The sequence below is a fragment of the Oncorhynchus tshawytscha genome, linkage group LG15 (genome assembly GCF_018296145.1).
Source record: "Oncorhynchus tshawytscha isolate Ot180627B linkage group LG15, Otsh_v2.0, whole genome shotgun sequence".
Lineage (NCBI taxonomy): Eukaryota > Metazoa > Chordata > Actinopteri > Salmoniformes > Salmonidae > Oncorhynchus > Oncorhynchus tshawytscha.
In genome coordinates this window covers 19798544-19869812 of record NC_056443.1, presented here as the reverse complement: position 1 = coordinate 19869812, position 71269 = coordinate 19798544, and the positions used below count along the sequence as shown (strand labels likewise).

The 71269-nt window shown below is 43.0% G+C and overlaps 4 protein-coding genes and 1 long non-coding RNA gene across 7 annotated transcripts in view; 1 reads left to right on the top strand and 4 right to left on the bottom strand.

The window, feature by feature from the left end:
- The window catches only part of ltb4r (leukotriene B4 receptor), a 22615-nt gene extending 11381 nt beyond the window's left edge, over positions 1 to 11234 (bottom strand). Inside the window, exons 1-2 of the mRNA XM_024426318.2 lie at positions 11012 to 11234; positions 6426 to 6992 (exon numbers count right to left, since the gene is read on the bottom strand). Of these exons, the coding sequence (XP_024282086.1) occupies positions 6426 to 6931 (506 nt within the window). The 5' untranslated portion in view covers positions 6932 to 6992; positions 11012 to 11234. The remainder of the gene's footprint in view (positions 1 to 6425; positions 6993 to 11011) is intronic.
- Positions 11235 to 20327: 9093 nt separating this feature from the next.
- Positions 20328 to 24650, top strand: LOC112254081 (leukotriene B4 receptor 1). Its single transcript, XM_024426314.2, has 4 exons — positions 20328 to 20707; positions 21647 to 22190; positions 22522 to 22731; positions 23986 to 24650. Exons 1-4 carry the CDS (start codon positions 20511 to 20513, stop codon positions 24403 to 24405), a joined length of 1371 nt encoding a protein of 456 aa, XP_024282082.1. The 5' UTR covers positions 20328 to 20510; the 3' UTR covers positions 24406 to 24650.
- Positions 21647 to 24157, bottom strand: LOC121839393. The gene is made up of 3 exons (XR_006078931.1): positions 24070 to 24157; positions 21998 to 22725; positions 21647 to 21916 (listed from the first exon to the last, which is right to left on the bottom strand). It is a non-coding gene; the product is annotated as an uncharacterized LOC121839393 (long non-coding RNA).
- LOC112254085 (leukotriene B4 receptor 1) lies at positions 24560 to 44460 on the bottom strand. Of its 2 annotated transcripts, none has more exons than XM_024426316.2 (7): positions 44192 to 44437; positions 36365 to 36811; positions 35713 to 35982; positions 34601 to 34704; positions 34307 to 34403; positions 34126 to 34169; positions 24560 to 26810 (listed from the first exon to the last, which is right to left on the bottom strand). In XM_024426316.2, the coding sequence occupies exons 2-7, from the start codon at positions 36800 to 36802 to the stop codon at positions 26474 to 26476; spliced, it is 1290 nt and encodes a 429-aa protein (XP_024282084.1). In that variant the 5' UTR covers positions 36803 to 36811; positions 44192 to 44437; the 3' UTR covers positions 24560 to 26473. The 2 variants fall into 2 exon arrangements, with proteins under 2 accessions (XP_024282084.1, XP_042154200.1); XM_042298266.1 differs by lacking the exon at positions 24560 to 26810 and adding an exon at positions 33358 to 33702 and having other exon boundaries at positions 44192 to 44460.
- A 14833-nt stretch (positions 44461 to 59293) lies between these two features.
- The window catches only part of LOC112254075 (serine/threonine-protein kinase D3), a 13313-nt gene continuing 1337 nt past the window's right edge, over positions 59294 to 71269 (bottom strand). The window contains exons 3-19 of one of the 2 annotated variants that reach the window (XM_024426308.2): positions 70422 to 70560; positions 69598 to 69729; positions 69249 to 69406; positions 68201 to 68405; positions 67853 to 67942; positions 67257 to 67410; positions 66918 to 67041; positions 66754 to 66831; positions 66312 to 66525; positions 65943 to 65971; positions 65718 to 65790; positions 65471 to 65577; positions 65187 to 65348; positions 64911 to 65009; positions 64517 to 64784; positions 62939 to 63024; positions 59294 to 60058 (exon numbers count right to left, since the gene is read on the bottom strand). In XM_024426308.2, the coding sequence (XP_024282076.1) occupies positions 59894 to 60058; positions 62939 to 63024; positions 64517 to 64784; positions 64911 to 65009; positions 65187 to 65348; positions 65471 to 65577; positions 65718 to 65790; positions 65943 to 65971; positions 66312 to 66525; positions 66754 to 66831; positions 66918 to 67041; positions 67257 to 67410; positions 67853 to 67942; positions 68201 to 68405; positions 69249 to 69406; positions 69598 to 69729; positions 70422 to 70560 (2283 nt within the window). In that variant the 3' untranslated portion in view covers positions 59294 to 59893. The remainder of the gene's footprint in view (positions 60059 to 62938; positions 63025 to 64516; positions 64785 to 64910; positions 65010 to 65186; positions 65349 to 65470; positions 65578 to 65717; positions 65791 to 65942; positions 65972 to 66311; positions 66526 to 66753; positions 66832 to 66917; positions 67042 to 67256; positions 67411 to 67852; positions 67943 to 68200; positions 68406 to 69248; positions 69407 to 69597; positions 69730 to 70421; positions 70561 to 71269) is intronic. The other variant, XM_042298261.1, reaches the window with a different exon arrangement.

Below are 71269 nucleotides of genomic sequence, written 5' to 3'. Positions count from 1 at the left end.
GGAGGAGTTGCAGTCTACTGCAGAGATAGCCTGCAAAGTAATGTCATACTTTCCAGGTCCGTACCCAAACAGTTCGAACTGCTAATTTGGAAATAAGAAATAAGTCTCTCACTGTTGCCGCCTGCTACCGACCCCCCTCAGCTCCCAGCTGTGCCCTGGACACCATTTGTGAATGGATCGCCCCCCATCTAGCTTCAGAGTAGGTGACCTAAACTGGGATATGCTTAACACCCCGGCAGTCCTACAATCTAAGCTAGATGCCCTCAATCTCACACAAATCATCAAGGAACCCACCAGGTACAACCCTAAATCTGTAAACAAGGGCACCCTCATAGACGTCATCCTGACCAACTGGCCCTCCAAATACACCTCCGCTGTCTTCAACCAGGATCTCAGCGATCACTGCCTCATTGCCTGTATCCGCTACGGAGCCGCAGTCAAACGACCACCCCTCATCACTGTCAAACGCTCCCTAAAACACTTCTGTGAGCAGGCCTTTCTAATCGACCTGGCCCGGGTATCCTGGAAGGACATTGACCTCATCCCATCAGTTGAGGATGCCTGGTCATTCTTTAAAAGTAATTTCCGCACCATTTTAGATAAGCATGCTCCGTTCAAAAAATGCAGAACTAAGAACAGATATAGCCCTTGGATCACTCCAGACCTGACTGCCCTCGACCAGCACAAAAACATCCTGTTGCGGACTGCAATAGCATTGAATAGTCCCCGCGATATGCAACTGTTCAGGGAAGTCAGGAACCAATACACGCAGTCAGTCAGGAAAGCTAAGGCCAGCTTCTTCAGGCAGAAATTTGCATCCTGTAGCTCCAACTCCAAAAGGTTCTGGGACACTGTAAAGTCCATGGAGAACAAGAGCACCTCCTCCCAGCTGCCCACTGCACTGAGGCTAGGTAACACGGTCACCACCGATAAATCCATGATTATCGAAAACTTCAACAAGCATTTCTCAACGGCTGGCCATGCCTTCCGCCTGGCTACTCCAACCTCGGCCAACAGCTCCGCCCCCCCCGCAGCTACTCGCCCAAGCCTCTCCATGTTCTCCTTTACCCAAATCCAGATAGCAGATGTTCTGAAAGAGCTGCAAAACCTGGACCCGTACAAATCAGCTGGGCTTGACAATCTGGACCCTCTATTTCTGAAACTATCCGCCGCCATTGTCGCAACCCCTATTACCAGCCTGTTCAACCTCTCTTTCATATCGTCTGAGATCCCCAAGGATCGGAAAGCTGCCGCAGTCATCCCCCTCTTCAAAGGGGGAGACACCCTGGACCCAAACTGTTACAGACCTATATCCATCCTGCCCTGCCTATCTAAGGTCTTCGAAAGCCAAGTCAACAAACAGGTCACTGAACATCTCGAATCCCACCGTACCTTCTCCGCTGTGCAATCTGGTTTCCGAGCCGGTCACGGGTGCACCTCAGCCACGCTCAAGGTACTAAATGATATCATAACCGAATCATAATCATCATCGATAAAAGACAGTACTGTGCAGCCGTCTTCATCGACCTTGCCAAGGCTTTCGACTCTGTCAATCACCATATTCTTATCGGCAGACTCAGTAGCCTCGGTTTTTCGGATGACTGCCTTGCCTGGTTCACCAATCACTTTGCAGACAGAGTTCAGTGTGTCAAATCGGAGGGCATGCTGTCCGGTCCTCTGGCAGTCTCTATGGGGCTGCCACAGGTTTCAATCCTCGGGCGACTCTTTTCTCTGTATATATCAATGATGTTGCTCTTGCTGCGGGCGATTCCCTGATCCACCTCTACGCAGACGACACCATTCTATATACTTCCGGCCCGTCCTTGGACACTGTGCTATCTAACCTCCAAACGAGCTTCAATGCCATACAACACTCCTTCCGTGGCCTCCAACTGCTCTTAAACGCCCAGTAAAACCAAATGCATGCTTTTCAACCGTTCGCTGCCTGCACCCGCACGCACGCCTGACCAGCATCACCACCCTGGATGGTTCCGACCTTGAATATGTGGACATCTATAAGTACCTAGGTGTCTGGCTAGACTGTAAACTCTCCTTCCAGACTCATATCAAACATCTCCAATCAAAAATCAAGTCAAGAGTCGGCTTTCTATTCCGCAATAAAGCCTCCTTCACTCACGCCGCCAAACTTACCCTAGTAAAACTGACTATCCTACTGATCCTCGACTTCGGCGATGTCATCCACAAAATTGCTTCCAACACTCTACTCAGCAAACTGGATGCAGTTTATCACAGTGCCATCCGTTTTGTCACTAAAGCACCTTATACCACCCACCACTGCGACTTGTATGCTCTAGTCGGCTGGCCCTCGCTACATATTCGTCGCCAGACCCACTGGCTCCAGGTCATCTACAAGTCCATGCTAGGTAAAGCTCCGCCTTATCTCAGTTCACTGGTCACGATGGCAACACCCATCCGTAGCACGCGCTCCAGCAGGTGTATCTCACTGATCACCCCTAAAGCCAACACCTCATTTGGCCGCCTTTCGTTCCAGTACTCTGCTGCCTGTGACTGGAACGAATTGCAAAAATCGCTGAAGTTGGAGACTTATCTCCCTCACCAACTTCAAACATCTGCTATCTGAGCAGCTAACCGATCGCTGCAGCTGTACATAGTCTATCGGTAAATAGCCCACCCATTTTTACCTACCTCATCCCCATATTGTTTTTATTTATTTACTTTTCTGCTCTTTTGCACACCAATATCTCTACCTGTACATGACCATCTGATCATTTATCACTCCAGTGTTAATCTGCAAAATTGTAATTATTTGCCTACCTCCTCATGCCTTTTGCACACAATGTATATAGACTCACCCTTTTTTTTCTACTGTGTTATTGACTTGTTAATTGTTTACTCCATGTGTAACTCTGTGTTGTCTGTTCACACTGCTATGCTTTATCTTGGCCAGGTCGCAGTTGCAAATGAGAACTTGTTCTCAACTAGCCTACCTGGTTAAATAAAGGTGAAATAAAAAAAAATGTTTTTAAATAGTTAGGCATTTTGTGTTTTTCTGGGAGAATCTGAGTTTTATTGTCTCTCTTTTAGATATTTCCTGGGACTATAATATTGGGGAGAGTGGGTGAGATTGAGGCCTTAAACGACCAAATTGAAAAAGGCCTTGAAGTTTTGTTTATTCATTAAGGTTTGCAAATATTTACACATAAAACATTTGTTAGGACTATTTGTTTTAGTGCAAAGGTATTTTAAAGAGGCACGCTCACATATGGAACTTTATGAGTTTATATTTTATGAGTTTTAATTACACAAGTGAAGTTTTTGATTTTAAGGATAAAGGGTTCTTTAATATGTCTAATGTGGTATGGAACATGACTATAAAAGGGTGGTATGACCTTATCATGGCTATCTCTTGGGGTCTGATCAGCCTCAGGGGAGAGCCATTTGTATAATGAATTTGTGGTCATTTGGGTTACTAGTTTTAAGGTAAATTAATTATAATGTAGTTTTAGTTTGGGGTTAGAATTATTGTTTGAATCGCAAATGAGAAAGTGGTTCAGGATTCTGTTTTACAACATTAGCTGTGAAGTTTTTGAATTGGCTATTATTGATTTGGTATTACAACAGAAAATAATCCTATTTATCATTGAGAATAAATAGCGGAAGATAAAATACATTGAGGTTTGGATAGGAGATATATTAAGCCAAATTACATAGAAAAATACGTTTTAGTTCTTAGGGGTGATAAATTACTGTAGATAAGGTATTCCACACTACGCAACATATATTAAATTATTGAGGAAACTGATTTTAAGTTTAATTCATGTTATTGTCAGATAGAATACTGAGGATCCCTGAAGGAAAGAGTTTGTAAGTGTAGGAAGGATTTTGATATGGTTAGCATTTGTTTTGGCTTTGTTTGACTATTAGGAGGTTTTTTAAATAGTTTTAAATTTAACAGGAATATAGGACATCTGTGATTTAGGATTATTGTTAGGATCAAGATAGATTGATAAAGGAAATGTAAGGACTTTAGAGATTGCCACTCATAGATACGTTTTTTCAAAAATCAATGATTTTAGTTAAAGTCAAACAGTGAGACGCTTAGTGGTATTTGAGAGATAGGACGGAAAAGGGTTACTGTTTAAATCGCTACCCGCTACCCGGATTCATATCACACTGCGGGAGGGTAAGACACTTTGACACTGTCGAACAATAACAGTGTTCGAGAGGAGAACTGGAATTAACAGAATTCTGGGGGCCATCTCTCGAATGAAGATTACCTTACCTGTCATTCCATCACCGTTTTTGTTCATAGAAGTGAAAGTGTGTCTGGCTCTTGCTAATGATTTGTTATCTGGAAGAGGGTGGGGCTTTATGGGTCACTGGTCTATCCTTTGCTGTCTGGTTGTGAGACCTTATTCCTGATACACCATGAACCCCCTGAGAAGGCCAGAGGGTAATATTGACATAGTTAAACAAGGAGGAATTAGTATTAACCAAGCATAAGAGATCACTTGATCTGGATAAACAGGAACTGAGAGTAGGATAGGGAAGGATGTCTCAGTGGAGTTCTATGTAGACCAAATGGGGCCTCTGACTTCTTGGCAGTGCAGGATTAATAGCAGCTATTATGGAAGACATCTATGCAAGTCTCTGTGTAGTTCATGGAAACAAGTTATAGCTCACATCATGTGAGAGGCTACATAAATCTACATACCTAGCATGGAAGGAGATGGAGTGTAGTGAAAGTAAGGGTTTCAGTTGATAACCTAGTGCATTCCAGGTAGAAAAAGTTAGACAGCTAATTGCTCTATAGTCAGCCGAATACAAGCAGAGTCCCTCTGACAAAGCAGATACTGACTGTGGAGTTGTCCAGAGCCAAGAGCCGGTGTGGATAGTTCAGATGAAAGATCTTAAGGAAAGGGAAACTGGTTATGAGGATTCTAACCTCTGGTTAGAGTGGATTCAATATATGACCAGATCAATAACCTCAGTTGACAACCATCCCTTTTCCATTGAATGGAATTATTCACCTCAGGGAACGGCCTGTATGGTAAAGCTATTCATGGAAGCAGGAAAGCCAGATAAGTTGTATGGATTTGCACTATTTATATCCACATGTTCCTCTGAAATCTAAGCTTCCTCCTTTCACAGAGGCAAGGGGAGACTGTTTACTGTTTGATTCAGTATAGTACTTCTGGGAAATATGTGGGGGAAATCAGTACCTGCGATAGGACAGATAATGTTACTTCTGATGCGACCAATGAGTGATTTGACAGGCTGGTTGAGATCTGGGGATTTCAGTAAGATAAGGAGGCCCAGGGCTCACATCTGGTGGTTGTGTGGGGGAATGACGTGATGGCCGAGTATTACCGGCTAATTAATTTGGAACCGATGACACGGCTTCGGATGGGTCAGTGACCAAGGCCTTGTCTGGTTTACACACCCTAGTTCACGAGTTGGCAGTAAACTCAGGGGTGGATACTTCTCTGACTAATTGGGTTGACAGTGTGTTTGGAAGATGGAAAAATGTTATGATTACTGTGTTATGGGCTACCTTCACCTGTGTGACTGTGTTAGGTTTGTTCGGATGTGTTTGATTGCACAGTCACAAAATATATGATAGAACAGTCATTGAAGTTGATTGTGTACATACATGTATTGGGATGTCTTCTTCTAGTATATCATTGATATTTCCATGTAGTGTTTAATGATGGTATGAATTGTTTAGTCATTTTTAGGGTGGATTGTTAGAATTATTATGAGTAAATGAATAAACAATATCCCCATTTCAAATAGAATTGTAACTAAGTAAACTTATACTCTGTTTTATTATATCTGATTGACAATATGAGTCCATAAGATGGGATTGTGTGACACAGACAAGGAGTAATTAAAGTTAATGAACACCATTCCAACTAGGAAGAAAGAAGTGGACTGTGTAAACAGATAAGGTCGTTAACCTATGGTTGAACCGACGAAACTGAGCTCTGGGGTTGTTAGATAAGACAGTGAGTGCATTCCTAGGTTTTCTGTTATTTAGAACTGTCAGCTAAGTGGTGATCGATAATGTTGAGGGGTCAAAAGTTACCTGGGAGTGTGTTAGTAAGTTAGAATGAATTTTTCACCTCACTTTGTCCCTGTCGAGAGGAGGGGTTTCTGTTAAGCAATGAAATGACGTCATGTTTTGTATATAAACTGTTGCTCGTGGTGAAGTGGCAGTGCGCTCCGAGAATAAATTCTGTTACCTATTATTGAAAAGACTGGTCTCCGTCTATTTTATGCAAACAAGAATCTTACAAATTCTCATGAAATAGATTAAGGGTTTTCAATAAATGAAAACACATTGGCATAATTAAATTACAGTAACATTAGTGTGTGTATTTTTATATTTCCTCTCTCTCATGCCTCTCTCACACACACACAATCCATACAAACAGCCTTACCTGCGATAGAAGGCCATGGGCAGTGCCAAGACGAAAGCCAGCACCCAGATCCCCAGTAGAACAGCCCTCAGGGTTTTCTTGGTCCTCATCCTCTGGGCCAGGAATGGCCTTGCGACGGCCAGCCAGCGATCCAAGCTCATCAGGCTGATCAGGTAGATGGACACGTTCATGTTGACACAGCACAGGTAGTGTACCATTTTACAGGCCACCGCCCCGAACTCCCAGCCTCGCCCGCCTGCCAGAAAGCGCAGGAAAAGCGGGGAGCTTAGCAACACCAACGCGTCGGCCACAGCGAGGTTTAAGACGAGTAGGCAAGTAACTGACCGATGCCTCACACGGCACAGCACCGACCACACAACAAAGAGGTTACCGGGGAAACCGAAGACGAATGCTAGGACCAGGATGGAGATGCCGATCTGGTTTGACTGGTGAGAAAGGAGAGGAGGCGAGAGGAGAGGTGGAGGGGAGCTGGGGGGGGCAGCGGAGATGGAGAGGTCTGACGCCATTTAGGGGGGGGAATTGAAGAATCTTTGGTTTGTAGAACTTTGGGATTCGCAGTCCTCACTACTGTTGAATAGAATGACCAGAGAAATAAGAATTAGAACACACGGTATAAAATATAGCTCTATGAATGGAAGAGACACACAGAATGAGAGGACAACAATGGATATTACACAATTCCTGAAGAGGGAATCGAATCAAATATATCCATAAAGCACTTTTTCATCAACATAGTTGTCACAAAGTGCTTTTTGGTTACCCAGCCTAGACCACAAAGAGCAAACTGAAGCTCTGCTTTTGCGTACTGGCATAGTTCAGTAGAGGCGCTTGCAGAAGTTGTACACATGGGGAAAACATTTTGTAGCCTAGGGTTTGTGGAAAAGGTGGCCTTTATAAACGCAATTCTACATAATTGTAAATCAAAATGTCAGGCTATTTTGACACTAACAAAGTAAGAATCTTTTAATTTAACCTTTATTTATTTAATCTGAGATCAATTAAAAACTACCTGGTCTTCAACACATCAATAGCCTAGATCTAGGTGTGTGGAGACACATATTGTACAATACCAGGAGGAAATTATCGTCCTAAAAAGCTTTCCAGTTTCACTCACTGGCGTTGTGCTCGTGGTAAAACGTCTCTCTCTTGTTTTACTTGGTAAACAATGCTGTTTGCTCAATAGGCCTATTTGGAAGTTGAAAACTTGGTAGCCAACAGACAGAATAGTCTTCTCTTTTCAACAGAATCCATTTGCTTTCCAACCTGTATTTTTGACGCGATTGTATCTGAAATATCGGTAAAGGCCTGCATGACTGACAGATTTTCCGTGCGTTCCCGACTGTAAACTGTTTTGGCTGCATGACTGACAGATTTGCTGCAGGTTCCCGACTGTAGGCATGCCTGGTGATTGCCCAGCTAGCAATGAGGAATTGGCCCAGAAGCAGCCGGCACGAGTCTCGACCCAGCATCTGTAATGCTTATCAATTGCCCTGCACAAAGTATCAAACTACTACACAGGACTTTTAAAGAATTTTATTTAAATGTTAATTGTATTTTTTTATCACAGAAACAAGGACAAAAAATATGGAAAAATAAATAATTAAATGTTAGTTATATAAAGCAGCCCGTGTAATCATCTGCCAGGGAGTAGCCCCAATCGGCCCGAACCCCAAGTAATACATTTGGGCCAGAAAACTACTGTATCACCGGAATCGGCCTGATCCCCAAGTAATACATTTGGGCCAGATAACTCACACCGGAATCGGCCCGAGCTCAATCCCCACATCCTAGGCATAAGTAATACTGCCGAAGACGGCCCAGACTCGGGCCACATGACATAGGCCGAGTCTGACTCTCAGCGGAGTGCCCCTGCTCCCAGCCGGAATCGGCCCAGATAAACTGTGCTAGCTGGGTGGGCTACACACAAGCCACAGCCAGGCAATTTTGTTAAATAAACCATTAATCATCTGTGGCCAATTTATAGGCCTACTCCTGGTGTAGTTTTCAAAATTATTTCAATTCTTTCTGAACTGATAGCAGTAATTCTTTAATTTTGACAAATGTATTTCAATTTATCAGGGGAGCAGTGGCACCTCCAGAAGCCTTCGCGTGTACCCTGAATCCTAAAACAAATCTAGTGATACTGTACATAACTTGACATTTGTTCCATACATTGTGGAAGGATAACCAACCTTCCAATTAATGGCAACGCATGTATTAGCCAGTATAAATGGTAGGTTGCACAGTTTTGTCTGACAAGTCTCCAGTATCAACATTACCAAGCAAACAAAAACAGGGAGAAGGACAAATCTGTAGACTTGCTGAGATAAAAGAACATACTCTTTGCCAGAATTCAGTCAGCCTTCACAAGACCATAACATATGCAAATATGTCTCCTTTTGTGTTTTACACCTCCAGCAGAATAATACAATTTCTGAGTGCATGATATTCAGTTTCACTGGCATATAGCACGTTCTATGGGTGGTCTTAAACTGCAGTCATTTATCAGTGAGATTATATGAACATGACTGGGCATTCTAACAGATCTGTATTCTCTCATCATTACCAGTAGCGTCTCGCAGATCTTCCTCAAATTTTCGTTTTGTGTCATCGGGAAAAGCCTCAATCATCCCTTGATATAGTTTGGAAATCAACTTTGGAAGTTTGTCAGACTGCCTTAAAATAGAATCTGGCTTGTCCAGTGTTTACTGGACAGAGAGAAGAAAGTGTTGTATCTCCTCACCTCTGTCACAGACTGGTCTTCCCTAGCTGCCTGGCTGCTGAGACTCCTATCACCATCTGATCCTCCTCAAATGAGGCATGACAAAGAATTACCTTGGTGTACATTTATACATTATATTACCCAAGAATAGAAACAATGGTTCAATAATTGAAATTACCATTATTCTCAGATGCCAGACTGTAGCTTTAAACTTAATCTGCTGTCCTGTAGCTAGGTCTACCCATCAATTTAAAATGTAACTTTGTATCATTCACTGAATATACTGCAAAATTCACCTGTGCTCCGTAGACTGGTCTTCCCTGGCTGTCTGACACTACTGGGACCCCTGTCACCATATGATCCTTTTAAGACATGATGAGCATAGTGTTGTGTACTGACTGCACTAGAGGCCTGTATTTCCGTGGCATGCCCACAGGTCCCGATTTGTCATGCTGCAGGCGGGAGCGGGCGTGTCAGACAAAATATTTTTCTTGTCCCACAGATTCTTTTTGAAACGGTCTTCTTTCTGCTTTGTATGCGTCTGTATGCTACTGTATGTGTTAGCCTAAAAAACATTTTCTTTTGCATTATTCATACATTCAGAATCCGGTGCTTCACCTTCGGTAGCCTACCTCTCCTAGTTGGGCGTGAGAGTTCAAGTGCGCCTAGTATGTGTAGTCTCGTTGAAAAAGTAGGCTCCCTGAGAATCACGTGTCATGAGAATCACATGTCAGTTAACTTGAATATGAAATGAACTTAAATATGATTAGACTGTAGTTTACTACAATGTCTGCAAATAAATATTGATAATGAAAAGAAGTGGAGGGCACTCAACCAACATGAGTAGAAGAGCAATCAACAAATTTAATCATGATTGAAAAGGAACAGACACAACACACACACAGGTTAGTCTACTATGGTGATCGAGCGTTGTGCCTTTTCATTTTCAATAAGTATGGATTACCCATTTATTAGTCTCTGCCTGCAAATCGTACTCCTAAAAAGGTAGGCATTAACCTATAGTACTATGCAAAACGTAGGAAGTGGAGCTTATTCATTCACCTCAGTCGAGAGGGGATGAAACATTAACTAATGTTACATGTCAGTTACAATACTAGCTCAGCACTGCGAATAAACACTAGTTTAGTTTTTTTCTTTTAAGTTAATGAGCAGTTACCTTTCCAGGAAAAGGCACATCAGTCAACTAAAGAGTAGCCAGTTTCTGTTCCTTTTACAACTCGGTGAAAGAGCGCAACGCGCACACTGAACTATACCTAACTCCCCTGTGCTGGTCCAGCCAACCTTCTAGAAGCTTTGCCTTCACACAGCCTGGCAGCCCACTCTGTGGTGTCCACGTGGTTTTAAATCCAGCCGGATAAACACTCCAAACAGCCTAAAGCACACAGTTGCCTTCTTTTATATCACATTCCAATGATAAAACTGTCACTTGTCTACCGTGAAAGTTGCAACCCTGGTGGAAATGATTTTTCATGCCATGAGAGTTACCGGATCCTGGCAAATGGGTTCCGGAATGAAACAGTCCCAAATTGAGAGGTTCCGGATCCTGTTCCGGCAAGATCTGGCTCCAAATAAGCACTGGACAAAGGCCAGAGGGACTTGTTTACACCTAGGTCCCTGTGGCTGTATTTCCAATAAGCACTGATAAGTTCAGGATCTTTGCATGCCTATCTTCAACACATCATCCCATACAGTCATATACGCACATGGACATCACATTGTCACAAAAAAGGGACAATAAAACACACCTCCCCTTCAAAAACATTTCATTCTGGACACTATACACAATGTTTGTATCAACAAATATAAAACATGTATATTGGCTTTACACTAACACAACGCTGACCTTTATGAGCTGGTTCACTTGTGGAGTTATCTTCTCAGAGCAAATCCACAGGAAGTGCTTTTGTTGGCTATTTTGTAAATGTTTGATCTTTCCGCCGATCTGACTGCCCGTCCGTCCACTTGCCTCCACGTCTCAGTCTTCCTTCTCTCCTCTCTTTACTCACTCTTGTACTCCTTCTGCCATTATTGCGTCATGTTCTTGAACGCAAGCGAGGGGAAGCACTGGGGATATGATATCACAACAAATAAGGAAGGAAGTCTGTGCTCATCCCATTTGACCATGTTCAAATGCGATGAAAGCCTTCTGTTCCAACCTGGTCATTTATGTTGACCAATCCTATTGCATTAAGCATATGCAATAACGTAACGTGTCATATACACGTCATACTGTCAAATATCCATCAGTCTTTGTAGTCTGTTGTCTTTCTTACTCACCTGCTTGCTCTCTTCATTTCCCTGGCACCATCCCACCGGGCACACAATGGGTGAATCAACATTTGTTCCCATGTCTTGTGTTCCCATTTGTTCCCATGTCTTCAATTCAATTACATTGAAACAACATGAAATAGACGTTGAACTGATGTCTGTGCACAGTGGGATATTTCAAGTTGGTGGGAATTTAGAAGAATGTGGGGTTCCCTGTGTGGTGGGAGAGAGGGGGACCTGCTTTGATACTGCTATGCAATGAGGTGTTTTACTTTGTTGGCATTTGGAATTTTGCTACAGTTGAAGTCGGATGTTTACGTACACTTAGGTTAGAGTCATTAAAACTCGTTTTTCAACCACTCAACAAATTTCTTGTTAGTTTTGGCAAGTCAGTTAGGACATCTACTTTGTGCATGACAAGTAATTTTTCCAACAATTGTTTACAGATTATTTCACTGTATCACAATTCCAGTCGGCCAGAGGTTAACATACACTAAGTTGACTGTGCCTTTAAACAGCTTTGAAAATTCCAGAAAATGATGTCATGGCTTTAGAAGCTTCTGATAGGCTAATTGACATATTTTGAGTCAATTGGAGGTGTACCTGTGGATGTATTTCAAGGCCTACCTTCAATCTCAGTGCCTCTTTGCTTGACATCATGGGAAAATCAGAAGAAATCACACAAGACCTCTTAAAAAAATTGTAGACCTCCACAAGTCTGGTTCATCCTTGGGAGCAATTCCCAAACGCCTGAATGTACCACGTTCATCTGTACAAACAATAGTACCAAGTATAAACACCATGGGACCACGCAGCCTTCATACCACTCAGGAAGGAGACGCGTTCTGTCTCCTAGAGATGAACATACCTTTGTGCGAAAAGTGCAAATCAATCCCAGAACAACAGCAAAGGACCTTGTGAAGATGCTGGAGGAAACAGGTACAAAAGTATCTATATCCACAGTAAAACAAGTCTTATATCGACATAAGCTGAAAGGCCGCTCAGCAAGGGAGAAGCCACTGCTCCAAAACCGCCATAAAAAAAGCCAGACTACGGTTTGCAACTGCACATGGTGACAATGATGGTACTTTTTGGAGAAATGTCCTCTGGTCTGATGAAACAAAAATAGAACTGTTTGGCCATAATGGCCATCATTATGTTAGGAGGAAAAAAGGGGGAGCTTGCTAGCCAAAGAACAGCATCCCAACCGTGAAGCACGGGGGTGGCAGCATCATGTTGTGGGGGTGCTTTGCTACAGGAGGGATTAGTGCACTTCACAAACTAGATGGCCTCATGAGGAAGGAAAATGACGTGGATATATTGAAGCAACATCTCAAGACATCAGTCAGGAAGTTGAAGCTTGGTCGCAAATGGGTCTTCCAAATGGACAATGACCCCAAGCACACTTCCAAAGTTTTGGCAAAACGGCTTAAGGACAACAAAGTCAAGGTATTGGAGTGGCCATCACAAAGCCCTGACCTCAAATCTATAGAAAATTTGTGGGCAGAACTGAAAAAGTGTATGCGATCAAGGAGGCCTACAAACCTGACTCAGTTACACCTGCTCTGTCAGGAGGAATGGGCCAAAATTCACCCAACTTATTGTGGGAAGTTTGTGGAAGGCTACCCTAAACGTTTGACCCAAGTTACACAATTTAAAGGCAATGCTACCAAATACTGATTGAGTGTATGTAAACTTCTGACCCACTGGGAATGTGATGAAAGAAATAAAAGCTGAAATAAATCATTCTCTCTACTATTAGTCTGACATTTCACATTCCTAAAATAAAGTGGTGATCCTAACTGACCTAAGACGGGGAATTTTTACTAGGATTAAACGTCAGGAATTGGGATAAACTGAGTTTAAATGTATTTGGCTAAGGTGTATGTACATTTCCGACTTCAACTATATGTATGACAAATAGCTAAATGGTGCCAAAAAAGGTTTTTAAAAATCATCTCTCTCTATCATCATGTATTATTTCTGACATTCCTCTCCTTTTTCCCTATGAGCTGATTCATGATGCATCACACACACATTCAAGTTTTAGGGAGGAAATAGCATGTTGGGTTGTGATCCAGCAACAGATTATATACAAACAGTTGATGATTGAAGTCTATGTGCTGTCTATTTGGTTGAACTACAACTGAAGCAGAGTTAAATATTTACAGGATGTTGAAGCTGTGTGAATTTGTTAAATGTAGCCCATATATGAGAACTCTATTTCTCAAAATGACGCCATGTCCTCCATAGCACACCACTTTTGAGGCAGCTGATCATTTAAGGTCAAGACACTGTTTTTCCCAACATCTTCCCCTTTTTCTCTGACCACCATGTATCTGTGACAGCACGCGAGAGAGAGAGAGAGAGAGAGAGAGAGAGAGAGAGAGAGAGCAAGAGAGAGAGCAAAGAGAGGCACAAGAGAAAGTCAGAGCGAGAAGGAGAGAGAGAGACTGCAAGACAGAGTATTGTGTATATTGATGTTGTGTATGTATATATATATATATTATCTGGTTGCTGTTTGACTCATCAGATACTTCCATGCATGCAGTGGCCTGTTAGCTGTTAGTGTGTGATACTGTGGAACTGTGAGAACAGGTTTCAATATGAGGCCAAATGTGACCAATAAATATTACACACGAATAAGACGCTGTAGAGATAAGAGGCATTTCATTATTTGCAGCATTTTTATGAATTTTATGTAGTATTTTTAGAATCCTTAAAATTGACTTAAGTTTTAAGGTATTGAACAGCATGGATTGTGTTTCTTTATGCATGTTGAGTCATTTTGATGTTATTTTGCATAAAGTGTATGCAAACACACTATCACAGCTTATTCTGAATTAGACACAAATTACTTATTCGAAATTCATGACAGGTACATGAAAAAGTGCTAGGGGTTAAGGTTAGGGTTAGGGGGTTAAAGTTAGTGTTAGTGTGCTGCCATCCTGTTAGAAGGTAACAGATTATTTTATTACAATGGTTAAAATGTATTTTCATTGTGTTCCATGGTGTTATTCGCCCCCTAGTGGAGCTTTCTGGTACTTAGAAAGACTACGCAAACAGGAAGTAGAGAATTTGTTCTGCACGCATAGAAGCAGCTAAAAACAACGCTGCGGTGCCGGTCTTTCGGTGTAGTTATTTCTTGTCACGCTTCAGCCTTGGAAAATATTTGTTTGTAAGTTCGATTCAAGCATTTAGCTAATGATGATAATCTTGTTATTGATAGAGTTGCTTACATATCAATGTTAGTTGAATTTACTCACACAAATTGCAATGCCTTTCATGTATGTCGTTAGCTGTATTACTTTGCTTGTGCGTCATGCAAACGAATTGTAAAATATACAATACTGTAGTTTTGTTACTGTTTGTAGTGTAATATGCTTTGTTATTCTACATAGATGGTTGTACATTATTAGAGTAATGAAAGGAGTTAGCCAATTACCATATGAGGAACTATTAGCTATATGGTGCTTTGTATTTATGCAACTTCAAATGTATAATGTACAGCTACAGTATGTCGGTGTGAATTGAATACTAAAGTATATTCTTTTCTGTGTTTTGCAGTTTCACAACAAACGTTTTCAATATATTCATTCAAGAAAAGTCACACCTTGGGAGTTTTATTGAAGACTTAGTTGTTAGCTATCTGTCTAGTTTTGCATGAGAACGCAACTCAAGGGCAGAATAGTGAAAAAACATCACAGCGGGCTCAAAGCTCAAGAATAACCACACATGGTGGTTTTGTTTCTACGTTCATCAGCCAACAAAGCCTCTGTTCCTAGGGAAGACCAGCAGTCTACTGTACAACAAGAAGAGCCAAGAGTCCGACAGCGAGAGATGGAGGAGCCTCTTCAGCACATTGGGAAGAAATGAACAGCAGCATGGTGGAAATGGAAAACAAGCCCACTTCTAGTCATACACACAAAGCTTCCCTGAGTCACAAGTGTCACCAGACCTCATCAAGTACCTCCTACACCCGTGAGATGGTGAGTTCAGGACTCCTGAAGTTTGATGATCGCCCTGAAAATTATTGGGCATGGAAAGCATCCTTTCTCAATGCGACCAGAGACTTGAATTTATCTGCCAGGGAAGAGTTAGATCTAATTACCAAGTGGCTAGGGGGGCAGCGTCGTCTGAGATCTGTCCATATTTTCAACGCATCAGCAGGGCTTAACATGGTCTGGCAATGACTAGAAGAGTGCTATGGTACACCCGATGTGATCGAGAATCCACTGTTGAAGAAAATGGATGATTTTCCAAAACTGGCTAACGAAGACAATCACAAACTAAGAGAACTAGGTGACATTCTTCTCGAACTGGAGTGTGCTAAAGTAGAAGGGTACCTTCCAGGCCTCGCTTATCTGGACACATCTCGGGGGGTAAACCCTATTGTAGAGAAACTTCCATTCAGTTTACAAGAAAAATGGATTGCACAGGGATCCAAATACAAGGAGGACTATCGGGTAGCATTCCTACCATTCTCGTTCTTCTCGAGATTCATCAGGAACCAGGTTGAAAACTAGAAATGACCCCAGTTTCACCCTCTACACCTCAACTAACCAGGTGTCTATGAAAAGTGAGAAACCTGCCAGGTACAGCAGCAAGACACCTGTGACTGTATACAAAACAGATGCGTCATCTGAGGCCTCAGACCACCAAACCAAACCCAGTAAGACAAAGGTTGAAAACCCTGACCGTCACTGCCCAATACATAACAAGCCTCATCCTCTTAAAAAGTGTCGTGGGTTTAGATACAAAACTCTAGATGAGCGCAAATCATATCTCAAAAGACAATGGCATTTGTTTCCGATGTTGTGGGTCAACTCAGCACAGAGCTAAAGACTAAGGTGTCAAGGTGTGTGATATGATGCCAGACGATAGGATGGAGATTCCCTCCCCCGACATTGTGTATCATCCCCATCTGCAACCAGTTATGGACAAAATTCCAGCTGCGGACCCAGACGCTCCCATCCTCCTGCTCTTAGGACGAGACATCTTAAGGGTACACAAGGTACGAGGGCAAATCAATGAGCCCCACGACACTCCTTATGCACAGCGACTCGACCTCGGGTGAGTCATCGTGGGTGAGGTCTGTCTGGGAACGGCTCACTGACCAGCCAATGTTAATGTCTTCAGGACAAACATACTTCAAAATGGTTGCACATCCTATCTGAGCCCTTTCCCTGACATCATCCAGGTAAAAGAGAACGACAACAGCGTAGCTCAGAAACACATCTCTCCCTCTACATTGCACTCGACAGATCCAAGCACAACTGTGAACACAGACAGCCTGGGATGTTCAGTGTTCGACAAAACACAAGACGATGATAAACCAGCACCATCAGTGGAGGACAAAACCTTCTTGGACATTATGGACAAACATATTTTCCAGGATGATGGCTCCACTACCCTTTCGCCCCACTAGACGTCGCCTTCCCAATAACAGGGAGCAGTCCATGAACCATCTCACATCACTTCGCAGGACTTTAGACAAAAAGCCTGACATGAAGCGTCATTTTATTGACTTCGTGCAAAAGATGCCGGATAACGACCAAGCTGAACCTTCACCGCCACTAGAGGGAGACAAAGAACGTTGATATCTGCCCATATTTGGTGTTTAGCATCCACAAAAGCCTGAACAAATAAGAGTAGTATTTGACTCCAGTGCTAAGTGTCAAGGCGTGTCACTTAATGATGTTCTGCTCAGTAGTCCAGACTTAAACAACACACTCTTGGGTGTCCTAATGCGTTTCCGCAAGGATTGCATTGCACTAACGGCAGATGTGCAACAATTGTTTTACTGTTTTTGAAGACAACAACCCAGATAGAAACATAATTGAGTACAGGATGAAAGTCCATGTATTTGGGAACAGCCCTTCACCAGCCATAGCCATCCAGTGCATGAGACTAGCAGCGCTACAGGGTGAGAAGGAACATGGGTCAGAACCCAAGCAATATGTAGTGAGGAACTCTACGTCGACGATAGGCTGACATCAGTAGCTACTACAGAAGAAGCTATCAACATTCTAAGAAAAACACAAGCAATGTTGGCGGAGTCCAACATGAAACTACACAAGATTGCATCCAATAGCAAAACAGTTATGGAAGCCTTCCCTATGGAGGATCGTGCAAAAGATTTTAAAGATCTGGATCTAGGAGTGGATCCTCTCCCCTTTCAACAGAGTCTGGGACTTTCCTGGAAACAGACAGCTTCTCATTCCAGGTGTCCCTGGAAAAGAAAGCCCTGTAAATGAAGCCTTTTATGTGGAGAGGCATCCTGTCCACAGTGAATAGTCTTTATGACCCCCTTGGGTTCGTGGCTCCAATAACAATGCAAGGTAAAGCCTTAATCAGAGAATACTCTTCTTTTTTAATAATTTTACCCCTTTTTCTCCCCAATTTCGTGGTATCCAATTGTTTTTAGTAGCTACTATCTTGTCTCATCTACAACTCCCGTACGGGCTCGGGAGAGACGAAGGTTGAAAGTCACGCGTGTTCCGATACACAACCCAACCAAGCCGCACTGCTTCTTAACACAGCGCGAACCCAACCCGGAAGCCAGCCGCACCAATGTGTCGGAGGAAACACTGTGCGCCTGGCAACCTTGGTTAGCGTGCACTGCGCCCGGCCCACCACAGGAATCGCTGGTGCGCGATGAGACAAGGATATCCCTACCGGGCAAGCCCTCCCTAACCCGGACGACGCTAGGCCAATTGTGCGTCACCCCACGGACCACCCGGTCACGGCCGGTTACGACAGAGACTGGGCGCGAACCCAGGGTCTCTGGTAGTACAGCGCCCTTAACCACTGCGTCACCCGGGAGGCCCAGAGAACTCTCTTCTGATCAGAGTGAGTGGGATGCCCCTCTTCCCACAGAAAAAGAAGAGAAATGGAAAATGTGGAAGGAATCTTTGATGGAGTTGGAACATATTTATATTCAGCGGACCTACATCCCAGTCTCCTTGTCTACCACTCAAAGAGAGCTACACATCTTCTCGGATGCCTCTACAGTAGCCATAGGAGCGGTAGCCTACCTGAGAGTTATTGACTCGGAAGGTCAATGCCATGTTGGATCTGTCATGGGGAAATCAAAATTGGCCCCTCGTCCGGCCCACACTATCCCACGCCTAGAACTGTGTGCGGCTTTGCTAGCTGTTGAGATGTATGAACTGATCAAAGACTAAATTGACATTGATGTAAATGCGGCCAAGTGCTACACAGACAGTAAGATAGTTCTCGGTTACATCCACAATGTCACCAAAAGATTCTGTGTATGTTGCCAATAGGGTAACTCGCATCAGAAAGTCTACCCATCCAGACCAGTGGTGTTATGTAAACACTCAATGCAATTCAGCAGAACATTCAACCAGGCCTATACTTACTGCGCTCTTGAAGTACACCAGTTGGTTCTCAGGTCCACCTTTCCGGACCCAAACAAATTCAAGTGAACCAGAGAACATACATTTTGACATTATGGAGCCTCACGCAGACGCAGAGATTCAAACAGACGTCACTGTCTTCGCCTCTAAGGTTTCTGGAGTTCAACTCAGCTCTCATCGCTTTGAGAGGTTCTCAAGCTGGAAAGCTCTCAATCGAGCCACAGCACGACTCATTCATGTTCCCAGATCCTTCCATGAAGGTGCGGACAACACCAGCTGCAGAGGCTGGCATGACTGTAATAAACCATGCGGTACAAGTGATTTGTCACAAGCCAAAACAGCAATCATTCACTGTGTACAACATGAAGCCTTCAGAGAGGAATTCAAATGCCTTGAAAAAGGAAAAGTTCCCAAAACAAAGTACACTCAAAAAGCTGAACCCAGTGATTGATGAGGATGGGTTGCGGAGTGTGGGAGGCTGCTTATCCTCCGCCGACATGTCACAAGACGACAAACATCCTCATCATCATCATCCCACGGACACATCATGTCACCACTCTGCTGGTAAGACATTATCACGAGCAAGTGGCTCACCAGGGCCGTCGTTTTTCAAACAGACTCACATCTGAAACACCATTCACCAGCGTTGGACTTGATGTGTTCGGACCATAGAATGTCATAACTTGTCGCACTAGAGGTGGTAGCGCAGACTCCAAGCGATGGGCGGTGCTCTTTACATGTATGTCTAGTAGAGCAGTCCATATCGAGCTCATCGAATCCATGTCCACATCCAGCTTCATCAACGCGCTGAGGCGTTTTTTTCTCTATCCGTGGTCCAGCAAAAGTGCTACGGTCTGATCGAGGTACAAACTTTATAGGTGCCTGCAGGAAACTGGGTATCGACACAAATGACTCAGAGAACTGACTAAATACTTCTCAGATAAGGGATGTACTTGGATATTTAATCCTCCACACTCATCTCATATGGGTGGTTCTTGGGAGAGACTCATTGGGGTTGCCAGACGTATCCTTGATGCTTATGCTGTTTCAGACTGGCTCCACTCGTCTCACACATGAGGTCTTGAGCACTCTTATGTCTGAAGTTATGGCAATAATCAATGCGAGACCCCTAGTGTCGGTGTCAACCGACCCGGACATGCCTGCCATTCTCACACCCTCAATGTTACTGACACAAAAGACCAGCACTTCCTCAGCCCTTTCTGGATACTTCAGCATGAACGACCTTCATGGAAAACAGTGGAAGCAAGTCCAGTGTCTCGCTGACACCTTTTGGAAAAGGTGGAGACAGGAGTACCTGACAATGCTGCAGAGATGCAGAAAATGGACAGCAGAAAAGCCAAATGTAATAGTGGGAGATGTTGTCTTATTGAAAGACAGTCAGGCACACAGAAATGACTGGACAGTCAGGCTTGTGGTCAAAACCTTTCCCAGTACTGACAAAAGGTTAGGAAAGTAGAACTAAAAATTGTCAAGCAAGGAGCTGCTAAGGTGTTTCTGAGACCAATCTCAGAGATTGTTGTTGTTCTTTCTGAAGCATCCTAGAGACAAAAGATAACACAAAGGACATTATTTGTTTCTTGATATGTTTTATTTCATAATGGCACAATTTCATTATACCAGGCGGGGAGTGTGCTGCCATCCTGTTAGAATGTAACAGATTATTTTATTACAATGGTTAAAATGTATTTTCATTGTGTTCCATGGTGTTATTCACCCCCTAGTGGAGCTTTCTGGTACTTAGAAAGACTACGCAAACAGGAAGTAGAGAATTTGTTCTGCACACAGAAGCAACTAAGAACAACACTACGGTGCCGGTCTTTCGGTGTAGTTATTTCTTGTCACGCTTCAGCCTTGGAAAATATTTGTTTGTAAGTTCGATTCAAGCATTTAGCTAATGATGATAATCTTGTTATTGATAGAGTTGCTTACATATCAATGTTAGTTGGTTGAATTTACTCACACAAACTGCAATGCCTTTCATGTATGTCATTAGCTGTATTACTTTGCTCGTGGGTCATGCAAACGAATTGTAAAATATACTTAACTGTTTGTAGTGTAATATGCTTTGTTATTCTACATAGATGGTTGTACATTATTAGAGTAATGAAAGGAGTTAGCCAATTACCATATGAGTAACAATTATCTATATGGTGCTTTGTATTTATGCAACTTCAAATGTATAATGTACAGCTACAGTATGTCGGTGTGAATTGAATACTAAAGTATATTCTTTTCTGTATTTTGCAGTTTCACAACAAACGTTTTTAAGATATTCATTCAAGAAAAGTCACGTCTTGGGAGTTTTATTGAAGACTTAGTTGTTAGCTATCTGTCTAGTTTTGCATGAGAACGCAACTCAAGGGCAGAATAGTTAGGTTTGTGGGTTAAGGTTAGCGCCAGGTAACATGATAGCTAAGTAGTTAAATGGTTAGGTTAAAGGGTTAGGGTTAGGGGAAGGGTTTGCAAATTAGTTGCTAATTAGCTCAAATGTAATAGTTGTCTATGTTGAGATTCAATCCCGTAACCTTCGGGTTGCTGGACTTTCATGTTATATGCCCACCCATCCTCCTTTCCTGTCGGTCTTAAGTAACCTACTGTCTTTATCTGTGATTGAAATTCACTACAAAATGTACTGCACACACATACATTTCACAATAATCTGTGTCACAGGGTTGCTAAACAACGAATCAAGCAACTTCCTCTTTCTCAATGATAAAATCATCCATTTCCTCCCCCACTTGTTTTACGTCTCTCTCGGTCTGTCTCGCTCTCCCTCTCTGTCGCTCTTTCTCGATTCCGACTCTCAGGATGGAATCCACAGCATGGAATACCACCACCTACTTCTCTACCGACTCATCCACTCCCAACCCCTCCATTTCTTATTCTGTCGGAATCTCCTTTCTCCTGGTTGCTATGGCCTTGGGTCTCCCCGGAAACCTCCTAGTGGTTTGGACCATACTATTCCGCCTGAGTCGTCGTTCCATCACGTCCCTCTTCATCCTCCAGCTAGCGGCCGCTGACGCACTCGTGCTGCTCTCCGCACCCTTGTTTATTCACCAGCTCTTCAAGGCCAGAGTCTGGGAGTTTGGAGAGATAATGTGTAAGCTCCTGCATTACGTCTGTGGCATCAACATGTACCTCAGCATCCTATTGATCACCTTGATGGGGGTCGACCGACTCCATGGCGTGCTACGCCCTTTCTGGTCCCAGCGAGTCCGGACGAAGTCGAAGCTCTTTCCTATCATGTGTGTGGTGTGGGCGCTGGCTACGGTGCTTCCCACTCCTCAGCTTGTGTACCGCCAGGTCCGAAAGGGGGAGTGTACCACGCATCACCCCGGGCCCGCCCACCAGGTAACTTTACTGACAGAATATTCCTTCATACATCTTGTTATTTTAGTATTGTACACCACATTATTTCATCTGTTTTCCATAAAACATATCGTAGATTTTTTAAATTCTATATGCATATTTATTCTAAATAGATGTGGATATAGCTAAAACAATTGATCAATCTGTCAACATAGTTTTTGATGCATTTATTTGTAACAGACAAGAACTGCAATTTAAGTAGATAAAATATGTAATTACACTCGTACTAAAATGTAACCCCATGTGGGCTTGGCATCCTGAAGACACTTTAATAATGAAATCAAATCGTTTCTCGTCCTATCCTCTCCACCAGGTGTTCCACTATTCCCTAGAAACAGTTACTGCGTTCCTGGTCCCCTTCAGCATCATGACGTTCTGCTACTTACGCATCGCTCATGCCTTAGCATCCAGCCGTGCCCACTGGCACCACCGCTCCTACAGGAAGACCAACCGCCTCATCACACTGATAGTCGTGACTTTCGCCCTCTTGTGGGCTCCGTACCACCTGGTCAACATCCTGCAAGTGGGCATATATATTAAAGGGTCTAAATACTTATGTAAATAAAGTATCTGTTTTTTAAAAACTTGTAATAAATTAGCAAAATAAATGTAAATCTGTTTTCGCTTTGTCATTATGGGGTATTGTGTGTAGATTGACGAGGAACCTTTTTTTATTTAACACATTTTGAATTCAGGCTGTACAACTAAACGTGGAATAAGTCGAGGGGTATGGATACTTTTTGAATGCACTGTATATACAGTACGTACATACAGTGCCTTCAAAAAATATCTATACCCCTTGACTTATTCCACGTTTAGTTGTTTTACAGCCTGAATACAAAATGGATTCAAAAAATAATAATAACCCATCGACGCCCAATAAACCATTATGACAAAGTGAAAAAATGCTTTCAGAAATGTTTAGCAAATTTATTGAAAATGAAACACAGAAATATCTACATAAGTATTCACACAAGCACCTTTGGCAGCAATTATTTTTTTATACTGAAAACTCCCCGGTCCTTAACGATTACAAGCACATCCATAACATGATGCAAAGAGTGGTACTCAGTAATGTGTCGTATTGGATTTGTCCCAAATAGGACACTTTTTTAAATTCAGGACAAAAAGCTTTGCCACGTTTTTCACTGTATTACTTTAGTGCCTTGTTGCAAACAGGATGCATGTTTTGGAATATTTTTTACAGGCTCCTTTTCATTTTGTCAATCAGAATTGTTGAGTAACTACAATGTTGTCGATCCATCCTCAGTGTTATCGTATCACAGCCATTAAACTCTGTAACTGTTTTAAAGTCACCATTGGAGGCCTCCCGAGTGGCACAGCGGTCTAAGGCATCACTACAGACCCGGGTTCGATCTCGGGCTGTATCAAAACGGGTTGTGATCGGGAGTCCCATAGGGCGGCGCACAATTGGCCCAGTGTCGTCAGGGTTAGGGGAGGGTTTGGCTGGGGGGCTTTAGTTAGCACATCGCGCTCTAGCAACTCCTTGTGGCGGGGCTGGCGCATGCAGGCCGACCTCAGTTGTCAGGTGAACAGTGTTTTCTCTGACACATTGGTGCGAGTATTAAGAAGCACGGTTTGGCGGATCATGTTTCGGAGGAATCATGACTCGACCTTTGCCTCCTGAGCCCGTTGAGGAGTTGCAGCGATGAGACAAGATCGAAATTGGGGATAAAAAAAATAGCATTAAAACACAAATCTACTGTCTGTAGACATAGTTCAAGTTCATAATAAAACTTATGATTCCTTGTTTCAGGTGGGGGCCGTTCTCTCCGGGTCTTCCACGGATTTGCTGGGGTTCTGTCTGAGAGCTAGGACAGTGGTCATAGCTGTAGCTTACCTCAGCAGTGCTGTCAACCCTCTGCTCTATACCATGGCTGGCTCCTGCTCTGGCTCCTCCCTCACAATCTATGGCTCCTCCTCCAGGTGTTTGGGGGGCGTGGCACAGCTGCTTGAGGGGACAGCCACCAACATGGACATGCCCAGCGTGAGAGCAAAGCATGATGGTAGCGGTAGAGAGAAAGAGGAGGAGGACTGGGGAGGTGGGAAACCAGAGGGAGAGGTTGAAGAGATGACAATGGTTCCAGGGAAAAGAGAGGTGGAGAAGGAGGACGAGGAGGCAGAACAAGAAAAAGAGATGACAATAGTTCCAGGAAAAAAGGAGGAAGAGGAGTGAAACTAATTCCCTGAAGGCAAAGAAATGACTGGACTGATTGAAAGTCCTGCATGCTATTGCTTGCCAGTCGGTCATGACTCTTCTGATAGCTGTCTTGTTGTGAATGTCGATCTCACCTCTAAAAGTTTCCTAATCAATCAACGGCAGCCATATCTTCTCTGAGAAAAGTGTTTTTAATTTTCTTGCACTGGCACAAACACAACATGTCTTAATGCTTTTGATCAAATAAATGTGGTAAACAAGTATACAAATATTGGTAACACTTTACATTATACAGTGCTCTTTTTACTCTAACAATTTGGTAATTGTAGTGTACTTACAGCAGTAAATCACATGCGCGGGCACACACACAAATCAAATTTGATTTGACACAAATGGAGAGAAGGAGAGAGAGTCAGACAAAGCATACTGTAAAGACAATTGACTAAATTCACTCCACCACCCACTGAACTTGAATCACCACCTCTAAAAACAGAGATATGGTTCAGTCAGTAAGTCAGTCATGAACCATTAGGAAACATGACTTGCATATCTAGTGGCCAACCATGCGAACTACAGGAAACTACATTCCTTCCAAAACAGCTTCTGAAATAGCATCCAACTCATTCATCTTCCAGTCACTATGGCCCAGTTTCCGACCAGAGTTAAGCGTGTGTAAATGGAACTTTATTCCTTTAAAAAAAATGCGTTTTCCTCTCTATGCGTATTCTAACCTTGAACTTAAGCATGGGAATAGTATGCTATTCATCCGCTATTCGTTCGAGGTGGAGACCGAATAAATGAAGCTGAGGCGGAGGAGTGTCTACAGATACGTCGTATTCTGACCTTGACTTAATTTCCTAATAATTCTACCACCTTTACGTGAGGAAACCATGAATAAGGTCTAGTAAACCTCCCGGTTCAAAGTAGAAAAAGCATCTACTTAATTTGTTCCAATAGAAATAACACAATTTCTCCATGCACTGTAATAACAACTTGATCATATCTATTTATAAGAGCTAGGTAAATGAGTAATCCGTTTTGAGAAGGGGATTGTAAATACACATAGTAATTGTTTATTGCAGAATTTAAATTGTATGGCCTTACCTTGCTGGGATGGGCACTCTCGAATGTCTTGATTTATAGGCTACCCCGACCTTCTCTGTTTCCTATTTCTATCATGTTAAATATTAGTCACTATCAGCATCAATCGTCAGTAGGCCTAATAACACATATTCAACTGCCAATTTACTGTTAGTTCCCTTCAGTTGGTGTAGTCTACATTATCGTTCCATTTAATTACATTATTTTGTTAACCTTCATTTGCTTCCTCTGTAAACGCCCGCACGGGCATGTGGTTGTTGGTGAAAATCATTAGTAACGACTTATATATATATATTTTTTTTAAACATAGCTAATTCAATCGTTATGGAGAGGAGCACAGACCAAACGTAACAGTTTGAACACAACGTATGGTGCAATACTTGGATGTGTCATCACACAGTTCCATGGTTAGTGCAGGAAATAGATGAGGGTATAGCCTACTATTTCACACTATTTTCCCTATTATAATTCTTTGTTCACTAATCATCCAAAATTACCACGAGTTAAAGATCTGAACGTGGCAATTTTCTGAATGAATCAAACCCATTTTCTTCCTCCAAACCTTTTTTTAGGATTCAAAAATAATTTCCGAACCCTAAATAATCTAAAAGATCAGAGTATTTTAAAATCTACCACTTGGTGCTGAAACTGAGATGAGTATGCACATATATACTAAGATGGCTTTCTTTAATTGATCCCTAATCTTCTGAACCGATTCTCTCGATATATTGTATTGAGTCTGTAAACAAAACTAAAAGGTATGCCATATTTAAAGGGATGGCTAAATAAATGTACTGAAAACTCTATTGAATGAAAACTCCACGAGAAAATCTGTTGGCCAGTAAGTAAGAGGGTTTTCAGCAGGTGAATGACGTCTCTTCAGTGCGCGTAAGGGAACCACTCCTGCGAAGCCCATTACTCACCTTCATAAAGTAAACTACTGAGAAATGTGTAGGAAAGATGTGCAAAAGAAAGGCATCATTTCCTAAGTCGGAATCGGGCCCGGCTTGCCATTGCCAGGTTTCACACAGACGGGACTCATGACATTGGAGCTGGTTGTCGACTCTAGGTCTCCCTCCTTTTCCTTCAGTCCGACCTCCTTTGCATCCCTGTCTCTCTCTCGGCTATTCTGGCTGTTCTGTCGGCTCTTCCTTGTCCCAGAGTCCTGCGCCGTGCCCTCAAACAAGCGGGCCATGAAGGCAAAGCCGTCCCGCCTGATGTAGGACTTGCCAACAAAAGTGTAGAGGACAGGGTTGGCACAGCTGCTGATGAAGGCCAGGGCTGAGGTGACCGCACGGCTGGTCTGCCAAATAGGGTCAAGCCTTGGGGAGGGAGTGAGAGGAATGGAGGGAGGGAGATACAGGTGTGGGGGGGATACAGAGGACTGTAAACGGGTTGTCATGAATTTGACAGTAACTTACAGCCAAGCAAAATTATGTTGTTTTTTTCAAAACAAATTTGATTAGTCATATGCTTCGTAAACAACAGGAGTAGACTAACAGTGAAATGATTGCTTACGGGCACTTTCCAACAATGCAGAGAGAAAGAAAATGGAGAAATAATGACTAACGATAACTTGGCTATATACATGGGGTGCCAATACCGAGTCAATCTGAAAAGGTACATGGTAATTGAGGTCAATACTGTATGTACATATAACTAGGATTAAAGTGACAGATAGTCAACAGTAGCAGCAGTGTATGTGATGACTCAAAAAGGTTAGTGCAAAAAGGGTAAATGCAGATAGTTAAATAGTTAACCAAATAGCTACATAGAATAACTATTTAGCAGTCTTATGGCTTGGGAGTGGAAGCTGTTAAGGGTCCTGCTGGTGCATCGGTACCGTTAGCCTTGAATTATCAGAGAGAACAGTATGTTAGTATTTGGTAGCATTGCCTTTAAATTGTTTAACTTGGGTCAAACGTTTCGGGTAGCCTTCCACAAGCTTCCCACAATAACTTGGGTGAATTTTGTCCCATTCCTCCTGACAGAGCTGGTGTAACTGAATCAGGTTTGTAGGCCTCCTTGCTCGCACACGCCTTTTCATTTCTGCCCACGAACGTTCTATGGGATTGAGGTCAGGGCTTTGTGATGGCCACTCCAATACCTTGACTTTGTTGTCCTTAAGCCATTTTGCCACAACTTTGGAAGTATGCTTGGGGTCATTGTCCATTTGGAAGACTCATTTGCGACCAAGCTTCAACTTCCTGACTGATGTTTTGAGATGTTGCTTCAATATATCCACATAATTTTCTCATGATGCCATCTATTTTGTGAAGTGCACCAGTCCCACCTGCAGCAAAGCACCCCCACAACATGATGCTGCTACCCCCATGCTTCACGGTTGGGATGGTGTTCTTCAGCTGTCAAGCCTCCCCTTTTTCCTCCAAACATAATGATGGTCATTATGGCCAAAAAGTTCTACATTTGTTTCATCAGGAAGGACATTTCTCCAAAAAGTACGATCTTTGTCCCCATGTGCAGTTGCAAACTGTAGTCTGGCTTTTTTATAGCGGTTTTGGAGCAGTGGCTTCTTCCTTGCTGAGTGGCCTTTCAGGTTATGTCGATATAGGAATCGTTTTACTGTGTATATAGATACTTTTGTACCTTTTTCCTCCAGCATCTTCACAAAGTCCTTTGCTGTTGTTCTGGGATTGATTTACACTTTTCGCACCAAAGTATGTTCATTTCTAGGAGAGAGAACGCGTCTCCTTCCTTATACGGTATGACAGCGTGGTCCCATGGTGTTTATATTTGGTACTATTGTTTGTGTAGATGAACGTGGTACCTTCAGACGTTTGGAAATTGCTCCCAAGGATGAGCCAGACTTGTGGAGGTCTACAATTTTGTTATGAGGTCTTGGCTGATTTCTTCTGATTTTCCCATGATGTCAAGCAAAGAGGCACTGAGTTTGAAGGTAGGCCTTGAAATACATTCACAGGTTTGTAATTGTATCACAAATTGTATCAATTAGCCTATCAGAAGCTTCTAAAGCCATATAATTTTCTGGAATTTTCCAAGCTGTTTAAAGGCACAGACAAACTTACTGTATGTACATTTCTGGCCAACTGGAATTGTGATACAGTGAATTATAAGTGAAATAATTAGTCTGTAAACAATTGTTGGAAAAATTGTCCATTTGGAAGACTCATTTGCGACCAAAAGGTACAATCTTTGTTCCCATGTGCAGTTGCAAACTGTGTCATGCACAAAGTAGATGTCCTAATCGACTTGCCAAAACTATAGTTTGTTAACAAGAAATTTGTGGAGTGGTTGAAAAACAAGTTTTATTGACTCCAACCTAAGTGTATGTAAAATTCCGACTTCAACTGTATGTATTTCACAGTATTTTACTGTAAATACAAGGGATTGGTGCAAGCAGGTTGGCTACTAGGTAAAGTGTTTACATATTAGGGCAAAATGCTCAACCATTTAAGGCACATGGGTCAAACTCATTCCACAAAGGGCCAAGTGTCTGCAGGTTGTCACTCCTCCCTGGTACTTGATTGATGAATTAAGGTCACTAATTAGTAAAGAACTCCACTCACCTGGTTGTCTTAATTGAAATGGAAAGCCTGCAGACTCTAGACCCTACATGAAATGAGTTTGACACCCCTGATTTAATGTTTAAGACTTTCTGCCACTCCAATCTGTCCCCTATACATTTTTAAATGATGGAGAACTATAACGACATAAGAGTTAAACCTTTTAGGAATAGGGGGCAGCATTTTCACTTTGGATGAATTGCGTGCTCATAGTGAACTGCCTCCTACTCTGTCCCAGATGCTAATATATGCATATTATTATTACTATTGGATAGAAAACTCTGAAGTTTCTAAAACGGTTTGAATTTTGTCTGTGAGTATAACAGAACTCATAGGGCAGGCAAACTTCCAAACAGGAAGTGGAAATTCTGGGGTTGGTTGATTTTCAACTCATCGGCCTATTCACATCCAAATAAGATATGGATCTGTTCGCACTTCCTACGCCTTCCACTAGGTGTCAACAGTCAGTAGAACGTGGAATGAAGCCTCTAGTGTGATGTGGGACCGGATGGCAGCTATTTGAGTCACTGGTCTGGCAGAATGCCAGTTCCTGGTTACGCGCAGTAGTCATTATAGCGCCTTGCATTCCATTACTCTGTAGACAAAAACGAATGCTCCGGTTGGAACGTTATTGGATATATATGATAACATCCCGAAGATTGATTCTCTACTTAGATTGACCAGTTTATTCGACCTGGAATATAACTTTTTGAAGTTTTCGTCCGAGTTCGCCTGGCCCAGCCTCAGCTTTTGGACGTGTGAACTAAACGTGCTAGCAAAAGTAGCTAATTGGACACTAGTAATGGACATTATCGAACAAAACAACGATTTATTGCGGAACTAGGAGTCCTTGCACTGCATTCTGATGAAAGATCATCAAAGGTAAGGGAATATTTATGATGTAATTTCGTATCTGTTGACTCCAACATGGCGGAGAAATATATTTACTTCTGAGCGCCGTCTCAGATTATTGCATGGTATGCTTTTTTTGTAAAGTTTAAAAAAAATCTGCCACAGCGGTTGCATTAAGAACCAGTGTATCATTACTTATATTTAAAACATGTATCTTTCGTCAAAGTCTATGATGAGTATTTCTGTTATATGACGTGGCTCTCTGTAATTACTCGGATATTTTGAGGCATTTCTGAACATGGCGCCAATGTAAACCGAGATTTGTGGATATAAATATTCATATTATCGAACAAAACATAAATGTATTGTGTAACATGATGTCATATGAGTGTCATCTAATGAAGATTATCAAAGGTTAGTGATTAATTTTATCTCTAATTCTGCTTTTGTGACTATCTTTGGCTGGGAAAAATGGCTGTGTGTTTTTTTGGATTTGGTGGTGATCTAACAAATATGTTGTGTTTTCGCTGTAAAACATTTTTAAAAATCGGACACGATGGGTAGATTAACAATATGTTTATCTTTCATTTGCTCTATTGGACTTGTTAATGTGTGAAAGTTAAATATTTCAAAAAAATATTTTTGAATTTCCCGCGCTGCCTTTTCAGCGGAATGTTGGGGGGGATTCCATTAGCAGAAACGGTGTCAGGTTAAATTTGTACAGCATTCTCCCTCACGGGTGCAAAAAATATAGCCTCTTATAAAGGCATGACTCAAAATATGTTAATGAGCCAGAAACAACAATACTATGCAACCACTAGTGTTCAAAAGGTTTTTGGGGCTCCAAAGATATGGTACGGACCTCTATTCTGTCGGGTAGAATTACAGTACCATTCAGAGTATATTACTCGCTAATGTTCAGTCTCTGGACAATGAAGTAGCCAAGCTTAACGCGAGGACCTCCGAACAGAGAGACATCAGGGACTGTAATATACTCTGTTTCACGGAATCATGGCTCTGTCGGCATATACTGTCCCCGTCCATACAGCCAGCTGGGTTCTTAGTTCATCGCGCACACAAGAATAAAGAACTCTCCAGGAAGAAGAAAGGCGGGGGTGTATGTTTCATGATTAACTACTCATGGCGTGATTGAGATAACCTACAGAAACTCAAGTCCTTTTGTTCACCCAACCTAGAATACCTCACAATCAAATGCCAACCGTATTGCCTCCCAAGAGAATTCTCTTCGGTTATAGTCACAGCCGTGTATGTTCCCCCTCAAGCCGAAACCACGACTGCCCTAAAGGAACTACACTGGACTTTATGCAAACTGCAAACCACATATCCTGAGGCCACATTTAGTGTAGCTGGGGATTTTAACAAAGCAAATTTGCAGAAAACGCTATCAACACATTGACTGTATTACTCGCTTAGGGAAAACACTAGACCACTGCTACTCACCTTTTCAAGATGCCTACAAGGCCCTCCCTCCAGCAAATCAGATCACGACTCCATTTTGCTCCTCCAGAAACTCAAACACGAAGTACCCGCGCTAAGGTCTATTCAACGCTGGTCTGACCAATCGGAATCCATGCTTCAAGATTGTTTTGATCACGAAGACTGGGATACGTTCCGGGTAGCCTCTGAGAATAACATTGACGTTTACACGGACAATGTGACTGAGTTCATCAGGAAGTGTCTAGGAGATGTTGTTCCCATGGTGACTATTAAAACCTACCCAAACCAGAAACTGTGGATAGATGGCAGCATTCACGCAAAACTGAAAGCATGAACCACCGCATTTAACCATGGAAAGGTAACTGGGAATATGGTTGAATACAAACAGTATAGTTATTCCTTCCATAAGGCAATCAAACAGGCAAAACATCAGTACAGAGACAATGTGGCGTCGCAAAGTGGAGTCGCAATTCAACGGCTCAGACATGACGTATGTGGCTGGGTCTACAGCAGGGCTCTCTAACTCGGTTCCTGGAGAGCTACCCTCCTGTAGGTTTTCAGTCCAACCCCAGTTGTAACTAACTTAATTCAGTGCATCAACCAGCTAATTATGAGAATCAGGTGCAATAGATTAGGGTGAAAACTCAGACAAGCTAAACAACTTCGCTCCCTTTGAGGATAACACAGTGCCACCGACGCAGCCCACTCCCAAGGGCTGTGCTCTCTCATTCTCCGTGGCCAACGTGAGTAAGACATTTAAAGCGTGTTAACCCTCTCAAGGCTGCCAGCCAAGACGGCGTCTCTAGCCACGTCCTCAGAGCATGCGCAGACCAGCTGGCTGGATTTTTTATGGACATATTCAATCTTTCCTTATCCCAGGCTTCAAGATGTCCACCATTGTTCCTGTACCCAAGAAAGCAAAGGTAACTGAACTAAATGACTATCGCCCCGTAGAACTCCTGTCGTCATGAAGTGTTTTGAGAGACTAGTTAAGGATCATATCACCTCTACCTTACCTGACACCCTAGACCCACTTCAATTTGCTCACCGCCCCAATAGAACCACAGACAATGCAATCACCATCACACTACCCGATCCCATCTGGACAAGAGGAATACCTTCGTCAGAATGCTGTTCATTGACTAAAGCTCAGCCTTCATCATCATAGTACCCGCCAAGCTCATCATTAAAATCGGGGCCCTGGGTCTGAACCCCACCCTGTGCAACTGGGTCCTGGACTTCCTGACAGGCTGCCCCCAAGTGATGAAGGTAGGAAACAACACCTCCACTTCGCTGACCCTCGACACAGGGGCCCCACAATGGTGCATGCTCAGCCCCCTCCAGTACTCCCTTGTTCATCCATGACTGCGTGGCCAAGTAAGCCTCCAACTTAATCATCAAAAAGAAACAGGGAGCACGACCCAATCCACATCGACGGGACCACAGTGGAGAAGGTGGAAGGTTTCAGTTCCTCAGTGTACACATCACAGACAAACTGAAATAGTCCACCCACACAGATAGTGTGGTGAAGAAGGTGCAATAGCGCCTCTTCAACCTCAGGAGGCTGAAGAAATGTGTCTTGGCCCCTAAGACCCTCAGACACTTTTACAGATGCACAATTGAGAGCATCCTGTCTGGCTGTATCACTGCCTGGTACACAACTGCACCTCCCGCAACCACAGGGCTCTCCAGAGGGTAGTGTGGTCTGCCTTAAGCATCACCAGGGGCACACTGCCTGCCCTCCAGGACACCTACAGCACCCGGTGTCACAGGAAGGCAAAAATTATCATCAAAGACATCAACCACCAGAGCCACGGACTGTTCACCCCGCTATCATCCAGAAGGCGAGGTCAGTACAGGTGCATCAAAGCTGGGACCGAGAGACTGAAACACAGCTTCTAACTGAAGAGCATCAGACTGTTAAATAGCCATCTCTAGCTGGCTACCACCTGGCTACTCAACCCTGCACCTTAGAGGCTGCTGCCGTATATACATAGACATGGAATCACTGGCCACTTTATTAATGGAACACTAGTCACTTTAATAATGTTTACATACTGCTTTACTCATCTCATATTTATTAACTGTATTCGACACAGGTTTTTAGTCAATGCCATTGCTCATCCTAATATTTATATATTTCTTCATTCCATTATTTTACTTTTAGATTGGTGTATTGTTGTGAATTGTTAGATACTACTGCTCTGCTGGAGCTAGGAACACAAGTATTTTGCACACCCACAATAACATCTGCCAAATATGTGTATGTGACCAATAAAATGTGATTTGAAAACAGCAATATCCTACAATGCTCCATAATTTACAGTACGCTGCAGTTAAATTATTATTATTTTTTTTACTGTTGATAATACCATTGGAGAGAGAGAGAGAGAGAGAGAGAGAGAGAGAGAGAGAGGGAGGGGGAGGGAAAGGGAGGGAGGGAGGGAGGGAGGGAGGGAGGGAGGGAGGGAGGGAGAGAGGGAGAGAGGGAGAGAGGGAGGGAGGGAGGGAGGGAGGGAGGGGAGGGAGGGAGGGAGGGGGAGGGAGGGAGGGAGGGAGGGAGGGAGGGAGGGAGGGAGGGAGGGAGGGAGGGAGGGAGGGAGGGAGGGAGGGAGGGAGGGGGAGGGGGAGGGAAAACAGGGCTGTTCTTTCATTTAATGAAAATTGAGTTTGGGATTTGATGATAATAAAATTAATGAAAGGTTATTATGACACTACAAACACAAAAGGGGATGAGGATGTTATGACACAGTCATTTAGAAAGCCTTATTAGTGAGCCTACCTTGCTTTTAGAGTTGAATCCTTTGGAGAAAGTGCTGCAGCAACCTGTAAGGACATATTTAAATCTATGAGAACATATTTCATCATAACATACAGTCATGTTACAGCAGCACCTATTATTTTAGCCCCAATAGGGAGTGTGAGGCCCTGGCTATAAAACTTACACACAAAACACGCAATACCTGCACAATGTTGATGACATGGTAGGGCAACCAGAAGACACCGAAGGTTACCACGATGGCCAGGATGAGATTCTCACTGCGGATCCTCCTCCTGAACCTGGTCAAATCAAATGTTATTTATACGACATAGTCTTACAAAAAATGCATTTCAAAGTGCTTCACAAACAAACATAAAATAAAGTGAGAAAGATGAGGAAGTACAATACATTCTAGCCAAATATGAAATGAAGATCGAGAAAATGGTCATTAAGATCAATAAATTAAAGATAGTAAAACAATAGTAAAACAGTGAACCTTGTCTGCCTGATCCGCCGCAGGATGCAGATGTAGCTGCCTATAATCACCCCGTAAGGAACTACAAATCCCAGCACTGTTTCCAACGTGTACTGGAGCACCACCTGTATCAGCATAGAGATCACCTTCATCGACAGCTTGATTGTTTAGTGTCAGTGACGCTATATACACAAAAGCAATGTCATGTTTATACTCCATACCTAACAATGTTTTTATGGATGATCTGACTACAGATCGAAATAGATAGAAAGCCATCATAAAAAGTAAGTACTTTCTTCTTCTCCCAACTGACATACAAGTCTTTAATTGTTGATGAAATGCTCTTCTCCTTCTCCCATCACTCACATGCAAGCCCTATGGTCAGTGGCGGATTTAGGCATAGGTGACATGTACAGCCGGCATCCTGCCGGGGGCAGCAAGGGGCACCCACACAAAAAAATTGAATATATATATATATATATGAATATATATGAATCTATCTATCTATATATATATATACACACCGAATGGTGACATTTGTGCGATTGGTTTTCTATCTCTCATTTGCACGTCAGGTCAATGATGTGGGACACCCTGTGGGCGCCCCGATTCTAGTTTGTGAGCTAGGCAGGCTAATACCTGGGAAGGTCTCCCACTCAGAAGTACGAGATGGGGAGGGGGCGGGGTAGGTTGACCTCAGGTCTCCCCACTGGAAGCCCGAGGTAGGGGGAGCGGGTGAATGTATCAAATAGCGCAACTCTTACTTTGAACGGTATTAATGTAATTAGTCATTGCAATTAGTTGTGCAATTTAGTTTGTGTGTTTCTTGTTTGAAGTGCAAAGGTGTAATAATCAGGTTCTCTTCTTTATAAGTGTGTTATTCTAGTTGTGTATTTAGAGATATAGGATTTGTGCAATTGAGTTTTATTTGTGTGTATTTTGTTAGCAATAGGGTAATAATTAGATTATCTTTTCTATTTGTATTTATATACTACAATTTCTATTCGTCTTTGTTACTTCTTTCCGATCGTTATGAGTGTTCTTTTTGTATATATATATTTATAGGGCGCCATACAAGCTAGAACCACCAGGAATGAAGAGGATTAAGTCAGTCAGTAAATAGTGTCACTCACATGACCCTGCTGCTTGTGCAACGACTCACACACTACCCGGCTCTTCCCGTTGGGGTGTACGGTCTTCCGCTCGTCCCTGAACAGCAACGCAGGGATGGACGCGACCAGCACCATGGTCCACAGCACCAGCACCCCGCGCAGTACTGCCTTCCGTCCAGCAAGTGCAGCGACGCGCTTAGGCCACACCACGGCCACCAGCCTGTGCAGGCTCATCAGCATGATCAGCTGGATGGAGGCGTACATGTTGGCTAGGCACAAGTAAAAGAGTATCTGATGGAGACGAAAAGAGAGACATATTCTTAGCATTTCAAAAGGATAAGGATTCAATGAAAAAGTAAAGTACTCACTGCATGTTAAGTATCAAATGTGTTTTGAAATATGTCCGTCTTTTGGCATAAAATGATGTCACTGGTCTATTGACATTGGTCACGTTCCAGGCCGACTACATTGCAGTCATTGCATTGCATCAAGCAATGGTTGCTTGCCACGTCATCGACTGCACAGTCGGGCATCAGATTGGTATATCATATGATGAGGTTAGCGTATATGCTTAATACCTATGCAGGCTTTGTAATATCGAGCACTGACTGCAGTGTAGTCAGCCTGGAATGGAGCCATTATATCAACAATCAACAAGAAAAAGAGCCCCCACCTTGCACATGATATTGCCAAAAACCCAGGTCTTCTTGACCAGGTAGATCACGAAGAAGGGCGTGAGCGCCATGAGTGAGCCGTCGGCCACCGCTAGATTGAGGATGAGGAGGGTGGTGACGGAGCGGCGGCGGGCACGCGCCAGGATACTCCAGATGATGAAGAGGTTGCCGGGGAGGCCCAGCAGCAAGACCAGACACAGGATGAGAGCCCCTACTGTCGTGGAGGTGGTATTACCCACAATGCTTTGGTTTCCCCCGAAAACAGACGTGTTGGTGCTGTTCAGGATGTGCATGGAGGTGGACAGGAACAGGGATGGGGATGTCGAGGAGGAGAACGGATAGAGGGATGAGGAGGGGTTTGTGAGGGATGGAGGGATGATTTGGGGGGGGGAGAAGTTGGACAGGAGGCGAAGGGGAATGCTTTGGTTGTGGGCCATTGTGATGACCTGCAAGGGACAAGGTTATTGATTTCAAAACAGTGGCATGTTTTATGAACTTGTATAAGCAGCAATGCTGAATAGCTGAGCCGACTAGGTGAAAAATCTGTCAAATGTGCCCTTAATTAACAAAGGCACTGAACCCTAATTGCTCTGAAGAGTGTCTGCTAAATGACTAAAATGTGATGATAGGTTCAACTACGATTTTAAATGATTTCAAATACTTTATCTGTGCTTGATTGAGCTTGCCTGGTTTAGTAATTCAATAGAATAGTCAAATCCCACGCACTTGGCACTCCAGGCAGGCTAGAACAAACACTCAAAGTACTTGAAAGACTTCAAATAGCATTTGAACCCAGTTCTGATAAGATTCGAAACAAGCTCACATGCTGACCAAACCAGACGCACACTTGCACACTTTATTTTACCTGAAAAGGCACAAGGTCCTCTACTCCGACAATTAATCCACAGATAAAACGGTAAACTGAATTCCTTTCTCATCATTTCTCCTCATTCCTCAGGCTTATTCTACTTATTTTGGACTTAATATTCACAGTTGGCAACCAACTTTACAGTATTACTACAACCTACTGGAATGTGGACCTAAGTTGATCTTTCAATCACCCAAGTGGGTATATGCTCCTAAAAACCAATGAGGAGATGGCATGGGTATATGTTTCTAAAAAACAGTGAGGTGATGGGAGAGGCCGGACTTGCAGCATGTTGAGCGTCACAAATAGAACCGATTTCTATTTTTAGCACCTGGCTACATAGACCGCTCGCTGACGCCCGCGAGTAGTGTGGGTGCAATGACTGAATAACATGTATGTGTACTGTACATTTATTTTGCCGCGCTCGCACACGCTTATTCACATTGGACAGTGTGCAGTGCTTATAATCCATACGAACACTGTGGCGGTTCTAATTGCAAGACAAACATAATATAGTTTAGGCCAGTGGTTCCCAAAGTTTTTCAGTTACTGTACCACCAAATGAATTTTGCTCTGCCCAGAGTACCACTGAAGTACCCCCTGTGGATAGGCCAAGCAACCCCATGTGTCCTAATACCCCTGGTTGGGAACCACTGGCTTAGGCGGCCAATGGAGTGCAGCCAGCAATTGACATGTTTTTTTTTCTCACTAACTATTAAACATAGCCATGTGTGTCTACAAAACGAGTTCCCCACACAACGGTTGTATAAATATTTGTATGCAGTCAAATGTATTTGTATCACAACTATCAGTCTCTGGCACGGAACAATGATGGAGCAATGATCTTTGTATGGCAACTCATATGTTGAAATGCACTGCACATCAGTTGTACAACACCAGGGTTGAACAAAGCCAGGCAGAGGAGAGAAGTGTAAACAGAGCAGCCAATGAGAAATCAGTGAAACACATGACCTGACAAAGAGAACAAATAGAGAAGATCAAACATCATGGGAATAATGTGGAATTGATTTAGAATTAACAGATCGCTTTGAGTGATTCACTTATGGCGAATACATTCCCTTGTTGGGGAGCAACTGGCTGGTGTGAACTGTTAAGGGGTTACTGTGAATTTGACAGTAGTTTACAGACAGCTCGGAGGCAAGTAAAATCCAGTATTTTATATTACAGTACAGTGCATTCGGAAAGTATTCAAACCCCTAAACTTTTTCCACATTTTATTACGCAACAGCCTTTTTGGAATTTATTAAATTCATGTTTTTCCTCATCAAATTGACAAACAATACCCCATAATGACAAAGCAAAAACAGGTTTATATATATTTTTTTGCAAATGTATACAAATTGAAAACTTGAAATACCTTAAGAGTGTGCAAAGCTGTCATCAAGGCAAAGAGTTGCTATTTGAAGAATCTCAAATACAAAATATATTTTGATTCGTTAAACGCTTTTTTGGTTACTACATGAGTCCATGTGTGTTATTTCAGTTTTGATGTCTTCACTATTATTCTAAATGTAGAAAAAAGTAAAAATAAAGAAAAACCCTTGCATGAGTAGGTGTTCTAAAACATTTGACCGGTAGTGTATATATACAGTACCAGTCAAAAGTTTGGACACAACTGCTCATTCAAGGGTTTTTCTTAATTTTTACATTGTAGAATAATAGTGAAGACATCACAACTATGAAATATCATACATGGAATCATGTAGTAACCAAAAAAAGTGCTAAACATCAAAATCTATTTTATATTTGAAATTAGCCACCCTTTGCCTTGACAGCTTTGCACACTCTTGGATTTCTCTCAACCAGCTTCACCTAGAATGCTTTTCCAACAATCTTGGTGTTCCCACATATTCTGAGCACTTGTTGGCTGATTTTCCTTCGCTCTGTGGTCCAACTCATACCAAACCATCTCAATCGGAATGCATGTATGCATGAAATTCATGGGAGGGGTTTGTATTTCACAGTATTTTACTGTAATTACAAGGGATTGGTGCAAGCAGGTTGGCTGTTAGGTAAAGTGTTTTCATATTACAGTGTGTCCATATATATTCAGTGTTTTTCAGTGTCACTTGCACTTCAAGAGGCCTTAACAAAGGCTTCCAAACTGGCAGCGACTACATGGCAAAACAGACCAAAAAGGACATGACAAACATTAAAAAATATATATTTACCCCTTTTTCATGGTGTCCAATTGGTAGTTACAGTCTTGTCTCATCGCTGCAACTCCCGTACGGACTCGGGAGAGGCAAAGGTCGAGAGCCGTGCGTCCTCCGAAACACAACCCAACCAAGCTGCACTGCTTCTTGACACAATGCCCACTTAACCCGGAAGCCAGCCGCACCAATGTGTCGGAGGAAACACCGAACACCTGACTGTGTCAGCTTGCACTGCAACCGGACCGCCACAGGAGTCGCTAGTGCGCGATGGGACAAGGATATTCCTGCCGGTCAAACCCTCCCCAAACCCGGACGATGCTGGGCCAATTGTGCACCGCCCCATGGGTTTCCCAGTCGTGGCCAACTGCGACAGAGCCTGGACTCGAACCCATAATCTTTTGAGGCACAGCGATGCCGTATGTTAGACCACAGCGATGCAGTGCCTTAGACCACTGAGCCACTCGGGAGGCCCAATGCTCAACCATTTAAGGTTTAAAGCCCTATTCGGATGGGATTAGTTTTACCGAAGCACCACATCTGTAATTTTAGTCCCATGGCAGTCATTTTTATATGGGAGGAGACAGCCGTAGGAAGTAGGGGTTCTGAGGGTGCTGCAGCACCCCCTGAAAAACCTGAATTAAAAAATATATATATATTTTTTAAATATTGTAAAAAAATATATAAAAAAATGTCTCACAAAAGTAGTGCACTGGGCCTTTAATAGTCCTGTGCTAGTGTTAATATCCATCTGCAGTGCCAGTGTGGGCATAACGGACATTCTGGGGTATTAATTAAATAACCAACATTCCCTATTAATACTAATTTCTGTGTAAATAGGGCTTAAGTCTTGCTGCCACTCAAATCTGTCCCCTATACAAAGTCATGGGGAACTGTAACCACATTGGAGTGGTACAGCATTCTCACTTGTGGGTGCAACAAATATAGCCTCTTACAAGGCATGCCTCGAAATATATTCATGCACCAGAAACAATAATACTATGCACCCACAAGTGGTCAAAAGGTATTTGGTGCTCCAAAGATACAGTACAATACCTTATTCTTTGGGGTGTATTATAGTACCATTCAACATACAGCAATTGTTTGCCAAACCCACAACATTTTCCCACAATGCATCATTATTGATAGTATGCTGCAGTAAAACGTTTGAGTATTTTACGGTTGATAATACCCTAAATGACCATAAAATGTACAGTTCTCCATTACAGTGTGTGTGTGTGTACGTGTGTAATGTGTGTGTGTGCTTGCGTGCATGTGTGTGTGCGAGCCTGTGCGTGTCCATGCGTGTGTACACATGCATTACTACTCTACATTACCTTCAAATTCTTGAAGTAATAATTTTTATTTTGATGCCTACGTCTTTTATGCACCTTATTGCATTTCAAAGCATCAGACAAATATCCCCCGAAAGGTATGTATTCTTACTTCCAAAAGTATGTGTCCTTATTTGTCAGAGGCTTTTGCTGAAACAATGGGAGGAGTTTCTACATGTGTAGGAATGTTGAGGAATTGTGACAGGCTTCTCCACTACACTGATTCCTAACCAGCTAGACCAGACTTGAGTGGTGACGCAAACAATATTTTGTAGCTACAGTGTTTGTTTGAGAAATCACTCTACCTCCCTCCGAGGCCTGTTTCAAATCAGTATGCCTGCTTTCGAAATGGCACCCTATTCCCTACGTAGTGCACAACTTTGGATAAGGTGCTATGGGAATAAGGTGCCATGTTGGATGAATCTTATATCTTAGTGTTTGGTCCAGAGAAGACTATAGTCTGAGAATGTAGTTCTAATATAAGATCAGTGTTGTGTTAAAATAACAATACTTTTTTCTTTCCTATCAGCCTCAGGTTTATAAGCTACAACTCTAACATCCTCAAGTTCTTGAGCTAGCATAAAAACACTGTTTATCCCAGGTACGGTGGCTCCCGTAGGACATCTAAGATGAGTCGAAACGAACACAACAACTCCAAGGGGTTGCATAGAAAACATAACAATCACAATCTAATATATTGTGTGTTTTCCTTGCAACTGTCTAGATTAGAACCGTGGGTAACACTTTAATTTAAGATACACACATTAACCACTAATTTGAAGTGTATAAATAGGTAGATAAGTAGTTTATAAGGCTTTTATGTTTTATTAGCCATATATTAGGCGTTAATTAAGTGTTTTCTAATTCAAACATAAGTCATGGAATACTGGACAATCCTTAACCAAATTATTAACTATAATAACGATGTATTAATAGTTGATAAAAAGCAAGTTAGACAATCCAAAGATAAATCTAGAATTGGCTTCCTATTTTGCAACAAAGCATCCTTCACTCATGCTGCCAAACATACCCTTGTAAAACTGACCATCCTACCAATCCTCGACTTTGGTGATGTCATTTACAAAATAGCCTCCAATACCCTACTCAACAAATTGGATGCAGTCTATCACAGTGCAATCCGTTTTGTCACCAAAGCCCCATATACTACCCACCATTGCGACCTGTACGCTCTCGTTGGCTGGCCCTCGCTTCATACTCGTCGCCAAACCCACTGGCTCCATGTCATCTACAAGACCCTGCTAGGTAAAGTCCCCCTTATCTCAGCTCGCTGGTCACCATAGCATCTCCCACCTGTAGCACACGCTCCAGCAGGTATATCTCTCTAGTCACCCCAAAACCAATTCTTTCTTTGGCCGCCTCTCCTTCCAGTTCTCTGCTGCCAATGACTGGAACGAACTACAAAAATCTCTGAAACTGGAAACACTTATCTCCCTCACTAGCTTTAAGCACCAACTGTCAGAGCAGCTCACAGATTACTGCACCTGTACATAGCCCACCTATAATTTAGCCCAAACAACTACCTCTTTCCCTACTGTATTTAATTAATTAATTTATTTTGCTCCTTTGCACCCCATTATTTTTATTTCTACTTTGCACATTCTTCCATTGCAAATCTACCATTTCAGTGTTTTACTTGCTACATTGTATTTACTTTGCCACCATGGCCTTTTTTTGCCTTTAACTCCCTTCTCACCTCATTTGCTCACATCGTATATAGACTTGTTTATACTGTATTATTGACTGTATGTTTGTTTTACTCCACGTGTAACTCTGTGTCGTTGTATGTGTCGAACTGCTTTGCTTTATCCTGGCCAAGTCGCAATTGTAAATGAGAACTTGTTCTCAACTTGCCTACCTGGTTAAATAAAGGTGAAATAAAAGAAAGAAAGAAAGACTCTTAGTAAGCGTTCTCAATGTGGGACTAATAAGGGCATACTACGTCAATATGTGTTCCCTATTCTAAAGTGTGACCATAATTTTACTTGCAGAAGAATTGCTGATTTTTTCTTCTTCAGAAATGACCTAATTGAACAGAAAGGGGAACACCCCCAACCATATGCCATACAGCATTCAGGTCCAAATTTGACCTAAACAATTAGCAACAAAGACTTGATTTATACTTCTATATATGAATGTCGGCTGTATGGCATATAACGGTATAATGTGAATTGAGCAAAACCATGTAATGTTTGCCCGAAACTAATTGTTTACATGAATTGTTTACATCAGACTTGAATGGTGACTATATGACAGATATTAATCCACTTATGTCGTCAAACTACACAAATCAGGCAGACATTTTATGCTTTCGCTCAAGAGTGTGGGGAGGATTGCCCTTCTGCGATTCATAATCTGATATTTTACAGTCAACATTCATATATATGTAATTATAAATGGAAGTTTAGTTGTTCACATCATGGCTGAATGGCATTTATGAGGGAAGGTGTGCCCCTTTCTGTCCAATGAGGTCATTTCTGGGAAAATAATTCTGCAAGTAAAAATATGGTCTTACTTTAGAATAGGGAACACAGAGGTAGTATGCCCATAGACGCATATTGAGAACTCTTACTAAATTTGTCTAACTTTCTTTTTTTATCAACTATTAATTTGCTTTTATTATAGCAAACATTTAGGTAATGAAGCAGAATTACAAGAAAAAGTACGGTGAAAGTTCAAGGTTTGCTTGGTGTGTGTGTGTGTTAGATTATAAGGTGTGTTCTTTTACTGGGTAATAGTGTAAATATGTTCGACATGTATTGACTTGCTGTGTGCAGCTTATTAATTAAGTTATTACTTTGATAGGACAAGAACATTTGAACTAAGATTTACTTACACTGAGTGTACAAAACATTAGGAATACCTTCCTAATATTGAGTTGCACCCCCTTTTGCCCTCAGAACAGCCTCAATTCATCGGGGCATGGACTCGTTCCACAGGGATGCTGGCCCATGTTGTAAGTCTTTTGTCTTGCCTATTCACCCTCAATGGCAAACATACACAATTCATGTTTCAATTGTCTCAAAGCTTAAAAATTATTCTCTTAGCGATTTCCTCCCCTTCATCTACAATGATTGAAGTGGAATTAACAAGTGACATCAATAAGGTATCATAGCTTTCACCTGGATTCAACTGGTCAGTCTGTCATGCAAAGAGCAGGTTTTCTTACTGTTTTGTACACTCAGTGTAAAAGGTCAAACGTATCCTAAATGTCAACTCCTATTCTGAACTGCTTGATAGGACATATAAGGCCCCGGGACTACCAATGTATTTGCATTCCTATTTCTGATGTGTATAGCTATCTCTTTTGTTATCTGAGGCTACGGTAATAGCTCGTTAGTGTTAACTTTACTTCACTGACTATTCCCATTGACTGACAGGACCAGAGTCAGGAGTGTGGTGTGGGAAGAAAGAGAGGGAAAACATACTCACCAAATAGTCCTAATCCTGGGGAAGAGAAAGAGATGGACTAGAGGCATGGATTGACGAGACTTCCTTTATTTCATTTCTTACAGTCTTGATGTTTATCTTCTTCCTTCTTTTCTCGATACTCCTCTTTCTCTCCACGTGTTCTCACCTCCTTACCCCTTACTTTCTCTCTCTCTCTCGTGCTCTCAAACTATGTGTTTTCCCTGAGCTGTCATGCTGGCTGTAGCTGAGTTAAAGGAAGGGGGTGTATCTTTGTATAATGTAATGACACCTCCTTGCCGTATAAAGAGATGAGACACACACTTGCACACATTGACACACACACACACACACACACACACACACACACACACACAGTAAAAACAGGTGAATTAGTCACATGGCATGCCCACATGTTTCACAATCTATCATCGAATCGAGAGCGCGAGAGAGCGAGCGAGAGAGAGAAAATGAGTTAAACATTCTAGAAGTAAATAAATGTATGAGCCAATCACATGGAGTTTGTACGTATAATCAATAACAATTGATAAAAATCAATTGAGAGAGTAAGTAAGGCACAACAATAGATTTAAACTCTTTTAAAACACCTTATCTAATTCTCCAAAGATTGAATCATAAGGGCAGAATTTAGAATTAGAGTTTCACAGACTCAGGAAATAGCTCGTTTGTCTGGATAGGACAGAAAATGTGACACGTCACTCCCTATGCAAATCTAGGGTCCAAAACCTGACACTTCAAGTGAGCCCCGCTGAGAGGTTAGCTACTTAATTGAACTGAAAAGATTGAGTCTGGTGCATGGGGAAAAGAAGCCATTTTGACATCTTTCTCTTTATACACCATATTTTCGTATCTAAAGTACTACAATAAGCTTATTTGACAGCAACAGTCAAATTTAGTAACAAGGCGTTAGGTCGAGCTATGACAAGGAGGAGGAAAAAACACAAAACACAAACATGCGACTCCTGAAAATAGGCCTACATCTCCTGATTGACCAGGGTACAGAACTGAGGACCTTTTTTCTCTCCTGTTAATAGTGACATGGAGGGAGTGAGGAAGAGGCAGTGTTTGAAGAATGGAAAAGGAGTCGGGAAATGGAAATCCACGACGTGCCCACGAGGATTCTTTGCAGATTGATTTGTACTCCAATGAAAAAGTCAAATCACTGAGTTTTGTCTGATTGGTTTGAGGAATCAGGGTGGGTGTAAAGTAATCTAGGAGAGGTACAGCCAGTTAAGGTTGCGAGAAGTGGATTTATTAGGATAGAGTGTACATCTGTCTCCTAGAGGAATTGAGCTTTGTGCTTGGTTTCTAATTTTCAGAGTAAATAACCCACGGACACTAGAGAAGTTTAACCAAGTTTAATTCTTCCCAAAGGGTCGATACAGCTGGATTCAGACAAAAACATGTTTCCACCACCAGAAGTATATATACTCCACTTTAGGCACTTCTCCTTCTCTCCAATCGTTACATCTTATCGTTCGACAGGGAGAGTGTAATAAACCATAATTTCTCCCTCCCTCTACCCCTCCTTCGCCTAATTCACAGATGTCCATCCGCTTCCCCAATAGCAATCCTGTGACTTCCTCCCGTGCACTCAACACGGGGCGGCAGGTAGCCTAGTGGTTAGAGCATTGGACTTTTAACCGAAAGGTTGCAAGATCGAATCCCCAAGCTGACAAGGTAAAAATCTGTTGTTCTGCCCCTGAACAAGGCAGTTAACCCACTGTTCCTAGGCTGTCATTGAAAATAAAAATTTGTTCTTAACTGACATGCCTAGTTAAATAAATAAACAAAACATTCCAAAGCCACCTGTCTCCTACAATTTACTTCTGTTGTAAACACTAGTCTCTTTCACTCCTTTATGCTTCTGCGTATAACAATGTTCCAAGCTTCACCCAGAATCTAACAGTTTGAATGGGGGAACGGGAAGTAATGTGTTTTAGTCGAAGCTCCTCTCAAGGGGGTGATAGGCCTATGAGTGTAGTGGATGTGCACCTTAGAGTGACTGCCCCTAAAAACCAACGGCATCGAAACCAAACATTTATTCTAGTGTCAAAATGGTAAATAGGATCATTTTGTTCATAAAGTCAGTCTCATCTAAAAACAGAGTAACTGAAGGTTTGGATTACAATGTCAACAATTCATGCCCCCTTTTGCCAAGCTCGAAGTGCAAATCGCCCAGCGCTTCCCTTCATTGAATCAAGCGAAGTTGTTTTATCGCACCCAACACGTTCAAAGGATAACGGCCGTTTGAGACTGAAAAGTCCTATACGGATTGACCATGCCTCCGGCTCCGGTTCGACAATGCATGCTTCCAGCAGGATGCACAGCTTACTATGCTTTGCATGTTCTGCCGAAGTATCCTAAAATGTGGAATAGGTGGTTGGTTGCCCAATGGTGGTGAGTATACCAGTAGCTAGACGATATGGATATGTATCTGGTTATCTATATTTTGATAATCATTATCATCGCTACCATAGCTGACGTTAGCTACCTTACCTAGATAGCTAGCTGGCTAATGTTAGCTTCCAACAAAACTCGGATTCGGCTTGGAAACATAACATTTAAAAAGAAGGTAGATAAGAAGGAAAACATGGTCATGATTGTGATGTCATCAGATTGACTTTAGATGCAGTATACATTTAGCCAGCTAAGTAAGATTGAGGGGACAGTATTTTAGTTAATTAACATTGGCATTGCTAGCTATTTTGTACAACTTTTGCTAGTAACAGTAATGGCAACATTGCCATCTTTCTAAAGTAAATTAGAACGATTAATTAGCCTACTTTAGCAATGTCATCATATTTCCATTCCACGAAACAGAGTAATTTAGATGAAAGCCACAGTAGCCTCCGAGGTGGAACCCATGTCTAGGGCACCAAAAAATATTGTACGCAGCTATGGTGGTACTACCTCAAATCAAATCTGATTTGTCACATACACATGGTTAGCAGATTAATGCGAGTGTAGTGAAATGCTTGTGCTTCTAGTTCCGACAATGCGGTAACAACCAACGAGTAATCTAACCTAACAATTTCACAACAACTACCTCATATACACACAAGTGTAAAGGGATAAAGAATATGGACATAAAGGTATATGAATGAGTGATGGTACAGAACGGCATAGGCAAGATGCAGTAGATGTTATCGAGTACAGTATATACATACATACGAGATGAGTAATGTAGGGTGTGTAAACGTGGCATGTCTGACTACAAAAGTGTGCAACAAACCAACTCAGGGCCATAGCAAAACATGGTCACACAGTTGCTTGCATAGTGTAAAGGCGTAACTGGTCTGAATCCAATCTGGAGCCGGTCAATCTGTAAAGCATAGAATTAGCTTCCAAACGAGATGACGTTATTTCTCGAGCTATGTTTATAATTGAGGCCTACAGAGGGTTATGACAAGAGTGCCATCCTCCTGCATCTCACACATGCACTCCACCCTTCTGCCACCGGACTGTACCTGTTCATAACCTGCAACACATTACATAGATGGGACTTTATCACCCAATGGACACTTGAAGACAGAACCTCACCCAGAGAGCTGTGCATGTCAGTGTGTGATTAGCCAAATCCTTAGATTTGGGCAAATAGACAAATATACAGTTGAAGTCAGAAGTTTACATACACTTAGGTTGGAGTCATTAAAACTAGTTTTTCAACCATTCCACAAATTTCTTGTTAACAAACTATAGTTTTGGCAAGTCAGTTAGGACATCTACTTTGTGCATAAAACAAGCAATTTTTCAAAAAATTGCTTACACACAGATTATTTCACTTATAATTCACTGTATCACAATTCCAGTGGGTCAGAAGTTAACATACACTAAGTTGACTGTGCCTTTAAACAGCTTGGAAAATTCCAGAAAATTATGTCATGGCTTTAGAAGCTTCTGATAGGCTAATTGACATCAGTTGAGTCAATTGGAGGTGTACCTGTGGATGTATTTCAAGGCCTACCTTCAAACTCAGCACCTCTTTACTTGACATCATGGGAAAATCAAAGGAAATCAGCCAAGACCTCAGAATTTTTTTTGTAGACCTCCACAAGTCTGGTTCATCCTTGGGAGCAATTTCCAAACGCCTGAAGGTACCACGTCCATCTGTACAATCAATAGTATGCAAGTATAAAACACCATGGGACCACACAGCCGTCATACCGCTCAGGTAGGAGAGGCGTTCTGTCTCCTAGAGATGAACGTACTTTGGTGCAAAAAGTGCAAATCAATCCCAGAACAACAGCAAAGGACATTGCGAAGATCCTGGAGGAAACAGGTACAAAAGTATCTATATCCACAGTAAAACGAGTCCTATATCGACATAACCTGCAAGGCCGCTCAGCAAGGAAGATGCCACTGCTCCAAAACCGCCATAAAAAAGCCAGACTACAGTTTGCCACTACACATGGGGACAAAGATTGTACCTTTTGGAGAAATGTCCTCTAGTCTGATGAAACAAAAATAGAACTGTTTGGCCATAATGACCATCTTTATGTTTGGAGGAAAAAGGGGGAGGCTTGTAAGCCGAAGAACATCATCCCAACCGGGAAGCATGGGGGTGGCAGCATCATGTTGTGGGGGTGCTTTGCTGCAGGAGGAACTGGTTAAATTCACAAAATAGATGGCCTCATGATCGGGAAAATTACATGGATATATTGAAGCAACATCTCGAGACATCAGTCAGGAACTTAAAGCTTGGTTGCTTTCAAAATGGACAATGACCCCAAGCATACTTCCAAAGTTGTGGCAAAATGGCTTAAGGACAACAAAGTCAAGGTATTGGAGTGGCCATCACAAAGCATTGACCTCAATCCTATATAAAATTTGTGGGCAGAACTGAAAAAGCGAGTGCGAGCAAGGAGGCCTACAAACCTGACTCGGTTATACCAGCTCTGTCAGGAGGAATAGGCTAAAATTCACCCAATCTATTGTGGGAAGCTTGTGGAAGGCTACCTGAAACATTTGACCCAAGTTAAACAATGTAAAGGCAATGCTACCAAATACTAATTGAGTGTATGTATACTTCTGACCCACTGGGAATGTGATGAAATAAATAAAAGCTGAACGACAATCTCTCCACTATTATTCTGACATTTCACAATCTTAAAATAAGGTGGTGAACCTAACTGACATAAGACAGGGAATTTTTACTAGGATTAAACGTCAAGAATTGTGAAAAACTGAGTTTAAATTTATTTGGCTTAGGTGGATGTAAACTTCTGACTTTTTCCACATTTTGTTACGTTACAGCCTCATTCTAAAATGTACTATAAAGTTTTCTCCCTCATCAATATACACACAATACCCCATAATGACAGAGCAAAAACAGGTTTTTAAATCAAATCCAATTTTATTTGTCACATACACATGGTTAGCAGATGTTAATGCGAGTGTAGCGAAATGCTTGTGCTTCTAGTTCCAACAATGCAGTAATAACCAACAAGTAATCTAGCTAACAATTCCAAAACTACTACCTTATAGACACAAGTGTAAGGGGATAAAGAATATGTACATAAAGATATGAATGAGTGATGGTACAGAGCGGCATAGGCAAGATACAGTAGATGGTATTGAGTGCAGTATATACATATGAGATGAGTATGTAAACAAAGTGGCATAGTTAGTGGCTAGTGATACATGTATTACATAAAGATGCAGTAGATGATATAGAGTACAGTATATACGTATACATATGAGATGAATAATGTAGGGTATGTAAACATTATATTAGGTAGCATTGTTTAAAGTGGCTAGTGATATATTTTACATAATTTCCCATCAATTCCCATTATTAAAGTGGCTGGAGTTGAGTCTGTGTTGGCAGCAGCCACTCAATGTTAGTGGTGGCTGTTTAACAGTCTGATGGCCTTGAGATAGCTGTTTTTCAGTCTCTCGGTCCCAGCTTTGATGCACCTGTATTGACCTCGCCTTCTGGATGATAGCGGGGTGAACAGGCAGTGGCTCGGGTGGTTGTTGTCCTTGATGATCTTTATGGCCTTCCTGTGACATCGGGTGGTGTAGGTGTCCTGGAGGGCAGGTAGTTTGCCCCCGGTGATGTGTTGTGCAGACCTCACTACCCTCTGGAGAGCCTTACGGTTGTGGGCGGAGCAGTTGCCGTACCAGGCGGTGATACAGCCCGACAGGATGCTCTCGATTGTGCATCTGTAGAAGTTTGTGAGTGCTTTTGGTGACAAGCCGAATTTCTTCAGCCTCCTGAGGTTGAAGAGGCGCTGCTGCGCCTTCTTCACGATGCTGTCTGTGTGGGTGGACCAATTCAGTTTGTCTGTGATGTGTACGCCGAGGAACTTAAAACTTACTACCCTCTCCACTACTGTTCCATCAATGTGGATGGGGGGGTGTTCCCTCTGCTATTTAGAGAAATGTATTATAAAAAAAAACTGATATCACATTTACATGAGTTATTCAGACCTTTTATTCTGTACTTTGTTGAAGAACCTTCGTCAGCGATTACAGCCTCGAGTCTTCTTTTTTTAAATGAATTTTTATTTTATTTCACCTTTATTTAACCAGGTAGGCTAGTTGAGAACAAGTTCTCATTTGCAACTGCGACCTGGCCAAGATAAAGCATAGCAGTGTGAACAGACAACACAGAGTTACACATGGAGTAAACAATTAACAAGTCAATAACACAGTAGAAAAAAAGGGTGAGTCTATATACATTGTGTGCAAAAGGCATGAGGAGGTAGGTGAATAATTACAATTTTGCAGATTAACACTGGAGTGATAAATGATCAGATGGTCATGTACAGGTAGAGATATTGGTGTGCAAAAGAGCAGAAAAGTAAATAAATAAAAACAGTATGGGGATGAGGTAGGTAAAAATGGGTGGGCTATTTACCGATAGACTATGTACAGTTGCAGCGATCAGTTAGCTGCTCAGATAGCAGATGTTTGAAGTTTGTGAGGGAGATAAAAGTCTCCAACTTCAGCGATTTTTGCAATTCGTTCCAGTCACAGGCAGCAGAGAACTGGAACGAAAGGCGGCCAAATGAGGTGTTGGCTTTAGGGGTGATCAGTGAGATACGCCTGCTGGAGCGCGTGCTACGGATGGGTGTTGCCATCGTGACCAGTGAACTGAGATAAGGCGGAGCTTTACCTAGCATGGACTGGAGCAGATGACCTGGAGCCAGTGGGTCTGGCGACGAATATGTAGCGAGGGCCAGCCGACTAGAGCATACAAGTCGCAGTGGTGGGTGGTATAAGGTGCTTTAGTGACAAAACGGATGGCACTGTGATAAACTGCATCCAGTTTGCTGAGTAGAGTGTTGGAAGCAATTTTGTGGATGACATCGCCGAAGTCGAGGATCAGTAGGATAGTCAGTTTTACTAGGGTAAGTTTGGCGGCGTGAGTGAAGGAGGCTTTGTTGCGGAATAGAAAGCCGACTCTTGACTTGATTTTTGATTGGAGATGTTTGATATGAGTCTGGAAGGAGAGTTTACAGTCTAGCCAGACACCTAGGTACTTATAGATGTCCACATATTCAAGGTCGGAACCATCCAGGGTGGTGATGCTGGTCAGGCGTGCGGGTGCAGGCAGCGAACGGTTGAAAAGCATGCATTTGGTTTTATTAGCGTTTAAGAGCAGTTGGAGGCCACGGAAGGAGTGTTGTATGGCATTGAAGCTCGTTTGGAGGTTAGATAGCACAGTGTCCAAGGACGGGCCGGAAGTATATAGAATGGTGTCGTCTGCGTAGAGGTGGATCAGGGAATCGCCCGCAGCAAGAGCAACATCATTGATATATACAGAGAAAAGAGTCGGCCCGAGAATTGAACCCTGTGGCACCCCGATAGAGACTGCCAGAGGACCGGACAGCATGCCCTCCGATTTGACACACTGAACTCTGTCTGCAAAGTAATTGGTGAACCAGGCAAGGCAGTCATCCGAAAAACCGAGTCTGCCGATAAGAATATGGTGATTGACAGAGTCGAAAGCCTTGGCAAGGTCGATGAAGACGGCTGCACAGTACTGTCTTTTATCGATGGCGGTTATGATATCGTTTAGTACCTTGAGCGTGGATGAGGTGCACCCATGACCGGCTCGGAAACCAGATTGCACAGCGGAGAAGGTACGGTGGGATTCGAGATGGTCAGTGACCTGTTTGTTGACTTGGCTTTCGAAGACCTTAGATAGGCAGGGCAGGATGGATATAGGTCTGTAACAGTTTGGGTCCAGGGTGTCTCCCCCTTTGAAGAGGGGGATGACTGCGGCAGCTTTCCAATCCTTGGGGATCTCAGACGATATGAAAGAGAGGTTGAACAGGCTGGTAATAGGGTTTGCGACAATGGTGGCGGATAGTTTCAGAAATCTTGTGTATGATGCTATAAGCTTAGCCTGTATCTGGGGAGTTTCTCCCATTCTTCTCAGAAGATCCTTTCAAGCTCTGTCAGTTTGGATGGGGAGCGTCGCAGCACAGCTACTATCAGGTATCTCCAGAGATGTTTGACAATTCCTTCAACTTCATGTCTTGGTTTTTGCTCTGACATGCACTGCCAATGGTGGGACCTTATATAGACAGGTGTGTGCCTTGCCAAATCATGTCCAATCAATTGAATTTACCACAGGTGGACTCCAATCTAGTTTTATAAACCTCTCAAGGATGATCAATGGATACAGGATGCACCTGAGCTCAATTTCGAGTCTCATAGCAAAGGGTCTGAATACCTATGTAAACAAGATATTTTGTTTTGTCACTTTGTCATTATGGGGTATTGTGTATAGATTGAAGAGGAACATTTTTTGTTTCATCCATTTTAAAATCAGGCTGTAACGTAACAAAATGTGGAAAAAGTCAGGGGGTCTGAATACTTTCCGAACGCATTGTATCTGCACTAAAGCTGTGCGACGATTGTGCAGTGTTCTCATGCAGCCTACTCCTGTAGGGATATTAGTTCTGGGATTTGTCTCCCGGGAAATATCTAACAGGGGACATAAGGAGAGAGAGAAGACGAGAGACAACTAGCCAGTTGTAGAATATTGTGTTGTAGTACAGCTGAGCTGACTGAAGACAGCGCATGGGCATTCAACTCGCAGTAGTTATCGTTTCCACAGCAACATGAATTTCCCTGATGTGATGAACCGTTGAAACTAAGTTGCAAGCTTCTTTCGTAGCAAGGTGTTGTAGAAGGAGTGTCTTATGAAACACATTCCAAACACTAGCTCTTGCTATCTTGCCATGACTGTGTTGACAGAGACATACCAGGTAGATAGAATAGCCAGCTGCAGCTATCACCAAGCTATGCTAGCTAGCTGCTGTCAGCTTGGCTAAACACAAGGTCAGAACAGCCTTTAGCCTACACATAGAACTGAATTAGCTGACCATCTTGAGATGGTGAGTCAGTCAGGAGGGGAGAAGTCCTCAACTTCAAAACTTTGTTCCCTCCATAGCAAAGTTAACTTAACTAACCTCGCTGTACTCACTACAGTTGTGACTGAATGGCAAAGACACACCCAAGAAACACCCACATGAAAACTCTCGTTTGCCCTCAGTCATGGCTGGTAGGATTTGTTTATGAGCATAGAGGTAAAAATTAATCCAAATCAGGAAGTGCAGTCACCCTGTAAGAAGGTTCCTGGCATGTGTGGAGCCAGACAACTAAACATAAATCGAGGCAGGTGGAGGAAGGAGAGCCTGGCCGTGGTGTTGTGCTTCGAGTTGGAGGTTCTCCCTGATAGTGTAATTCTAGGATAGGAGTTATCTGGTTAGAGTATTTGTGCCTAACGTTTTGCAGTGTTCTCGCATTACTCTAGTATGGACTTCTACCACAGTTTACACAGCTCAGTCAGCAGTACCAAGAAGTGTAAACCCAAAATAGAGGGACTGAGTGAATGTGGTCTGTACACGGTAGAGGAGGGTCATTGTATTAGAAAAGGCATTGTAGAAGTACAGATTACCTGCCTTGTGATCCAGGCACACTCTTACTCTGGAAGACTGAGGGCCTGATACTTCAACTTCACAATTTGTGTGTCTGGAATGATAACTACACCAATAGCTATCACTAGAGTACTCTAAACTCCAGAACTTGACATAGTATCCTAATCTAGAATCTACATCGCCTACTGTTCTACTGATGAGAGGCCTGTAATTTTCATCATAGGTACACTTCAACTATGACAGACAAAATTAGAAGAAAAAAAATCCAGAAAATCACAATGTAGGATTTTTAATGAAATTATTTGCAAATTATGGTGGAAAATAAGTATTTGGTCAAGAACAAAAAAGTTTCTCAATACTTTGTTATATACCCTTTGTTGGCAATGACAGAGGTCAAACGTTTTCTGTAAGTCTTCACAAGGTTCACACACTGTTGCTGGTATTTTGGCCCATTCCTCCATGCAGATCTCCTCTAGAGCAGTGATGTTAAGGGGCTGTTGCAGGGCAACACGGACTTTCAACTCCCTCAAAAGATTTTCTATAGGTTGAGATCTGGAGACTGGCTAGGCCACTCCGGGACATTGAAATGCTTCTTACGAAGCCACTCCTTCGTTGCCCGGGCGGTGTGTTTGGGATCATTGTCATGCTGAAAGATCCAGCCACATTTCATTTCCAATGACCTTGCTGATGGAAGGAGGTTTTCACTCAAAATCTCACGATACATGGCCCCATTCATTCTTTCCTTTACACGGATCAGTCATCCTGGTCCCTCTGCAGAAAAACAGCCCCAAAGCATGATGTTTCCAACCCCATGCTTCGCAGTAGGTATGGTGTTCTTTGGATGCAACTCAGCATTCTTTGTCCTCCAAACACGACGAGTTGAGTTTTTACCAAAAAGTTATATTTTGGTTTCATCTGACCATATGACATTCTCCCAATCTTCTTCTGGGTCTAGCAAACTTCAGACGGGCCTGGACATGTACTGGCTTAAGCAAGGGGACACGTCTGGCACTGCAGGATTTGAGTCCCTGGCGGCGTAGTGTGTTACTGATGGTAGGCTTTGTTACTTTGGTCCCAGCTCTCTGCAGGTCATTCACTAGGTCCCCCCATGTGGTTCTGGGATTTTTGCTCACTGTTCATGTGATCATTTTGACCACACGGGGTGAGATCTTACGTGGACCCCCAGATCGAGGGAGATTATCAGTGGTCTTGTGTCTTCCATTTCCTAATAATTGCTCCCACAGTTGATTTCTTCAAACCAAGCTGCTTACCTATTGCAGATTCAGTCTTCCCAGCCTGGTGCAGGTCTACAATTTTGTTTCTGGTGTCCTTTGACAGCTCTTTGGTCTTGGCCATAGTGGAGTTTGGAGTGTGACTGTTTGAGTTTGTGGACAGGTGTCTTTTATACTGATAACAAGTTCAAACAGGTGCCATTAATACAGGTAAAGAGTGGAGGACAGAGGAGCCTCTTAAAGAAGAAGTTACAGGTCTGTGAGAGCCAGAAATCTTGCTTGTTTGTAGGTGACCAAATACTTATTTTCCACCATAATTTGTAAATAAATTCATTAAAAATCCTACAAATGTGATTTTCTGGATTTTTTTTCTTCTAATTTTGTCTGTCATAGTTGAAGTGTACCTATGATGAAAATTACAGGCCTCTCTCATCTTTTTAAGTGGGAGAACTTGCACAATTGGTGGCTGACTAAATACTTTTGCCCCACTGTATTTACTAGGCGGGGTGTCAGAGGAATGCCCCAAAAAAATTGTCAAAAAGAGTCCAGTCACCGAAGTCATGGACTGTTCTCTCTGCTACCGCACGGCAAGCGGTACCGGAGCGCCAAGTCTAGGTCCAAAGGCTCCTCAAAAGCTTCTACCCCCAAGCCATAAGACTGATGGACAATTAATCAAATGGCCACCTGGACTATTTACATTGACCCTCCCCCTTGTTTTTACACTGCTGCTTCTCGCTGTTTATTATCAATGCATAGTCATTTTACCCCTACCTACGTACAAATTAGCTTGACTAACCTGTACCCCCGCACATTGACTCGGTACCGGTACCGGATTTTTGTGGCTAATTGAGGTAAAACAGTAATTATGCTCATAGATTATGCACATTGAAACATCCCACCCAAAGCGGGAGGTTTAAAAAAAAAAACTTAGTCGTCGCCAAAGTTCCCGAAGCTTGTCTTTAACTTTTTAGTTTGACTTGTTTTACCTCAGTCCTCTATGCTGCAGCTGACACTGCATCACGGCCTTTATGTTCATCCATAGCATTGCTGTGTAATTGTCAGATGCAGGACTCCATTGCAAAAAGGCACTGGAAATCCCTGTTCAAATAAAATAACACAGATAAAAGATACATTGTTCCTCAGTATGCATAAAAACCTCCAGCGGTTTGTCATGACTAGAGCAGATCTGCTCCTGCAGATATGTGGAGGCTTTGACCAGCTCATGCTCTCTTAAATCCAGGAACTTCATAGTGAGGTTGAAGGCAAGTCTCGCAGACAGACACCAGACAGGACATGAGAGCTTTCTGCTTTCTGGTCCCAGTGCAGAAATCACAGGTTACATCTCCAGGTCCAGCATGACACGAGCAGCCTGGAGTCCTGTCTTCTTCAGTTTCTGCACCACCTCAGCCAACATGTTATTTTTCCTCAGAGCAGGCCTCGGAGTGAATGTCTGACTACACTGAGGGTTGCTGTCGACGGCCTTCTGTTCATCCTGATCCCAGCAGCCCTCGATGCAGTAACTGGGTCGTTCCACAAAATGAGTGCCTTTCGATATTAGAAGTAGAAATTTCACACAAATATTGAATTTTAAAAGCATGTTATATTAAATGGAGTACCCTTTAATATGAATAAAGACATGCTAAAGTGCCAAAATTCCGCATATTTACATGTCCCTCTGTGCATCCTCTGTGACTTCCAGGAAGATTTTAACCTACTTAACCCCATAATTTTCACCATCATTGTAAAGTTATTTTGTTGCTTTGACAAAGTCATTTATGAAGATTATTATGCATTTCATGTTATTAGTTAAACCTGTCCCTGATTTTAAGGTCAACCCTGTTATGTGAACTAAACTCATTTTAAAATGGTTAAACTATTCCCTTTAAAAAATATGTATATATTTTAAAAGAGACATTGAATAGTCAAATCACAGTGTAAAAGCAAGTGAGACATTTCCTGGTGTTTAGTGGTGGAAAACTGAGCACTTCGAGTAGAACATGTCAACCCTGTTACCCATAGATAGAGAGGCTAGAAATATTTAAATTGTTTATATCTTTTTTTGTGAAGCTTATATTCAATTGCCCTTCCCTGTTGCACACAACATTCCATCCCCCCTGTCACAAGGGGATTCATGGCTGATTTAAGATGCCGTCAACCCTGTTACCGTCAACCCTGTTACCGTCAACCCTGTTACCGTCAACCCTGTTACCGTCAACCCTGTTACCGTCAACCCTGTTACCGTCAACCCTGTTACCGTCAACCCTGTTACCGTCAACCCTGTTACTTTATTTGTCCCTCTTTTTCTCTCTTCCTCCAACCCAACGAAATTCACAAAAAAATATGCGTTATAGATCTGTCATGCTCATTAAAAGCAAGTCCAAGAAGCCGTAGATCTGTTCTGTGTGTACTATTTCTATGCCCAAATGAGAAAAGGCCATAGACTCTGATCAGTTTCGTTTCCTCAGACGAGAGTGTGGGAGGGGTGGAGTTAGAGGGGAAGGAGGAAGGGATAGAAGTTGGAGGGGGAGAGAGAGAGAGACAAAGAGACAGACACAGAGAGGACTATGGGAGGGATCTGCCTAAGGGGTGGGTTATAGGGAAGGAGGGAGAGAGAGAGAGAGAGAACAGATTTAAACTATTTTAAAACCTTTATAAACCCCCTAAACAGTAGCATTACTTTAATCTATTATACACTCTAGATAGTGGATCTTAAACACTATACATCATTATCTAAAGATTTTCTAGGAAAATGAAGCAAGTTACTGAGTAGATTAGCAATGCTGTTTATTGTTTGGCAAACAGCGCCATCAAGTGGACAGTTTTTTTGATCCAATCATTGTGAAAAACAAATGCACAGGAAAATGTTAAAGCATCACACACTATATGACCAAAAGCATGTGGACACCTGCCCGTTGAACCTCTCATTCCAAAACCATGGGCATTAATATGGAGTTGGTCCCCCTTTGCTGCTATAACAGACTCCACTCTTCTGGGAAGGCTTTACACTAAATGTTGGAAGATTGCTGCAGGGACTTGCTTCCATCACAAGAGCATTGCCACAAGAGCATTAGTGAGGTCAGGCAGTGATGTTGGGCGATTAGGCCCGACATGCAGTCGGCGTTCCAATTCACCCCAAAGTTGTTCGATACGGTTGAGGTCAGGGCTCTGTGCAGGCCAGTCTTCCACACCGATCTCGACAAACCATTTTTGTATGGACCTCGCTTTGCGCACGGGGGCATTGTCATGCTAAAACAGGAAAGGGCCTTCCCCAAAGTGTTGCCACAAAGTTGGAAGGGCAGAATCATCTAGAATGTCATTGTATGTTGCCTAGCAGGAACCATGAAAAACAGCCCCAGAACATTATTCCTCCTAAACCAAACTGTACAGTTGGCACTATGCATTTGGGCAGGTAGCATTCTCCTAATATCCGGCGAACCCAGATTCGGACGTCGGACTGCCAGATGGTGAAGAGTGATTCATCACTCCAGAGAACGCCTTTCCACTGCCCCAGAGTCCAATAGCATCGAGCTTAACACCACTCCAGCCGACGCTTGGCATTGCACATGGTGATCTTAGGCTTGTGTGTGTGTGTATGTTCGGCCATGGAAACCCATTTCATGCCTCTGGAAGCTGACGTTGCTTCCAGAGGCAGTTTGGAACACTGTAGTGAGTGTTGCAACTGAGGACAGTTATGCTCGTCAACATTCGGCGGTCCTGTTCTGTGAGCTTGTGTGGCTGACCACCTCGCGGCTGAGCTGTTGTTGCTCCTAGATGTTTCTTCTTCACAATAACAGCACTTACCGTTGACTGGGGAAGCTGTAGCAGAGCAGAAATTTGATGACCTGACTTGTTGGAAAGATGGCATCCCTACGACAGTGCCATGCTGAAAGTCACTGAGCTCTTCAGTAAGGCCATTCTACTGCCAATATTTGTCTATGGAGATTGCATGGCTGTGTGCTCGATTTTGTACACCTGTCAGCAATGGGTGTGGCTGAAATAGCCGAATCCACTAATTTGAAGGGGTGTCCACATACACTATATATGCAGAAGTACGTAGGCCATCACCTCTACCAAGGCTTACACATCTCAGTATCGTACCAATACCTCCCAAACGCAGGATAGAGGGGCTGAGTGAATTTGTCTGGACTCTGTGGAGGAGGGTCATAGAAGGATGAATTTTGTAGAAGGACAGAGAACCTGCCTTGTGATCCTGGTAAACTACTACTCTGGGCATTTGTTCCTAGGCCATCATTCAAAATAAGAATTTGTTCTTAACTGACTTGCCTAGGTTAAAGGTTAAATAAAAAGGGCCTGAAACATTAGTCTTAATATTATGATTTATTAAGCAATAACCACTATGGCACCATAAAGTCCAGGATTTGTCACTGTGTCCGAATCCGGAGTCGTCATCTCTTCCAGTGATCTTTTTCTACGAGACTGCTATAAATACAGACTCCACTCCACCTTCCACTAACAGCATCCAGACAGTTGTTTATGCTGATCACCACTGAAACACACCAGTAGCCCAGGAGCCATCTTGTCCGACCCGTCACCTTTGACATTTGGGCCTAGGGTCACAGGCTGTCATCGTGCCCGGGGGTCCAGGTGAGGTGAGAGGGGAAGACCAGGCCCCTGTCCAAGGCGTGGCATCTCCAGCGGTCCTCGTCCCCCTCGTGAGTCAGGTACCTGCAGCCCATTCTCTTCTCAAACGCCCTCAGGTCACACCACAACTGGAAGTCCTGGGGAGTTAAGGTTAGGGTTAAGATTATGGTTAAGCATTAGAAGGGTTTGGTTATGGCTAGGGTTGGTGTTGAGCCGGAATGGAGCTAGGGTTAGGGGGAAGGGGGAGAGTAGAAAAGGACAAAGGGAGAGAGAGAGAAAGAAGTGTGAAATGTAGAGATGGCTTGTCAATAACTGGCCATTCATAATGGGTTACAAACTGGCTAACCTTCTCACTTGTTATAGGCTAAACCCATTACCTTACGAACTGCTCTGAGATGTTTTCAGTTTGTTTAAGATGTCAGAAACAATATCATTTTTTAAATTGCGATTTATCAGGGGGTGTTGCAGCACCCCTACTTCCCACTGCTATGCTTAGCACAGTTCCTTCTCTTGCTAGAAAAAGACGTAGGCTACATGCAGCATACTGGTGCCGACAAACCTGTCATTTCTACTAACCTGTCGGACACTGCGATTGTCAGCAGTGGCCGTCAACTTGACTTTAAGCCAATCAGAGAGCACAAACCTCCATGTGGCAGGGAGACAACGGGTGACAAAAAATAAAAATAACCTAAATTACACCAAGTGTAATCCTCTCCCTTTTCATCAGAATTGTTCTAACTAAGACAATAAAGCATTGCGATACTTATTGTACATCTAGCTAAGGAGTGTTGTGCTTGAATAAGTGTCTTTTTGTTCGGCTTGATAATGTGCACAAGCTCACTAACGTTAGCGTGCTAACTGACCAATGCATTCACAAACACTTCATATGAATCGAATGGGTTTGTAAGTGCAGCACAATGCGCAAAACACTAAATGCCTTACTAAGCTAGCTATCTAGCAAGATGAATAATACATCATTGAATTCACTCTCCACTATCCCACTCTGCCAGTTCACATTCTAGCTAACGTTAGCATCGTCATTATTTCTAGTAGCACAACATACAGTTGAAGTCGGAAAAAGCCGAAGTTTACATACACTTAGGTTGGAGTCATTAAAACTAGTTTTTCAACCACTCCACAAATTTCTTGTTAATTAATAAACTATAGTTTTGGCAAGCCAGTTAGGACATCTACTTTGTGCATGACAAGTAATTTTTCCAACAATTGTTTACAGACAGATTATTTCACTTATCATTCACTATCACAAGTCCGGTGGGTCAGAAGTTTACATACACTTACTTGACTGTGCCTTTAAACAGCTTGGAAAATTCCAGAAAATGATGTCATGGCTTTAGAAGATTCTGGTAGGCTAATTGACATCAGTTGAGTCAATTTGGAGGTGTACCTGTGGATGTATTTCAAGGCCTACTACCGTCAAACTCAGTGCCTCCTTGCTTGACATCATGGGAAAATCAAAAGAAATCAGCCAAGAACAAAAATTGCAGACCTCCACAAGCCTGGTTCATCCTTGGGAGCAGTTTCCAAACACCTGAAGGTACCACGTTCATCTGTACAATCAATAGTATAAAAGTATAAACACCATGGGACCACGCAGCCGTCATACCAGTCAGGTAGGAGAGGCGTTCTGTCTCCTAGAGATGAACATACCTTGTTCCGAAAAGTGCAAATCAATCCCAGAACAACAGCAAAGGACCTTGTGAAGATGCTGGAGGAAACAGGTACAAAAGTATCTATATCCACAGTAAAAGGAGTCCTATATCGACATAACCTGAAAGGCCGCTCAGCAAGGAAGAAGCCACTGCTCCAAAACCGCCATAAAAAAAGCCAGACTACGGTTTACAACTGCACATGGGGACAAAGATGGTACTTTTTGGAGAAATGTCCTCAGGTCTAATGAAACAAAAATAGAACTGTTTGGCCATAATGACTATCATTATGTTTGGAGGGAAAAGTGGGAGGACAAGCCGAAGAACACCATCCCAACCGTGAAGCATGGTGGTGGCAGTACACTTCACAAAATAGATGGCCTCATGAGGAAGGAAAATTACGTGGATATATTGAAGCAACATCTCAAGACATCAGTGAGGAAGTTGAAGCTTGGTCCCAAATGGACAATGACCTCAAGTACACTTCCAAAGTTGTGGCAAAACGGCTTAAGGACAACAAAGTCAAGGTATTGGAGTGGCCATCACAAAGCCCTGACCTCAAGCCTATAGAAAATTTGTGGGCAGAACTGAAAAAGCGAGTGCGATCAAGGAGGCCTACAAACCTGACTCAGTTACACCCGCCCTGTCAGGAGGAATGGGCCAAAATTCCCCCAACTTATTGTGGGAAGCTTGTGGAAGGCTACCTGAAACACAATTTAAAGGCATTGCTACCAAATACTAATTGAGTGTATGTAAACTTCTGACCCACTGGGAATGTGATGAAAGAAATAAAAGCTGAAATACATCTCTACTATTATTCTGACATTTCACATTCTTAAAATAAAGCAGTGATCCTTACTGACCTAAGATAGGGAATTTTTACTAGGACTAAATGTAAGGAATTGTGAAAAACTGAGTTTAATTGTATTTGGCTAAGGTGTATGTAAACTTCTGACTTCAACTGTAGCTAGATTCTCCACTGACTTAAGAGGCAGCTGCTTCACAAAAAAAAAATCCATTGGGATTTAATTATCATGTTGCTAGTTATCTAGTTGTGGCATCTGGCTCATATCAACAAGGGCTTCCTACACATTATAGCTACCTAGCAACATAATTAGCTTATCTTGCTAGTTGGCTAACATTAGCTATCTACAGCAGGGACAAGCCAAACAAGCTACTGCCACCTTGTGGTCTGGAGTATTTTGACTATCGCGTCGGTGGTGTATCTGTGATATGTGAACAACAAAAAGTTAACTGCCAACAGAAGTTGCCAAGTACATCTCAACAGTCAATATCATTGGTGTGTCTGAGCCTTAAAGGTGTTTGTTAGGAGGAGTTGAGGTCTTTTACCTGTAACCAGGGGTGTCCCAGTGCTTTTCCCACACTGAACCTACACCTTACTGCAACCTGGAGCAGGTTGTTGATAAGACTCACCGCTAGAGAGAGAGGGAGAGCGAGAGCGAGAGAGAACAACCGTAATGAGAGACTGATTCTACCTCCACACAGATAAAACGTTAGGGATAAGGAAATCAAATGTTTGAATGCTGATTCATTGGTTTCTGCTCCCCGCCTTAGACAAAACACTAGGGGGAATGTTGCTTTTGAAACCCCTGATGTTAGCCCAGGGCAGGCGTTCTGTACAGACCTACCCTCCAGTGAGATGTTAGCCCAGGGCAGGCGTTCTGTACAGACCTACCCTCCAGTGAGATGTTAGCCCAGGGCAGGCGTTCTGTACAGACCTACCCTCCAGTGAGATGTTAGCCCAGGGCAGGCGTTCTGTACAGACCTACCCTCCAGTGAGATGTTAGCCCAAGGCAGGCGTTCTGTACAGACCTACCCTCCAGTGAGATGTTAGCCCAGGGCAGGCGTTCTGTACAGACCTACCCTCCAGTGAGATGTTAGCCCAAGGCAGGCGGGGGTACAGACCTACTTAATATTTTTGAAGGGAGACACTTTTGTGAAACAACCTTCCTGGGTGAGCCACCATACCCATCAGAGAAGGGGGTTGAGGAGTCATGAAGTCAAATTGATACATACAGTCACTTCAAAAATTATTGGCATCCTTGATAAAGATAAACAAAAAAATAATACAAAATACTGAGCTGTATTGGTATGCTCAGAACAATTTGAAAATGTATATTATTTTTTACTAATACAATTGCCCAGAGAAAGAGATTTTCTTTAACAAGTAATAATTGTTATGTCTCAAAATGATTGGCACTTCTTAAGAATCTTACAAAAATAAAATCTACTTTAAGTTCATCTAAACTTAAATTAACTGTATTGTGGTCATCCATGGCTTCCAGTTTCACTGGGGTATAAAAACGAGGTAACACACATGTAAAATACATTTGTCATCCACCACCACGGAGAAAGGCAAAGACCTTCAGAAATCAGATACAAAACAGATAAAAGAGGAAATACAGTATACCACTTACCACTGGAACAGTGGTAAACTTGCCTGGTAAAGAACGCATGTGTATCTTTTCCCCCACGCATAGTGAGGAAGATGGTTCGGGAGGCAAAGAAAAGTCCAAGGGCCACAGTTGGAGAATTCCAGAACTTGGTGGCATCTTGGGGCCACCAAGATTCCAAAACTACAACTAGACACCACCTCCATTCCAATAGGCTCTTTTGGAAGGGTTGCCAGAAAAAAAGCCTTTATTAAGAGCAATCAAAAAATATAAAACACCTGGAGTTTGCTAAAAAAAAACAGCATTGGCACTTGGATTGGAACCAGGTGCTTTGGTCAGATGAGACAACCATAGAGCTCTATGGCCACGCAAACCACTGGTGGATTCACCATTGAAAGTAATATGCATAAGCAGAAAATAACCTCATATCAGCTGTACAATATGGTCGTGGATCACTGATGATCATTATGGGACTCTTTTGCTTGCATTGGTCCTACCAGGGGAACAAACTTACCCTCTAGTGAGATGTTAGACCAGGGCAGGCGGGGGTACATGAAGGCAGCGTTGGTGATCTGTTGTCTGATGTCCTCGTCCTCGTTGAAGGGGAATGTTCCGCTCAGGCTGACGTACAGGACCACACCCACCGCCCACATGTCCAGCGAGCGGTTGTAACCATGGCTACTGATGACCTCGGGTGCCAGGTAGGCCAGCGTGCCCACCACCGACCGGCGGAACGACTTCTCGCCGATGATGCGGGCAAAACCAAAGTCACACAGCTTTACCTGAGGGGAGAGGAGTCGCTGTAAAGTCTGATGGAAGGCTTATTTTACAAAGTAGAGTCTTCACAGACAAATTGAAGCACATGCGCGCGCACACACACACACACACACACACACACACACACTGACCTGAGGGAAAGAGTCTGGGGAGGCCAGCAATACATTCTCAGGTTTCAGGTCACAATGAGCGATGTGTTTGAAGTGCAGGTAGCGCAGGGCCTCTAGAATCTACACACACACACGTCTATGAGTCAACAAAGAATTCAAAATCAACTGAATTTTACATTGACTTATACATCAAACGTATTATTAAAAAAGGCACTACCTTCCCCCTCTAGAGGCCCTATTTGAATACCGCAAACTGTTGAAGAAATAGTCCGTGTCCTACCGCTATGTCACCAGTACCTGTGTAACCAAGAAACGTGTGGTGCGCTCTGGCAGTCGGCCCTTCTCATTGGACAGAATCATCTCCAGCATATCTCCATGGAGCTTCTCCATGACAATGAATACGTGCTCCATGGTCTCAAACATGCCCTCCAGTAGAACTATACCGAGGTGGGACAGATTCTGAAAACACACACACATATTGAAAGGGGGAAACTAATATGACAACGGGGGATGTTCATTTCAAACACCGTACCTCCCTGTAACACAAACACAACATAAACAAACAAATGTAGAACCGTCACCTGTAGAATTGCCTGCTCGTTCCTCAACTGTCTCTCCTGTTTGGTAGGGAAACGGGTTTTGTCGATGACCTTGACGGCCACTGGCTGACCAGACTGTCTGTGGGTGCCTGGGGACGAGAGAGAGGACTCTCAGCTAGCCGAGTAATACAATGATAATACCCTATATGCAATCTGAATAGAAGAAGCTCATTGAGCCGAACAGGTAACGGTAGAGAAAGCATTTCTTCCAGTGTAAGGTCAAACCCACCTCCATACACCACTCCAAACTGTCCTGAACCCAGCACCTCATCAGTGAAGATCTGATACACTGAGCTGACATCCTGAATGACACACACACACAAACATAAACACAAAATGCGCGCAATACACACAAACAAAACAGTGTTAGTTACTCATCTATCCATTTCAGACAATGAGACTCGAGAGCTCGTACTCCATATAGATCCATCAGCCACCCACCCCACACACTTACCGGGCTTTTTCCACTCTGGGGTTCATGGTCTATAACAGAAAGAGTTCTCTCTTTATTAAAAGCACCAATAGTCAATCTCACCATTGTTAAAGAACATGACCATGGAACTAAGTCTAACATGGATGATGCCAACTTTACTTTAAAGCCTTTATGAAAAGCAATGTGAGAGACCATCCAGTGGCATGGCCCTCAGAGCACTCAGAGTTTGGCCAACTGACACAGGTGAGTTGTGGGGTCACCCACAGAACGTTCAGACAGAACCCGCAATGACCTAAACTCTCTAAATACTTGGCTCTGATGTCAGTCATTGGTCTAGCTCTGAACAATACTCTAGTATCCCAGTCCAAACATGCTACTTCTCTGACTCACCTTGTCCCCGTTTGTCCACCTGCCCACTGTTCAGCACGGGCATCAGAGCCTGGCGTACGGCGGTCTCCCAGGCCTGTCCGTCCCGGCCCGCCGACACACAGTACACCAGCGTGCCCGTCACCACTTCGAAGGAGTGGGCACTGTTGCCGGGCAACAAGGGGACAGACAACTGGGCGGGGCCTCGTACCTGCAGCACCTCAGATAGAGGAATCTCCTAGAGAGGGAGGGAGGAATGAGACAGGAAGGGAGACAGGAGAGGGTGTGGAGAAGGGAAGAAAAGAGAGGGAAAGAGTGAGAGACAAGGGAGAGAGGAACAAAAACACATTTGGTTGATGTTCTATTTGGCCACAAGCGGTCAGTACTGTAGTGTTGAGGTGACTGACAGTGCTTGGATGGTAAATGCTAGAATGATAGATGGCTCTTTCTTCCCCATTGAACCAACCTTGTAGTACTTGGTGTTGATCTCGTTCTGGTACAGAGTGATACTCTTCCAGTCCAATATCCAGTAATGACGTTTCCTCTGACAGAAACAATGAGAAAGTATGGTGTGAGTGTTCTCTCGGTGTGTGTGTGCGCATGCCTGCCTGTGTGCGTATGTGTTCTCACCAGTGTGTCAGTGTTGGTGTGATGCAGTAGCCAACCCTCTCTCAGTACTCCACTGGCCTGTCTTTTACTGTGACGGACTGACTGGACGACCCGCATTAGAGGAATATAACTACTGAAACATGGACTGAGGGAGGGAGGGACCAATAAGAGGAGGGAGGGAGGGACCAATAAGAGGAGGGAGGGAGGGACCAATAAGAGGAGGGAGGGAGGGAAAGAAGAACTTTACAATTTCAATGAGACACTCATGTACTACATACTCAAATTATTATTATCATCATCAAAACTCAAAATGGAAACATACTGAGCTTTACATCCTATCATAGCCATTTTTTATCTTACATGATTGGTGGCTGATGTCCCACTTCCTTGTTCTCAGCAAATGGAACCTCGGTAGACAGCTCGTCGTCATCATCTTCTAGTGATGTTAAACTCAAGCTCATATCCTCCTCATCATCCTCTGTGTCGTTCTTGTAGCCGAGACTGGACACTGAGTCTGAGTGACAAACACTTTCTACATCAATATTAAGCTACGAAGGCACTGTTTGTGTCAATGAGAAGTAAGGCAGTTCTACTCTTGTCAAAGAATGTACATGGAATGTATCATTTTAAGGACAATTTCACTTTTTTTTCAACCAAATCTTTATTTTTGATGTAAATGTCATAGAAGTGTCCAGACACTTTTTTGTGTGATTTCTTTCAATTGGTTTTGAGACACTTACCCCACCAGTAATATACTTCCTCATGCTTGTTCTGCAGTTGTAGAAGCACAGAAAAACCTGACCAAAGGCTCCAAAAACACTCAAATATGTCCTTTTAGTGTCCGGACATTTACATCAAAAATAGGGTTTTTAACTTTTCCATGAAGCACGTTCGACATGGACTCCATTGGTTAATAAGTTCAGTGGCCTGTCTTGCTCTGAGACGTTGTCTCTCACCTCCTTCCCCATTGGTGTTCCTCCTCTCTCCAGGACAGTCCGCGGGGACCAGGGAGCTCTCACAGCGACGATGGCAGTTCAGCTTACAGTCTGGAGAGAGAAAGAGAGAACGAGAGAAAGCGAGAGAGGGAGTGCGAGAATTAGAGAGAGAGGTGAACTTCAGTACACCAAGACGACGGACACAGAAATAACACACGTGAGATCTGACCAAGCGATCGACGTACCCTTTCCAGAAACGTACGACTAGAGAAAGCATCCTCCGCTAAAATAAATCCTGAAATCTGTCAGCTGCTCCCATAACCACACACCCTATCTGAACTATGACCCCCCCCCCCCGACCCATCTCACCGGTGCATTGCAGGCCTTGGCGGAAGAGGCCTTTGAGGAGGTGGCGGCAGTGCTGGCACACGGTAGGCTTGGTGTAGCTGTGGATGTGGAAGGTGTGGGGCACCCTGGCCCTGCCCGTCTCACCATCCTTTCCCTGGCCCACCCCCAGCCACACCGGGTGATCTGTCCATGACGGGGGTCTGGACCTGGGCTTGGACATGCTGATCTAGACGTGGAGGGGAAGAGAGCAGAGAGGAAGGAAGGGGTGAGGGAGAAGAAGAAGGAGAGAGAAAGGAAGAAGAGATTTTCAGGTCCTTCTGTTGCCGTTAGAACCACCCAATATTGCCCTGTAATATAGTTATAGGTGTATCCATGTGAATACACGAAGAGTGTTGCTAACATAGAATTAGAATAGAACGTATGCAGGTCTATGACATCAGCCACTCCAGTGTATGTTTCTGAACACATCCTTATTCACAATTCCTTCAGGACTATCCGTAATCATGGTAGCATCCACATGAATGTAGAAGTGTTTAGAAACGTATTCTATTCTTATTTACAAATATAAATGAATGTACCATTCATATCTATTGGGCACAAAATAATATGAAACACATCCAAAACAAACAGCAAACGCATCTTACAAGTTTGTGGAGACAAGCTTGATTTTTATTTTTTTTAACCTTTATTTAACCAGGCAAGTCAGTTAAGAACAAATTCTTATTTTCAATGACGGCCTAGGAACCTAGCAATGCTCTAACCACTAGGCTACCCTGCCGCCCCATGTAATGCTAGGAATATGGGACAAAATATTAAACTTTTACTACTTTAATAATACACAACACTTTTGGTCCCCTAAAATGAAGGGACTACGTACACAAACTGCTGTAATTTCTAAACGGTTCACCCGATTTGAAAATTCCCTCAAATTGAAGCTGACAGTCTGCACTTTAACCTCATAGTCAATGTATCATTTCAAATCTAAAGTGCAGGAGTACAGAGCCAAACCAACAAAACATTTGTCACTGTCTCAATACTTTTGACGCTCACTGTATCTAAGCATTCTGACCTCCTCTAGACTGCCTCCTGCAGGTGTGGAGAGGGAGTGCGTCCGGGGCCTGCCAGGGGGGAACAGGGACAGGCTGGGGCCACACACACGACGCCGTGCGCGGCTACAGTCACTAGGCAACTGCAGCGCACAGCGCTTATGGAAGTCTAACCCACAACCTACGGAGAGAGTATCAGAGAGAGAGGAGACATAATTGAGACAGAATCAGACAATTGCTGAATAGATTGAGGTACAAAGATATATACGACTAAAAATTCAATACAATTCAACATTAAATAAATACTGGAGTTGCTCGATGTGATTAAAGATAGGATATACAGAAAAAGTACTACTGTATCCAACACCTTACCTTCACATTTTAACCCTTGACGTATCAGTCCCCACAGCATCTCACCACAGTGGTGACAGAAGGTGGGGGTGCGATATGATTGGACAGCCAGGGTGTGTGGGCGGATCTTCATCTCCGTCACAGCAGCTGATCCTGAGTCAGATCAGAATGAGCAGATTGTCTATCACAATCTGTGATGACTGCTATGGTGTGTGGTCATCCACACCCCCTCCCAAAATGCAATTTTTCCCACTTGCATTACTTGACATAGATCCGGAAAAACTAGGTGTAAATCTAGTAAGTCCAGAACTGGCACAGTCCTTTAATGGGTCCTTTAGGACAACGGGGCAGATATTGTATGTTACCAGTGAGCTACAGTGGGCTCCAGGCCAGACTGAACTGGCAAGACTCATTAACCTAGGACGCTAATGCCTCGATAAGACTGACAGCGTTATTGCATCAATGCTGTGTAATAAATGCTGCAGTTCCAACTTTTCTTCATGATCCAAAATGTGTGTGGATGTGTGTGCAATAAAAGTTCCAACATTCACCTTCTGCTACTAGTTCTGTCAAGTCTACGCTTACAATTTGATGCACACGTTGGATAAATCGTATGCACCACAACACAGAACACACTGCGATTGCCTGTGCAACGCTATGCTGCAAGGCAAAAGCAGCGTTCCTTTGGAAATGAATGTACTTCTGGCGTACCAAAAGAATATTCAATGACGCTGTCGGGTCTGATCGAGGGGTTAAACTAGTAAGTAAGTCGATTCAATACGCGGTCAAAAGTAGTGCACGATAAACAGAATAGGATGCTAGTCGGGACACAACCCCAGCCTGACCTGAGAGGATGACCTCTATGAGGTCACCGTCCAGCAGTGGATCCTGGTCTGTGAGTCTGTGGAGGAGGTGTTGTGAGCCAGGCTGGTGTCTAAACAGGAGGACCTTCTCCCCTACACCCACCACACTGCAGTCTGGAGCCTAAAATACCCAGAGATATGATCGATCAATCAATCAGTCTGGTTCTGGCTGGTTTATCATCTGGATGTGCATCATCAAAAGCATGCAGACAGTGGGCGTTCAGTGAGGAGAGAGACTGGTCACGGAACAATGTGAGGGATGTCAAGCGTCATTGTCGTTAGATATTCAAATGTGATGGAAACAAGTTTGAGTGTGGGTTTATTTCCAGGCTTTCTGACCGTTTGTATGTTTGCTACCAAAAACAGGCAAAGTGCAATGACCTCTGGGGGTGGGTGGTGGGGGGTGGGGGATATCCAGATTATTCACACAGACCACATACAAGATTCACACACTAACATTTACATTTAAGTCATTTAGCAGATGCATCTGTCCAGAGCAATTTACAGTAAGTGCATTCATTTTAAGATTGCTAGGTGGGACAACCACATATCACAGTCACAATAAATACATTTTTCCTCAAAGTAAATATCAGCAAAGTCAGAGCTAGTAAGGAGGGATAAAGTCAAGTGCACGTGTTAGTTCACGTGAGGGGGTGAGAAGAAGGGGGGGGGGGATTATTTAAGATGCTCTTCGAAGAGGTCGGAGTTCAGATGTTTTCGGGGAGATGGGCAGGGACTCTGCTGTCCTAACTTCAAGGGGAAGCAGGTTCAACTATTGGGGTGCCAGGACAGAGAAGAGCTTGGATTGGGCTGAGCGGGAGCTGAGAGAC

Coding starts and splice junctions, on each gene's coding strand:
- LOC112254081 (XM_024426314.2), top strand. CDS start 20,511: ATGGTTAAAATGTATTTTCATTGTGTTCCATGGTGTTATTCACCCCCT. Junction 20,708..21,646: donor GCCTTGGAAAATATTTGTTT/GTAAGTTCGATT, acceptor TCCGACTCTCAG/GATGGAATCCACAGCATGGA. Junction 22,191..22,521: donor ACCCCGGGCCCGCCCACCAG/GTAACTTTACTG, acceptor CCTCTCCACCAG/GTGTTCCACTATTCCCTAGA.
- LOC112254085 (XM_024426316.2), bottom strand. CDS start 36,802: ATGGCCCACAACCAAAGCATTCCCCTTCGCCTCCTGTCCAACTTCTCC. Junction 34,705..35,712: donor TGCACAAGCAGCAGGGTCAT/GTGAGTGACACT, acceptor ATGCTGATACAG/GTGGTGCTCCAGTACACGTT. Junction 34,404..34,600: donor CGGCGGATCAGGCAGACAAG/GTTCACTGTTTT, acceptor TGATTTGACCAG/GTTCAGGAGGAGGATCCGCA.